The following is a 72,089-nucleotide window of genomic DNA, read 5'->3' as shown; positions in this document are numbered from 1 at the left end:
AATCGTCAATAATAACTGACATGGCCAATAAATTCTCGAACACCCGTAACAGTATCTAGTCGCTTTAATTCTACTATAATCTTTATTTTATCCAGATCTGTAGCAATGTTTGCCATCAAAACTATATGACGCAGCAGTTTATCAAAAGGTACATCAAATTGGTATTTTTTTGAATTTAAAGAAATTTCATATTTGACACATTGATTCAAATATTGACTTAGATAGTCTAAATGCCTGGCTCTTATACTAAATGTATAGAAATCATCTAGAAATATTTCTATTGAAATTCGTAGATAATCTTGGAATGCTTGCTTCATTATCCTTTGAAATGTAGCTGGTGCATTACAAAGTCCAAACGGCATAATCTTATAGGCAAAGATCCCCCAATCTATAGTAAAAGTAGTTTTTAACTAGTCTAATTTTATAATTTTAACTTGATTATAACTGAAAAATCCATCAAGAAATGAATAACATTCATGTCCAGCTACACCATCCAATATACTATCCATGAATGATAAAGGAAAATAATCCTTCTTCGTAGCCACATTTAATTTACAAAAATCTTGACAAATGCAAACTTTTCCATTCTTTTTTGGTACCATAACAATTGATGAAATTCATTCACTGAAAGAAACTAGATAGATAAATCCAACCTCCAAGAGTTTCTCAATATATGAAAACTGCTTCTCATGGAACTCCTTTCTAGAAAAAGGGGTTATGTCATGGACATATATATTTACCTCAATAGTTACTTATATGATTAAATAGAAGTAGATAAATATAGAATAATTTCACAAAGTCTTCAAGAGTAGCTTTCTAAAAGCTTCATAGATGCGGTTTTGACTTTAGATGTGTTTGTAGGTTAGAAACTTGGCCAAAAAACTAACCATATATTGGTAGCTTGTAGAACAAGTTATTTCTATATAGTAGCTTGTGGAACAAGCCAACTACATGGCGCATATATAAATAACTTGCCTTGCAAGATAAGACATGTGGCTAGCAAAGTCAACACATGTTAGAGGTCTTATAAGACATCGCCACGTAGCTCTTAATTAGATAATATATATGGAGGCAAGAGTGAAGCCTTCTTCACTCTTGTCAATGCATTCCTAGTCCTTAGTCTTATTCCAGACTTTCTAGTCTTCTTGTCTTTGGCAATAGCCATTCTAGTTCAATAATATATCATTTTTGAGTGACTTTCTAGTTCTTTTTAGTGACACCAAAGTGCATTGAGGGTTTTCTTTCTTTGAGATTCATGTCCTTGATACCTTCCCTTCAAATTGGTCAATCTTGTCGACAAACTCTTACAATATTTTATTTGCCATACATTCTTTGCATTTTCTAACTTGTTGTTATTGCATGAATAAGAAAAAAGCCTAAAACATGCTTAGAGAGTTGAGATCAAAATATATACCTTCTCTTTGATTAGCTATGTCATTTGTAGCTCCAATTGATGCATCAGCTAAAGCTCTTCCTTCAACTCTCTTACCTTTCTTTTCTATAATTCAAATAATCCAAGATAACCAAATACCTTCTACCTCAAGCCTTTCATGTCAGATTCATCAAAATATGTCATATTACATGGTGTTTGGCTTAAAAATGCACCAAGTACGAAGTTGTAGAAGATAAAAAGAAAATTGCAACAACAAGTCCTAACAACTTTAATAGATATTTTAATTCATATTTTAATTGAATTTAATTAAACTTGATTAATTGATAATTAGCAAATACAATCAAATATCAATCAAATTCAATTAAAATTTCAAAAGAATTATATAAGAGACACAAAGAATTTTTAAAAATCCTTTTAAGAAATCATAAAGAAACAACATAAAAAATCAAAATATATATATATATATATATATAACCTTAATTAAATCTTAGTCAAAACTTAGTTAAACCTTGGTCAAAACTTAGTCAAATCTTAATCAAATCCTAAACGGCTCTAATCAAATCCTAAACAAATTCTAATCAAACTCCAAATAAATCCAAATCAAATCCTAATCAATCTCTAAATTAGTCCTAACTAAATCTTACATATATCCTAAACAAATCTTTATTAAATCTTAATCAAACTCTAATCAAATCTTAAACAAGCTCTAATCAAATCCTAGACAAATCCTAGATAAATCCTAGTCAAATCTTAATCAAACCTTACTCAAATCCTAACCTAAATCAAACCATAAATCAAATCTTAAATCCTAACCAAATCCTAAATCAAATCCTAATCAAACCAAATCCTAAATAAATCCTAACCTAAATCAAATCCTAAACCAAATCCTAAATCAAATCCTAAATCCTAACCAAATCCTAATCAAATCAAATCTTAAACTAAATCCTAAACAAATCCTAATCCTAATCAAATCCTAATCAAATCAAATTCCAAACTAAATTCTAATTAAATCCTAGTCAAAATCTAATTAAGTCGTAATAAAATCCTAAATTAATCTTAATCAAAACTTAATCAAATCTTAAACAAATTCTAATCAAATCTTAGCCTAAATCAAATCCTAAACCAAATTCTAAATCCTAATCAAACCCTTATCAAATCCTAATTAATTCTAAGAAATTCCTACAATAGATTTAGACCACAATAACTAATGAATGAACCATTGATTTTAACTCAAAATTTGCACACCTCTTAACAATTAAGTTGAAAAAAAGTACAAAAAATTTGAAAAAAATCAAACTCACTAAAAAAAAGATCAATCCTAAAATCTACTCAAGTATCGGCTACTCTCCTACTCTAATCTGAATGATGAAACTTCAGTGCCAAAGTCTCCCTTTCAAACTATTTAATCATTTTTAAATTTCATATATATATATATATATATATATATATATATAGAAAATCAAGTCTAATACCTATACACACAACTTTCACTCCAATCCAACTAGTAGATTACAAAAAAACTTAGAAACTCACACTAAATCTAAAATTCTACTTTCTAGGATCCCAATGTACTTAAACCTCCATAATCTTCAATTCAACCTTCCAATCAAGCTTAAACTTATAGTATATATTGAGTACATATGTATCTAAAAACTCTTAAAATTTTAATCATAGATCTATTGCCAAACTTACAAAATTCTCCAAAAATTATCATCCATTTTATTTCACAAATCCAAAGTCATCCAAAACAAACTTTAACTTTGTAAGGATCTTACAAAGTTAATACACACTCAAATCACTCTAAATTAATGTTTAAAAAAACCTCATCAAGTAAGTTCTCAGATCTTATTCTCTAATCTCCAAAATAATTCCAAAATTATCGTCAAGGATTTGTTTTGTACCTCAAGGTTTGATTTTGATGTTGATTGGTAACCGGACCTCTCCGGATATCAACTCTTGGGTTTCTAAGGTAATTTTTGCTATAAACTACTCTTAATTTCTTTCCAAAGGTGCTTATATTGTTTTTTTTTTTTTTTTTCTACCTTATTTTACTCTATTTGTGGTCCTACAAAGTAAGTAGAAGCCTATTTTGTAGAAAGGCAGCATTAGTACCTTTAATTTTTCTACTCCTTGACTATTATCTATTTTTTTAAGATAATTTTTTATAATATATTTAAAATAAGATCTTCAAAAGTATGATATTTTTTTTACTCTTTTATCTATTAGCAATTTTACAATAAGACAGTGGAAGGCTGATCCTTTGTTCTTATACTATTATTGTTGTCAAATCATTGCCTTGAGTGGATGCACCTCCTATGTTTGTTGAAGCAGATATTGTCATTTGAGAATTTGGAACTTCTATTGCCATTTGATGTGGCAATTGGGGCACTCAAGCTCCTTGACCATTATGTATGGTGATATATAATTCTTCATTCTGCTTTGACAAAGTCTTGGTCCTAATCGTCAACGCTTCAAGAGCATTCATAATAGAATCTAATTTGATCTCTTTAAAGTTTGTCATATTGACTTTTTCACCTTCTACCATAGAAAATCACAGAGACACATGCCTTCAAAAGAAAAAAAACTTGATCTATAATATATATTAAAAATAAAACAAAACAAAATAAAATAAAAGAATATTAAAAAAAAATATATATATATTCTAGAGTAAGATAATCTACAATCTCTAAAATGCTATAGTATTTTCAAGAAGATGACTAATACACTTTCTATCAAGAAAGATCAAGCTTTTAATATTATTTTATAGCAGTCTCGATAAACTATTAATGACCATATATAATATAAGGATTCAAGACCAAAAAATGAAATTAACTCATCATTAGAATAATAACTAGATACAAGGTAAGAAGGTCATGGCTAAACCAGAAGATATAAGTTGTCAAGACTGAGGATCCCTTCAGCCTCGACTCCTATATATACAAGGTCCTAGGAAGCTTCTTAAGAAGATTCTATAAAGCTTGGAAACAAAACAAGCCTAAGTTCCTTCATCGATAACTTCCTAAATCATCTAAAGCGTCATAGAACCTTCCAGAAACTCTTATAACCTTCTAAAACTTTCTTAGAATCTACTAAAACCTTCTAGAACCTTACAGAACCTTCTAAAATCTACAAGAACCTTCTAGGATCTCCTATAACCTTCTAAAACTTTCTTAGAATCTACTGAAACTTTCTAGAGTGTTATAGAACCTTCTAAAATCTACAAGAACCTTCTTAGAACCTTTTCGAACCTTCTTCTATTATATGTCCGTGACACTTATAAGGACTATACTAACTTTTGATCTTTTTAATTTTTACTAGTAAAACCAATATTTTGTATTTTTGACTTCACCATGGTATTTAAAAACATCCAATTACCTGAGGAACCTTTTGTGGCCTTCAAATCTTGCTCCATTTTTTCATAATGGCTCCCAAGGTGGTAAAATTTATTTTTATCAAAATCTTCATAATTGCTCTAAAATTTCCTAAAATATTCTAAAATATTCTAAATAAATTCTAAAAATTCTTATAATATTTTTATAATATTAATATCAATTTAAAGCTATATTTTTTTTACCTTGGTGATTTTTTATTATAATAAAACCAATTTAAATCAACTATAAATCTTTTTTCTTATACAATTACCTAAAAAGGCATGAGGTTCTTTCTTATGCTTCTTTTAACTATAAACTAACATTTATAAAAAAAATTATAAGTAATACATATAGATATAAGGTCAATATAAATATTAATTTTAATAAACAATCCTTGATATTCAATAATAAATAAATATACTAAACAAACTAAGATAATTGCATCCAAGACTTATTAAGACTCTATTTCTACAACTAACATTCTAATTTTCTATTTGTCTAAGGATTTCTACAATACTCACTACAAATTGTGGTTTTAATCACTCTAAATACATCTTATTATTTTAAAACAACTAATAAATCAATTTGATGATTCACACATGGCTATTTCCAAAAGACAAAAAAATTAAAGACTCTTAAATCTAAACTAGAGCAAAAAAAGAATTGATAAGAGTATAAAAGGCTTCACTCTTGTCTTTATACATAATATCTACTTAGGAGTTGTGTGGCAACATTCTATAAGACTTCCAACATGTGTTGACTTTGCAAGCCACATGTTTTAACTTACAAAGTAGGTTTTCTATGTGTGCGCCATACAGTTAGCTTGTGTCAAGGACAAAGACTCGATGAGGGAAAATATACACAAAAAGGCTATCTCGATATAATAAATCAAAATATAAACAAGTAGGTATATTAAAAGGAAACTAGAATAGCTATTGCCACAAGACAAGAAACTAAAGACTCTTGAACTTGGACTAGGAGCAAGAAAGGAGTTGACAAGAGTGAAGAAGCCTTCACTCTTGTCTCTATATATACTATCTAACTAGGGGCTACGTGGCGACGTTCTATAGGACCTCCAATATGTGTTGACTTTATAGGACACATGCCTTGACTTACAAGGCAAGTTTTTCTACGTGTGGACCACATAGTTAGCTTGATCTTCAAGCTAACAACATGTGTGGTACATGGCCAACTTGTTGACCACGTTTCTAATCCAATAAGTCAATTAAAGACACCTATGAAGTCAAAGCAGCGTCTACAAAGCCTCTAGAAAGCTTCCATATTAAATACTATAGAATTAACTTACTTTTACCTACTTTTACTTACTTCTATCTATTTCTATATGTAATTATTAGCTTACATGATTATGGCCGTGACATTACCCCCCCTTCTAGAGACGAGTTCCACGAGGAGCGGTCATCATATGTTGAGGAAATCTATGATGCGACGAATTGTATTCGCCACATACTCTGATCTGTGTTCTCTTCGAAGATGATTGATAGGGCCTCTCAACCATCGATAGTATCCCATACTAGGGCAGGAAGACCACCCAGTTATTTGATCATTGTTGAGGCCTTCGTAACTTCCTTCGAATAGAATATTCGGAACACCATCAGGAGTTGTTCCTACCTCTAGCAAAATCACCAAACATCGAGAGTCCCTTCCCAAATCGTGATACGAAATGCGTTGTATCTCACCGTCTATTCGAAGAAGAACATGTTGTTCTTGAAGATCTTCATCTAGATTGCGTCGTCTTGAAGGTTGTGACAATCGTAATGTCTCATCCGGTAGGTCAACAAACGAAGGTTCTTGAGTTGAATCCGCTGGTTGTTAGCTCTCCATCTAATTAGCCTCACAAATGCAAAGAAGTTACAAACAAGGATAGGAAATTGAATGTTATCTTGCCTCAATCTTGTCTCTTTTATAAGAGAGATTTTCATCTTGGTTTTGATGGATGTCGTTGATGAAAAACTTTGACTTTAGTTGATGCATTTGCTAGATTCCTGAATGGCTCTCATGTGCGTTCACTAATATCATATCCGCGCAAATGAACAAGATATTTCAGCTTATTTCGGCGCCGCCTTGAGTCTAATATCTCTTCCACCTCAAATTCTTCATTATTATCTACTTCTATAGGAGGCGGTGGCATTTATCTTCTTACTTGTATATCCAGTGTCTTATATGGTTCAAGAAGAGACATGTGGAATACATGATGGATCTTCATTGACTCCGGTAGATGTAACCGATATGCAACTGGGTTGATCTGTTCAGAAACAGAAAAGGGGCCAAGCCTACGATAGTCCAACTTGTCACAAGGTCGGGTAGTCTTGATATTGCGACGAAGTAGCCATACCTTATCACCCACGTTGAGTTGTGGTTGCTCCTTACGATATAGATCTGCGTTTATCTTTTGTCGTTCTTGAGCTTCCTTCAATTACGTCTTCATTATTGCATGTAACTCTGACAACCGATTTGCCATATCTTCTGCTGCAGGATTATCAACTTTTGAAAAATCAAAAGTATCAAGTCGTGGATGATAGCCATAATTGGCAAAGAAAGGTGTTTGTTGCGTGGAAGAATGTACCGTATTATTATAAGCAAACTCTGCCAATGGCAGAAGGGTTGTCCAATCATCTTGTTGGTAGTTGATAGTACACCTTAAATATTGCTCCAAGACTTGGTTTACGCGCTCTGTTTGTCCATTAGTTTGAAGATGGAAAGCCAAAGATAGCTTTATGTCCACTTTTAAAATCTTGAAAATGGTCCTCCAAAATCTTGACACAAATTGAGTTCCCCTATCCGATATGATATCTTTAGGTAGTCCATGATAGCGATAGATATTATCAATGAAAAACTTAGCTGTTTTTTCACCTGTGATAGATTTTGTACATGGCACAAAATGTGTCATCTTGGTGAAACGATCTACTATCACAAATATAGAATCATAAGCTCTTGAGCTTAGAAGATCTGTGATGAAATCCATAGAAACAGAAGACCATGATTGTTCTAGTATAGGTAATGGCTGAAGAAGTCCGTAAGGTCGATGACGAGGAATTTTTGATCTTGAACAAATATCACATGATTGTACAAAGTTTTTGATTGACTTCCACATTTGTGGCCACCAAAAATCTCTTGATATGAGTTCCAAAGTCTTATTATATCCAAAGTGTCCTGCTGCTGGAAAGTCATGACGTGCTTCAAGAACACGTAAACGTGCTTGAAGAACACGTAAACGTGCTTCTCCTTCTGGAACATATAGGCGTCGTTCAAAATATAATAGATTATTCTTGAACTCGAACTTAGAAGGATCATGAGACTTGGAAGAAATATTCTCGATATCATAAACAAGAGGGTCTGAGGACATACTGGACTGGATTTGCTTGAGAAAAGTTGAATCAACAGTCAATGTTGATTTCACTGCTCGGAGATGAAATTGCTCCGGTTTCAAGAGGACCATTCTTTGTTGCTCAAAAGCTGCATCTCCTTCTTTTGGTGCAAAATAAGAACGTCTAGATAGGGCATCGGATAAACCTTGTTGTTTTCCTGGCCGATAAGTGATAATGAACTCGAATCTTGACAAAGACATACTCCAACGAGCTTGACGACGATTCAACACGCGTGTTGACATGAAATATTCGAGGTTCTTGTGATCTGTATACACAGTGACTGGACTAGAAGCGCCTTCTAGATAATGACGCCATTCTTGAAAGGAATCCACGATTGCAAGAAGTTCTTTATCGTGGATCTCATAATTGATCTCGGCTGCTGAGAATTTTCTTGAATGAAAAGCTATCGGATGAAGTTTGTCATCTGTTCCCATTTGTGATAAAACTGCACCCAAGGCAAAATCCGATGCATCTGTTTCCATAAAAAATACCTTGGAAAAGTCAACACGATATAAGACTGGTGCAGAGACAAACGATGTCTTCAAGGCTTCAAATGCTGCTTCCGCTTCTTGATTCCATTGAAATTTATCTTTACTAGTCAAGCGTGTAAGTGGAGCTGCAACTCGTGAGAAGTCTTTGATGAAGATCTGATAGTAATTGGCAAATCCCAAGAAACATTGGACATCTCTTACAGTCTTTGGAATCTTCCAATCCATGATTGTTTGGACTTTCTTAGAATCCATCATAAGACCATCATTTGAAATGATGTATCCTAAAAAGTCAACTTGAGTAGTGTGAAATACACACTTTTCCATCTTGGCGTACAATCCTGCATCTCTGAGTTTTTGTAATACTTGACGAACATGTATTTCATGTTCTTCAACATTCTTAGAATAAATCAGGATATCGTCTAGGTAGCAGACGACAAAATTGTCTAAGAATTCACGAAATACATCATTCATGAGATATTGAAAAGCAGCTGGTGCATTCATGAGTCCAAAAGGCATGACATTATATTCAAAATGCCCGTACCTGGTTCGAAACGCAGTCTTTGTCACGGACATACATATAATTACCTATATGAATAGATAAAAGTATGTAAAAGTAGATAAAAGTAGGTTAATTGTATAATATCTTCTAGAGAAGCTTCTTAGAAGCTTCATAGACGCTGCTTTGACTTTATAGGAGTCTATAGTTGACTTTTAGGTTAGAAACTTGGTCAACAAGTTAGCCATGTGCCACACATGTTGGAAGCTTAAAGAACAAGCTAACTACGTGGTCCATCCATAGAAAACTTGCCTTGCAAGCAAAGGCATGTGGCCTAGAAAGTCAACATATATTGGAGATCTTATAGAACATCGCCACGTGGCTTCTAGTTAGATAGTATATATAGAGGCAAGAGTGAAGCCCTCTTCACTCTTGTCAACTCCTTTCTAACTTCTAGTCTAGTTTCAAGGGTCTCTAGTTTTCTTGTATTTTGGCAATAGCCATTCCAGTTTCTTTCTTAATATACATATTTCTATTTTGTCCTATTTCTTTTTGAGAAAAATCTCACTTACTCTTTAGCTTTCATCGAGTTCTTGTCCTTGACAGATTGACAAGAGTACACTTACAATATCAGAGCTTTGTCTTTTCTTGATTAAGAGTGGATTATCCCTTTTTCTTGATAAAACATAAGCGCATTAGAAGTTGCGGATTACCCTCTTTTAAACTGATATTGTTCTTAGTATTTTCTTTGTTATCAATTCCTCTCTTCTATTTGTTTTGAGCGTTATTAGACATCTTCTCTTTTCTAAGTGCTACTATGGCAGAGCTTGTTGAAATGAAGAGTGCAATGGCACAGATGCAAGAACAATTGAGGGAGTTAATGCTTGCGATGCATCAACTCAATTTACCACCACAAGGAGCAACAAGAATGGTAGGAAGTGAAGATATAGAGATGATTGGGGCTGCTTCAACATCTGCACCAAACCATGTCCCTTCTCCCAGAATGGAACACCCTTCGAGTGTTAGAGAACCGAGAGTTGCCTTGCCCGAGAAGTTTGATGGTACCAGATCCAAGTTTCGAGGATTCATCAATCAGGTCCAACTAGTGATTGAACTTCAACCCTAGAGCTATCCAACTCCAGGGTCACAAGTTAGATTCATTGGTACACTTCTTTCAGGTTCAGCATTGTCATGGTTTTCATCTTTTCTTGAACGACGAGATCCAATATTGGATAATCTGGAGGCTTTTTTGGCGGAGTTTCGATCCATGTTTGGAGAACATGATGCAATTCGTGTTGCAACCAACAAGATCCGTATTTTGCGACAAGGCAATCGATCAGTAACATTATATGCTTCGCAATTTCGACAACTTGTAACTGATATCAAGTGGGATGATGCCGCAATTGTGAGTCAATTTCTCTACGGATTACAATATGAGGTAAAGAAATTGATGCTTAATTTACCTGATCCTCAAACATTGAGTCAAGCAATTGACTTTGCTGTGAAGTGCGACAATCGACTTTTTGAATTTCGATCCGAGAGTCGCACAAGTAGGCCTCAACGTTACTACAATTCAATGGCAACACCGACGTCTCCTCAACACATACCTTCAGAAGTAGAGGATATGCAAATTGATGCGGTACGTTTCAAACCTCTTACTGAGCAAGAAAAGTCTCGTCATCGACAAGAAGGATTGTGCTTATATTGTGGAGAACCTAAGCACACTGCTCAACATTGTCCAAAGAAGCGACGTAACTACAAAATGAGGAGTACGGCTGTCAAAGAAGACAGTATGTCGGAAAACGAGTACGTCCAGCTACAATAGGGACCGTGCGGCTGGAATCTTGTACAACTTCTAATGAAGGTCCTATCCTCTCCTCAGAACCATCTCCTTGTTTTATAATAGATGTGCGTTTAGGACCTAATAATTACAAAGCCTCTGCCTTGATAGATTCAGGAGCCTCATCTTGTTTTTTAGATGAAGAATTTGCTAGATGTCATAGAATATCATTAATACAAAAAACTAAACCTGAACACGTAGAAGTCATAGATGGTCGTCTGTTGTCTTCTGGAGATGTAACTCACGAAACACTTCCTGTAGATGTAGTAATAAATGGTCATAGTAGTTGCGTAATTTTTAATATAATTAGATCTCCCTCTAATCCAGTAATTTTAGGCTTATCATGGTTAGAAAAGTATAATCCTCGAATAGATTGGATTTCTCGTAAACTTGATTTTCCTCAGAGCATTAGTAACAGTTCTATTAATCAAGTAAAAAACCATGAGTCTAGTATAGTAAAACTCGCACTTATAGGTGCAAAAGCATTTATACACGCAGCAAAAGAAGGATCAACTTTTGCTATTTATGCTGAGCCTATTTCTGAAAGCGTAAAGACTTCAAGTGGCATTCCAAGTCAATATCAGGATTATCAAGACGTTTTTGAGAAAAAGAATGCACATATTCTTCCTGAGCATCGCCCATACGATTGTTCAATCGATCTCAAGGAAGGAACTCTGCCACCATTTGGACCAATTTACAGTTTATCGCAAGATGAGTTGGCTGAACTCAAGACATATATTGAAAGAATTTAGCGAAGAATTTCATACGCCATTCAAAATCTCCAGCAGGAGCTCCAATTTTATTCGTAAAGAAAAAAAATGGATCTTTACGAATGTGTGTTGACTATCGAGGACTCAACAAGATCACAATCAAGAACAGGTATCCATTACCTTTGATATCAGGACTCCTTGACCAGTTAAATCAAGCTAAGATCTATACAAAAATAGATCTAAGAGGAGCATATAATCTAGTACGGATCAAAGAAGGAGATGAATGGAAGACTGCGTTTCGAACCAGGTACGGGCATTTTGAATATAATGTCATGCCTTTTGGACTCATGAATGCACCAGCTGCTTTTCAACATCTCATGAATGATGTATTTCGTGAATTCTTAGACAATTTTGTCGTCTGCTACCTAGACGATATCCTGATTTATTCTAAGAATGTTGAAGAACATGAAATACATGTTCGTCAAGTATTACAAAAACTCAGAGATGCAGGATTGTACGCCAAGATGGAAAAGTGTGTATTTCACACTACTCAAGTTGACTTTTTAGGATACATCATTTCAAATGATGGTCTTATGATGGATTCTAAGAAAGTCCAAACAATCATGGATTGGAAGATTCCAAAGACTGTAAGAGATGTCCAATGTTTCTTGGGATTTGCCAATTACTATCAGATCTTCATCAAAGACTTCTCACGAGTTGCAGCTCCACTTACACGCTTGACTAGTAAAGATAAATTTCAATGGAATCAAGAAGCGGAAGCAGCATTTGAAGCCTTGAAGACATCGTTTGTCTCTGCACCAGTCTTATATCGTGTTGACTTTTCCAAGGTATTTTTTATGGAAACAGATGCATCGGATTTTGCCTTGGGTGCAGTTTTATCACAAATGGGAACAGATGACAAACTTCATCCGATAGCTTTTCATTCAAGAAAATTCTCAGCAGCCGAGATCAATTATGAGATCCACGATAAAGAACTTCTTGCAATCGTGGATTCCTTTCAAGAATGGCGTCATTATCTAGAAGGTGTTTCTAGTCCAGTCACTGTGTATACAGATCACAAGAACCTCGAGTATTTCATGTCAGCACGCGTGTTGAATCGTCATCAAGCTCGTTGGAGTATGTCTTTGTCAAGATTCGAGTTCATTATCACTTATCGGCCAGGAAAACAACAAGGTTTGTCCGATGCCCTGTCTAGACGTTCTTATTTTGCACCAAAAGAAGGAGATGCAGCTTTTGAGCAACAAAGAACGGTCCTCTTGAAACCGGAGCAATTTCATCTCCGAGCAGTGAAATCAACATTGACTGTTGATTCAACTTTTCTCAAGCAAATCCAGTCCAGTATGTCCTCAGACCCTCTTGTTCATGATATCGAGAATAATTCTTCCAAGTCTCATGATTCTTCTAAGTTCGAGTTCAAGAATAATCTATTATATTTTGAAGGACGCCTATATGTTCCAGAAGGAAAAGCACGTTTGCGTGTTCTTCAAGCACGTCATGACTTTCCAGCAGCAGGGCACTTTGGATATAATAAGACTCTGGAACTCATATCAAGAGATTTTTGGTGGCCACAAATGTGGAAGTCAGTCAAAGACTTTGTACAATCATGTGATATTTGTTCAAGATCAAAAATTCCTCGACATCGACCTTACGGACTTCTTCAGCCATTACCTATACCAGAACAACCATGGTCTTCTGTTTCTATGGATTTCATCACAGATCTTTCAAACTCAAGATCTTATGATTCTATATTTGTGATAGTAGATCGTTTCACCAAGATGGCACATTTTATGCCATGTACAAAATCTATCACAGGTGAAGAAACAGCTAAGTTTTTCATTGATAATATCTATCGCTATCATGGATTACCTAAAGATATCATATCGGATAGGGGAACTCAATTTGTGTCGAGATTCTGGAGGACTCTTTTCAAGATTTTAAAAGTAGACATAAAGCTATCTTCAGCTTTCTATCCTCAAACTGATGGACAAACAGAGCGCGTAAACCAAGTCTTGGAACAGTATTTAAGGTGTACCATCAACTACCAACAAGATGATTGGACAAACCTTCTGCCATTGGCAGAGTTTGCTTATAATAATACGGTACATTCTTCCACGCAACAAACACCTTTCTTTGCCAATTATGGCTATCATCCACGACTTGATACTTTTGATTTTTCAAAAGTTGATAATCCTGCAGCAGAAGATATGGCAAATCGGTTGTCAGAGTTACATGCAATAATGAAGGCGCAGTTGAAGAAAGCTCAAGAACGACAAAAGATAAATGCAGATGTATATCATAAAGAGCAACCACAACTCAACGTGGGTGATAAGGTATGGCTACTTTGTCGCAATATCAAGACCACTCGACCTTGTGACAAATTGGACTATCGTAGGCTTGGCCCCTTTTCTGTTTCTGAACAGATCAACCCAGTTGCATATCGGTTACATCTACCGGAGTCAATGAAGATCCATCCTGTATTCCACGTGTCTCTTCTTGAACCATATAAGACAGTGGATATACAAGGAAGAAGACAAATGCCACCGCCTCCTATAGAAGTAGATAGTAATGAAGAATTTGAGGTGGAAGAGATATTAGACTCAAGGCGGCGCCGAAATAAGCTGGAATATCTTGTTCATTGGTGCGGATATGATATTAGTGAGCGCACATGGGAGCCATCCAGGAATCTAGCAAATGCATCAGCTAAAGTCAAAGTTTTTCATCAACGACATCCATCAAAACCAAGATGAAAACCTCTCTTATAAAAGAGACAAGATTGAGGCAAGATAACATTCAATTTCCTATCCTTGTTTGTAACTTCTTTGCATTTTGTGACGCTAATTAGATGGAGAGCCAACAACCAGCGGATTCAACTCAAGAACCTTCGTTTGCTGACTTACCGGATGAGACATTGCGATTGTCACAACCTTCAAGACGACGCAACCGAGATGAAGACCCTCAAGAACGACATGTTCTTCCTCGAATAGATGGTGAGATAGAATGCATTTGGTATCACGACCTTGGAAGAGATTCTCGATGTTTGGTGATATTATTGGAGATAGGAACGACTCCTGATGGTGTTTCAAATGTATTATTTGAAGGAAGTTATGAAGGCCTCAACAGTGATCAAATAACAAGGTGGTCTTCTCGCCCTGGAATGGGACACTATCGATGGCTAAGAGGACCCATCAACTATCTTCGAAGAGAACAAAGATCAGAGTATGTAGCAAATACAATTCGCCGCATATTAGATTTTTTCAATATATAATCACCGCTCCTCGTGGAACTCGTCCCTAGAAGGGGGGGTAATGTCACGGACATACATATAATTACCTATATGAATAGATAAAAGTATGTAAAAGTAGATAAAAGTAGGTTAATTGTGTAATATCTTCTAGAAAAGCTTCTTAGAAGCTTCATAGACGCTGCTTTGACTTTATAGGAGTCTATAGTTGACTTTTAGGTTAGAAACTTGGTCAACAAGTTAGCCATGTGCCACACATGTTGGAAGCTTAAAGAACAAGCTAACTACGTGGTCCATCCATAGAAAACTTGCCTTGCAAGCAAAGGCATGTAGCCTAGAAAGTCAACATATATTGGAGGTCTTATAGAACATCGCCACGTGGCTTCTAGTTAGATAGTATATATAGAGGCAAGAGTGAAGCCCTCTTCACTCTTGTCAACTCCTTTCTTGCTTCTAGTCTAGTTTCAAGGGTCTCTAGTTTTCTTGTATTTTGGCAATAGCCATTCTAGTTTCTTTCTTAATATACATATTTCTATTTTGTCCTATTTCTTTTTGAGAAAAATCTCACTTACTCTTTAGCTTTCATCGAGTTCTTGTCCTTGACAGTCTTCCATTCATCTCCTTCTTTGATCCGTACTAGATTATATGCTCCTCTTACATCTATTTTTGTATAGATCTTAGCTTGATTCAACTGGTCAAGTAGTCCTAATATCAAAGGTAATGGATACCTATTCTTGATTGTGATCTTGTTGAGTCCTCGATAATCAACACACATTCGTAAAGATCCATCTTTTTTCTTTACGAATAGAATTGGAGCTCCTTCTGGAGATTTTGAATGGCGTATGAAATTCTTCGCTAAATTCTCGTCAATATATGTCTTGAGTTTAGCCATCTCATTTTGTGATAAACTGTAAATTGGTCCAAATGGTGGTTGAGTTCCTTCCTTAAGGTCGATTGAACAATCATATGGACGATGCTCAGGAAGAATATCTGCATTCTTTTTCTCAAAAACGTCTTGATACTCCTGATATTGACTTGAAATGCTACTTGAAGTCTTTACGTTTTCAGAAATAGGTGCAGCATAAATAGCAAAAGTTGATCCTTCTTTTGCTGCGTGTATAAATGCTTTTGCACCTATCAGTACGGGTTTTACTATACTAGACTTATAATTTTTTACTTGGTTAGTAGAACTATTAATAACGCTCTGGAAAAAGTCAAGTTTACGCGAATTCCAATCTATTCGAGGGTTATATTTTTCTAGCCAGGATAAACCTAAAATAATTGGATTGGACGGGGATTTAATTATGTTAAAAGCTATGTAGCTATCATGACCGTCTATTGTTACTTTTATAGGATGAGTTTCATGAGTGACATCTCCAGAAGACAAGGGACGACCATCTATGACTTCTACATGTACTGGTTTAGGTTTCTGTACAAAGGGTATTTTACGACTTTTAACAAATTGTTCATCTAAAGAACATGCTGAGGCTCCCGAATCTAATAAAGCAGAGGCTTTGTAATTCTTATGTCCTAAATATAAGTCTATTATAAAACAAGAAGAGGGTTCTGAGGAGAGGATAGGACCTTCATTAGGAATTGTACAAGGTTCCAGCTGCACGGTCCCTATTGTAGCTGGACGAATCCATTTTCTGACATGTTGTCTTCTTTGACCGTCGTACCCCTCATTTTATAGTTGCGTCGTTTCTTTGGACAATGTTGAGCATCAATTTCTTTACTTCATATTGCAATCCATAAAGAAATTGACTAATGAGTGCAGCATCATCCCACTTGATGTCAATTGCAAGTTGTCAAAATTATGAAGCATACACTGTTACTGAGCGATTTTCTTGTCGCAAAATTCGGATCTTATTTGTTGCAACACGAGTTGCATCGTGTTCACCATACATAGATCGAAACTCTGCCAAAAAAGCTTCCAAATTGTCCAATATTGGATTTCGTTGTTCAAGAAAAGATGAAAACCACGATAATGCAGAACCAAAAAGTAGAGTGCCAATAAACCTGACTTGTGATCCTGGAGTTGGATAGCTTTGCGGTTGAAGTTCAATTTCCAGTTGTACTTGATTGATGAACCCTCAAAACTTAGATCTCGTACCATCAAATTTCTCGGGTAAGGTAATTCTTGGTTCTCTAGTGCTTACAGGGTGTTGTACAATTGGAGAAGGAACGTGATTTGTTGTAGATGTTGAAGCAGCTCTGATCATCTCTATATCCCCACTTTCTGCTATTCTTATTCTTTCATGTGTTGGTGAATTGAGTTGATGCATCGCAAGCATTAACTCCCTCATTTGCTCTTGCATTTGTGCCATTGCACTCTTCATTTCAACAAGCTCTGCCATAATGACACTAAAAAAAAATTGTTTGATACTGCTCAAGACAAAAGAAAAGAAAGACTTGATAACAAAGAAGATACTAAGAATAATATCAGTTTAGAAGTGGGTAATCCCCAAACTTCTAATACGCTTATGTCTTGTCAAGAGAAAGGGGTAATCCACTCTCACTCAAGAAAAACAAAGCTTTGATATTATAAGTGTACTCTTGTCAATCTGTCAAGGACAAAGACTCGATGAGGGAAAATATACAAAAAGGCTATCTCGATATAATAAGTCAAAATATAAACAAGTAGGTATATTAAAAGGAAACTAGAATGGCTATTGCCACAAGACAAGAAACTAAAGACTCTTGAACCTGGACTAGAAGCAAGAAAGGAGTTGACAAGAGTGAAGAAGCCTTCACTCTTGTCTCTATATATACTATCTAACTAGGGGCTACGTGGTGACGTTCTATAGGACCTCCAATATGTGTTGACTTTATAGGACACATGCCTTGACTTACAAGGCAAGTTTTTCTACGTGTGGACCACATAGTTAGCTTGATCTTCAAGCTAACAACATGTGTGGCACATGGCCAACTTGTTGACCACGTTTCTAATCCAAAAAGTCAATTAAAGACACCTATGAAGTCAAAGCAGCGTCTAGGAAGTTTTTAGGAAGCTTCTATATTAAATATTATAGAATTAACTTACTTTTATCTACTTTTACTTACTTCTACCTATTTCTATATGTAATTATTAGCTTACATGATTATGGCCGTGACACACTGCCATAATGACACTAAGAAGAAAAATTTGTTTGATACTGCTCAAGACAAAAGAAAAGAAAGACTTGATAACAAAGAAGATACTAAGAACAATATCAGTTTAGAAGTGGGTAATCCGCAAACTTCTAATACGCATATGTCTTGTCAAGAGAAAGGGGTAATCCACTCTTACTCAAGAAAAACAAAGCTTTGATATTGTAAGTGTACTCTTGTCAATCTGTCAAGGACAAAGACTCGATGAGGGAAAATATACACAAAAGACTATCTCGATATAATAAATCAAAATATAAACAAGTATGTATATTAAAAGGAAACTGGAATGGCTATTGCCACAAGACAAGAAACTAAAGACTCTTGAACTTGGACTAGGAGCAAGAAAGGAGTTGACAAGAGTGAAGAAGCCTTCACTCTTGTCTCTATATATACTATCTAACTAGGGGCTACGTGGCGACGTTCTATAGGACCTCCAATATGTGTTGACTTTATAGGACACATGCCTTGACTTACAAGGCAAGTTTTTCTACGTGTGGGCCACATAGTTAGCTTGATCTTCAAGCTAACAACATGTGTGGCACGTGGCCAACTTGTTGACCACGTTTCTAATCCAAAAAGTCAATTAAAGACACCTATGAAGTCAAAGCAGCGTCTACAAAGCCTCTAGAAAGCTTCCATATTAAATACTATAGAATTAACTTACTTTTACCTACTTTTACTTACTTCTACTTATTTCTATATGTAATTATTAGCTTACATGATTATGGCCATGACAGCTTGTTCCACAAGTTATCTACACATGCGACATGTGGCTAACTTATCAACCAAGTTTTTAACCTAAAATTCAACTATAAACACGTGTAAAGCCAAAATCATGTCTATAAAGTTTCTGAGAAGCTTTTTTAGAAGATATTATGATATTAATCTATTTTTATCTACTTTTACCTATTTCCACTTAATCATATAGGTAATTATTAGAGTAAGTATGTATGCCCATGATATTATTTAAGAATGTCAAAAAATACCAAAATCAAAAATTATTTCTTTGTTTCTCTTTTTATTACCACCTAATGCAAGTACCATAATCATCAAAGCAAAGGAGGATTGTGCTTTGAACTTGCATCATTATGATTCATTTCAACATAATCTTTTCATACAATTAACATTAACAAGCCTTGTGAATTCTAGGTTTGATTTACTTTTTTAATAAAAATAATGAAGCATGTAGTGAATCAGCATGCCATTTTTTCTCTCCATTTCACCTTGTATATTTGTCTCCCATTTGAGTTTTTTTATGTAATATATATATATATATATATATATATATATATATATATATAATTTTTTAATTTTTTTCCTTCTCCTTCTTTTGTAATAATATATAAACATATTATATTTTTAAAAATTTGTCAACATATATGCTTTTGATGTTAGTTATTATTACAATATTATTCCATTAAGATCATTTTTTTATTTTCTTTCAATGATTAATTATTATAATAATTAAGTATAATAACATCATACAAAATTTATAATAAAAAGAGCTAAAACAACATTAAATCTAACAATAGATATAGATACAATTTAAACTTGAGTTGATTTAAATCTCTCTATCTCTCTCTCTCTCTCTCTCTCTCTCTCTCGCTCTCTCTCTCTCTATATATATATATATGGAAATAGATGTAATAAAATATTATTAAAAATAAATTTCTCATGATAATTTAATGTTAGCAATCAAATTCATGGACATGCAAACACATACATACACACATACACTTAAATATACTTACTTTGTGAATTTATATACATTTGAGCTGTTTCTAAAGCTAGATGGTATAATTTCAATTTTGCTTCATGTTTTTTGTATGTAGAGTGAGGCATTACGATCAATTCGACCAACTCCAGATTCAAAAGCCATTGCCGAGCCCTCCACACCACGTGCAACTCCACACCACAACGTGCTTCATTAATTAATTAATTAAAGAGAATCTTCTTCTTCTTCGTCCTTCTGCTGGGGTTGTTGGATGTCGTGCCAGCTGGATTAGGGCGTGTAACGAGTAGCAGAAACCCAGGTGAACCCTGACCCGAGCCTAATTATACCCGGACACAATACTCGCCCCACGAGAATCTCGTGGATGGATGATAATCCACATCGACGCCAGCTTGCAAACCTGTCGGGGGTCGACGCCGATCTGAATGAGAAGACGTCAGATGTCCCATTTGTCGGCTTCGCAATGGCTGCGAGGAGGACGGGTACCGATTTCCGCAAATGGATGAAAGTGGGGATGGGTCACCACGTGCTGGCTGAACTGGGGGAGGACGCACCAACCCACACTTCGCGACGACGGTCATCGGTGCCCGAGCGCACGTACGTCGCTTGGTGGGGTCCATGCCCCAGGGAGAAAGGGGCAGTGAAAACATGGAACTGAGTCACCAGACTCTCTCACTTCGCAGAGTGGCTGTGGGATCTGCTCGACGGGGATCGATCTATCTATTGGAGTGTGTGGTCGATCGCACGCAATGGCCAGGATGAGCCGCATCGTGCTGCTCGCCCTTCTGGGCACCTTAGTGCTGCTGGGATCCATGGGGCACTTGGTGGCTAATGCGTCGAACGCCGATGAAGAGGTCGGGGCTTCAGAGTTGGAGGGGTTAGTCTCGGGGGAAGAGGGAGGCGATGGCGAAGACGATGACGCTGACGCCGACGAGAGTGTGGATGAGAAGGATGTGGTCGTACTCGGTGCCAAGGATTTCGCCGATTTTGTGAAGAGTAACAAGTATGTCTTGGCGGAGTTTTACGCTCCCTGGTGCGGGCATTGTAAATCCCTGGCACCGGAGTATGCTAAAGCCGCCACCGCGTTGAAGGATTCCGGCGCGAAGCTCGCTAAGGTTGATGCTACTGAGCATAGCGATCTGGCTCAGGAGTATGGTGTTGAGGGATACCCAACCATGTTTTTCTTCGTCGATGGCGAGAAGAGACCTTACAATGGCGGACGAAACAGGTTTGCTTTTGTTTCCCACCATCCGGATCTGCTAGGAGCTTGTTTGGATATCCGAAATTTCCACTTCTATCAGAACGGCTGTCCGAACTGTTGTCCCAATATGTTGCTTGATGTGCTTGGCTGAGATTCCAATTTGTTTGGTTTTGAGACACCTCTTCTCCTTGTACAATATGTGCTTTTTTGTGGAATTGAAACTATCGTTGTACATGTCTATGCAGCCAAAGGAGAGTAAGGAAGTTTTTTGTGTCTCGGTTGTGCCAACTTCTTCTAATCCTATTCTTAACTGGGCCAATTCTAGCTCAATTTCCGACATCCACTCAGTAGGAATGATAGTTGCCAATCATGTATCAAAGTTCAATCTAATCTTTCGGGAACTATGCTGGTTCAAAGTGTGTAACTGGTAACTTAAATCGCGTTGATTGTCAGAACCGTATATCTAAAGTGATGAAAAAAATGTAGTGTCATGTGTGATCCACGTTGTAGCAGATTCCGATAGACATTTGTGCTTTTCGTCACCTTCCCTAGATGTTTTCCACCCGTCAGTGAATACTAATCATAATGATATAGACCGACATAAGATTCTCCTCAATTTATCTATTTTCGGCTACCCACACAGCAATTTTCGTTCGATGTTTGACTATTAAAGTTCATAAATTTTATCATTTCGCTCAATAGTTAACACCTATCACAATGTGACGAATGCAGCGATGATATCGTCAACTGGGTGAAAAAGAGAATGGGACCTGCTGTCAACATTGTCAAGTCAGCAGCTGACGCTGATGATGTCCTTGAAAGCCAGGCTCCCATTGTCGTTGCCTACCTTGAAAGTGTTGAGGGTGCTGACGCTGACGAACTAATTGCAGCAGCAAGATTGGAAGATGGAGTTGAATTCCACATGACAGCTGATGAACAAACTGCGAAAAAGTTCGGACTTGACAAAAAGGCTCCTGCTCTCGTCTTGTTGAAGAAGCAGAACGAGAAGGTTGCGACTTTCGGTACGTAAAAATATATCCTGAGGATCTCTGAGCTTTGACATATACTGCTTATGAGCGAGTTTGATAACGTGCGGTGATACACTTGAAGATCTAAGTTTTTTTTTTCTCGAATTGGTGTATGAGCAGGTGGAGATTTTGAAAGAAAGGCTATTGGCGACTTTGTCTCGGAGAACAAGCTCCCTCTCGTTATTGTGTTTACTCGTGACACAGCCGAGATTATATTCGAGTCTGATGTGACGAGACAGTTGCTTCTGTTTGCGAATCCTGAGGAATATCAGAAGATCCGTGCTGATTATGAAGAGGCAGCCAAGTCTTTCAAGAAGAAGGTATGATGTGCCACGACTTCTCATTAACTGTGTATACATATTCGGTAACCCCAATTGCCGTTCTTAACATCGCTGATGCTACTGGTGGCTGCAGATTACCTTTGTTCTCGTGGACCTCGCTGATGAGGAGGTGGCCACTCCCGTTCTGGACTTCTTCGCACTTGACAGCGAGAAGACAAGGGTACTTTCCTCAAGCACCTCGACGTTGCATTATGTATTTGCTCAAGTACTTCGATAGTTCACCCTTGGGTTGGCTTCTGGTTTCGATAATTCGCATGACACGCCTGGTGGTTGTTTTTGAGACCCTCCATTTCATGCTGACAGTGTTTAATTTTTATTTTATTTTTCTCAATATCCTGGTTAATCATCATCTTTTAATTTCTCTAGATATCCGAGTAATGCGATTCCTGTGTGAGCTCCGATAACAGTGGTGCCCGTGTGTCTCTTATTTTAATGCAGCTATTGGGATTTGTAGCTGAGGAGACCAGCGGCAAGTACCTGCACGATGGTGACTTCAGTGTTGACTCACTCAAGGTAAAATTATAACAGAACGGTTGTGATGTCCATGCCACAGAACATTTCCTGAATTGTCTAATTTCAAATAGTTCACCGGTATGCTTGGTATGGAAAATCCAGTCTGTATTTGTTGATTTGTTTATGGTTTCATCGTCAGCACAAGGCTGAATATAACGAGATTTTTCATTTATCGTTGCAGCAATTTTCGGAGAAGTTTTTGGCTGGAGAACTGACCCCGTTTCGCAAATCACAGAGCCCTCCAAAGGAGGTACGTTTAACGTTTCTGAAAGCTGCATAATGTGCTCTTTATTCTAAGAATCAACTGTTTGTTTGGAACGGGAAGATTTCGCCGCCATCGTATCTTTGCACTAAATATTGGGCAAAACTAATGGTTGCTCAATTCGCGTTCTCAGAACGATGGACCAGTGAAGATTGTTGTATCTTCAACCTTCGACGAGATTGTCTTGGATGAATCCAAGGATGTCGTTCTTGAGGTACAAGCTTAGCATGAAGCGATTATCTTTTCATTTTGTGATTTACTTGTCGGATGTCTACAGTTCATTGTGATATTTTTTAATGAATGTGTTTTGTATTGCTTCATTGTTTATCAATTGTGCACGAGCATTATTCGTTACAACTCACTTTTAGTTTTTAAATGGTAGAATGTTGTGCACTTTTAATTGATTCGAAGATATGCTGTCTTATTCAAGTGAATTTTTCTCCTGCTTAGGTCTATGCCCCTTGGTGTGGTCACTGCCAAGCTTTGGAGCCAGAATACAACAAGCTGGGAGAGGTTTTGAAAAACATCAGCTCGATCGTGATTGCAAAGATGGATGGCACCAAAAACGAGCACGAACGTCTCAAGGTTAATATTCCTACTTACGGGTTTCTTGCTTAGCAATTGAAACCCACCCCGATCTTCTCCTAAATTGCAAATTGCTTTAAAATCGTTCGTGCTCTCTTAACACGTTCTGTCTGGTGTACCATTCGCAGATTGAAGGGTATCCTACCATTCTCTTCTTCCCAGCAGGAGACAAGAGCGTTGAGCCTGTAAGTGTCTCGTACTACTTGCTGAACCTTTTCAACGACAAGTCTAGCTCGCATGCACCTAAATCGAATTAGAGTAATTTCTGATATCTTGACTGAAACGAGCCCTTGTTATTCTCAGACTCCTCTTGACACGGAAAGGACAGCAGCCGGTATCGTCAAATACCTGAAGGATCATGTCACACACAAATTTGAAGCGCCTGATGTCCCAGAGCCCGAGACCGAGCAGGAGCAGGAGCAGGAGCCTGACATCGACTACTCAGGGGAAGCTGAAGAGGGCTACCCTGAAGTCGACGAAGAAGCTGAACAAGAAGTCGAAGAACAAGTAACTCCAGTTGAAGATGTTGACTTGAAGGACGAGCTGTAGAAACTTTGTCCACTGCAGGACATATCCTTTAGCCATAAAGTCTCTAAGAGGTGTTAGTTTGAGAACTTCAAAGGAGGTAACCCGTGGCCTTACATCTTAGAGCTGTCAGATAGTTTTTTACATCTGGATGCTCAGTTTTCCACAGTGAAACGGTTGTACCCACCTGAGATCAGTTCACGAAAGGCAGTTTTCGAGTCCTGCTCTGCTCACTTCGGATCGAGTCTTCTCATTCTTCGAAAGTACAAAATTTACATGGGAGAGCTGATTTAGGAGTTTACTCTGAAGCATTGTTGTGATGACTTGCTGATTGTTCGTTTTGTTAGGAGTGGGTTTTGCTCTACAATCTGAAAGGTTATTAAAATCTTCCTCTGCAGAATTGAAGAAGAGTCTGGGTGAAATATGAAGTACCTTGATTGATATTGACATTATCATGGAGTATTTTTTTTTCAAACATGTTGAAAAGCACTTAAATCTGTAATACATTGTGAAAAGCTCGTATACTTCAAAAGTTGAATAATAGCAAGACGTTTAAATTATCAGTTGTTTGAGATGATGCATATGAGTTAAAGAAAGTCCAGTTGTACCTTTCGTCCTTCAATCAATATTATTATCATATAAATAAATAAATTACGCATAACAACCTGTAATATAATTTATCTAAAAACAAATACTCAACTTCAGAATGTCACAGTCAGGGTTTGATGGCAGGTCACACTTGGTTTTAATATTTTGCAACTATGCATCTAATATAATACTTCAATATTACTAGTGAGTAATTGTTTTTGAAAATTTACAATTATCATACAATAAATGTCTATGAAACCAATACAAAGATTTCAAATTTGCATAAGATATTAGTTCTTAAATAATCAAAAAAAAATGTCAGACATTGCTAGAATAATTTTTTAACTAACAATCCCTGCAAAAACTATGCCTACTAGTTGTATAAGTATTTTTTGAATTTTTTTGTGCTATTGAACTAGAATTGTGATCAATAGGTCCTAAGTAAATCTACTTTAATCAAAATTTGCATTTGAAGTTGTTTGACCTTTGAATCACTTCTCAAAATGAGGTCACTTCAATTGTATAATTAAGTTTTTTTTTTTTTTTTTTTTTTTTTGCAAATCTTTTGGTCAAGAAAGAAAAGGAATTGATGGATGGCAAGTAGAGAAACAAAAGAAAAAAACCAATTCTCAACATTAGTCGAAGTCATTTTGCTCAAATAACATCTTTAAGCACATGACATTGCAACATCTTATGAAGTTCCAAGAGTACAACAATGCTTGACAACAAAAAGAAGAATCTTCTAGTGTTTTCTTAACATTCTTTTTTTAAAGTGTAATAGATGTTTATTTTGAATATGGTGTTATTAATGGTAGAAAGCATTGCATAACAATCATAAAAGAAGTCATCAAAATAATTGTTCAAACCATATTGTTTAGTGGCAAAGAAATGATTATTAAAGTTATTGTAATGAGAGCATTTGTTTCTATTCACTTATAGCAAAACAATGTGAATCTAAACCATCATTTTGTACAAGATGATAGTGAATGTGTCTTTGTTGGCTATATTGGTTGTGTTATGCCTACCATGTCTCATGTCAAAGGCAATTTTTACTTAATGGACTACCAATGAAACAAAAAATGCTGAAGTCTAATTGGTTTCTTGTTGGAGGTATTGCACTCCAAACAATATCATTTGCTTCAAAAATTGGCCACACATCTTTAATAGGAGAAGAAATAAACTTTACTTTGCTCTATTTTGATTTATCAAGCTTAAATTCACTAATTTCTAATAATATATTTTTATATATTTTATTAGTAGAAAGCTTAGTTCTATATTAACTATAATAAGATAAATAGAAAATATCTTAAATTAGAAGAAATTGGCCATAAGATATACAAATTTTAAGCAAAAAGATTTGTAATTTTTTTCTTCTAATATATATATTCAAAAAAAATTAAAATTTTGATATATATATATATGTATATATATATGTATATATATATCAACAATAAATTAGCCATAATTTAATTGATTTTTTTTCTAATATTCAAACACTAATACAAAGACATTATAATTTTTTTGGAAAAAAAAAAAATAACTTATAAGAATTTGGATTTTTAAAATTTCATTCCAAAAACAAGATTCAATGTATTTACTTGGCATATAAGCATGTATATATATATATATATATATATATATATATAATCAACATCTCAAACTAATTATTTTACTTTCTGCTAATTTTTCATCTTTAAAGATCTGGTTAAAATTCTTATTTTATAACAGACATTCATATGTTTGAATTCACATACAAAAGTAATTTATAATGGTATTTGAGTTATCTTGTAATCTATATTATAGATTAAGTTTTAAAATTTATTGGTTCTACTTCTTTACAATCCAAATACTTGATTTGGTTTAATACCTGTATAAATCTATCTTATAAATTTATAATATCTTTGATTTTCTTTTTTGAGATTAATAGCATAGAAGTTGTTCAAACTTGGTAGAACAAATAGAGTGGGAGCATTAACAATCATGATGGCTGGTTTTTGAACAAGTGTACCCATTTTATTCCAAGAACTCTAGCAGCACACCATCTTCATACTTACCCCATCATATTCCACAGTTGGTAATGAAATCTAAGTTTTTAGGACTAGCACTTAGCTAATCCAATAACAATGGCTACTTTTGGTAAATGACATTCACATCTCCAAGACTCTGAGATCTATTGGCAACAAGTATCAACACTATATTTTTAGTGTAGAGACATTGCATATCCACAATGTTTATTCCTAATAATCAAACAAAGATGCGAGTGTGATTTTCTAATCCTTATGATCAAGCAACTAATACTACCAGCCAGGTGCCCATGCACCTTGACACTCAGCCTTGAGGCAGGGAACAATGCAATACGTTCAAATTATAAATGTGACATTCTACATGTGGTTTTCTCACCTAAGGAGCACAATGTAATTGATACTATCCACATCCAAGTCATTCAACTAAATGCCATTGGCCACATCTTGGACAAAGGCCTGAAACAACCAGCATTAAAGAAATGAATATGTGCCACTTTCTATTGTTCCATGCAAATATCCTTACTTGTATGCAATGGTTTTTTTGAGATGGCATTCTTGTCATTGAAGCGCATGTACTATGCTATATACTCAGTTTTGAAATCCAAAGATAAAAAAATATCCTTCATATCTTAAAATCCATTCTTTTATGCTAAAAAATAAAGATACTTCCAAGTTCCTAGCTTATTTGATATGAATCTAGTTCCTTGGCTTAAACCAGTACCTATGACACATGAGTTGATTATAGATTCTTGCCTTTCTCATTGAAGAGGTCAATTTTATAGAAGAAGTTTTTTCTTGTGCCAACAAAACTGCAAGACCAAGAATCAAGATTATAATCAAAGATGTCACTAAAATTCTTGAAAAGACAAACCTTCATGGCCTTATACTAGACACACCTCAACTTCACAAAATCTTAGCCCTAGGACACCCTTACTAATATCCCAAATGTAGAGGATTTAGCCACTTCCAATGAAAATGTAAACCAAGGACACACAGCCACAACAACTTATAGAAGCAAGAAAGACCAACATTTAAAGGCTCGGCCCCAAGACTGCAATATCAAAACATGGTAGGCACCACCAAAGATAAGAACTCACAAACTTGCTCACATTAGTGTAATCCAAGACCAAAAGACTAGGAAGGGAGCCCTATACAAGGACAACACTAAAGGAGACATACAAACAACCTCTCAATTTCCACAAAACACTACACAACAACAACAACCAAATTCACAATTGAGAGCAACAGGGAATACAACAAGCTCAAACAACATAACACCGCTCTTTGCCTAATATGCGCCAACACCACCTCGACTGGAATCAGTCATCACACAAGATTCAAATACATAATGTCTCAATTTCCACACTCCTCCAATACCACTAATGGTATTCAGGGCCTTACAATCTCTGAAGATACATTTCAGCACATTTCAGCATAGAAGCTGTTCATCCATATGCTGAGCACAAATCTATCTTCTGATTATTATTATTATTTTTTAAAAATTAAAAATTGTGTAGTGGGATTATGTATGTATATAATGTAAAAACACTTGTTTTTAATTTTGTAGAAGATACCATTCAAAATTTCAATCAATTCCAACAAACATTACAACAATGCTCAAAAAGTAAAAACTTTGCATGCCATACAATACACATCACATCATATGGTTACTGTAAGGAAACTATATAATTTGCTCATTAGTCTTCCATAGAATTGGAAAAAAGATGTTGATCAACATAACAAGTTTTCTCAAGCAAGTCCAAGCTCATCAAATGAAGAGTTGTCTTTGCATTCTTGATAGCAAAGCCATCAGTCTCAAGCACCAGTCCTCACAAGTAATGCTACAGTTTCATATATATTATATACTACAAATTATTAATAAATGACAAACACACTAATTCATGTATATATGTATATATACACACACACAATTTGTTATGAGCAGAGGGTCATGTACAGGTTCATCACAATCCATCATGGCATCATCACAACCCACCACACGTGCGCCGCCACACTTGGATTGAGCCCACTATATTTGGAGGCACCCAATTTTACCTCCCCCATGTCGCAGCATTCGGCAGCATTCAGTGGGTTTTACTGCCACTTTAGCCCCCCTTTCTTTTCGTTTCCTACTTTCTTTTTCTCTCTGAATCTCAGACTGTATTTATTTGTCCACGTATATCCCATCTTTTTTATCCACTAATCCACGACCAGGAAGTGGCACTTAGGGAACCGGTAAACCAAGACAGAGACACCCAAACGGACGCTGCGTTCAACCCCCAATGGCCTGAATTGACGGCACCCTACTTCAATGGCAGTAACTGGCTCAGGCGGTGCCAGCTGACTTGCTGACTTAGCTCTTCCTCGGCAGCGGATAGGCTGACTGAGGATTTCATTCACTGGGCTCCTTATGGATGGATGATCTCAGGTTGGTTAAATGTTCCTATTTGGGATGCTATCAGAATGAAAGTGGATGAGGATTGGATTTCTCGTTTGTTGAGACAAGTTGTTGGAATGGATGTAACAACAACCCCCTTTGTGATGGACAACGTATGTTTCACGATGAGACTTGTTGTGGTGTAATTGTTCATGACAATCACTGGAGGATTAAACAACGAATTCAATTTCAATGGCAACAATACAATATTACACTGTATGACATATATATATATATATATATATATATACATATATATATAGACACCAATCTCTTATTGTTTAGAACTATTTGTTCGCCTTTGCTATTGTTGACAATTACAATAAATTGTAATTTACTAAAAATACATCATTGATTTTTTCGTACATACATTTCTTTTTCTTTTTATTCCAAAAATAGACAAGTGTTGGATAGCCCCCCTAACGTCGTCAATTCTTAGTCACTCACTTTTTTTTTTATTATCGTACTGACAGTCATTGGGTGGAAGCGGTGAGGATATTTGTGCCAATGAAACGGGCGGAAAGCGGATAAAGACGAAAGTGAACGAAAATCGTCGACAACATTGCAAATGGTCTTGGGATCGAATCTGGGGAGAAGGCGGTGGAGGGCAACGTACCGTGTGAACGGGACGGAAGCGGAGCCGGTTGCAAGATTTTGAGGTGGGGGGGGGGGGGATGAAACCTCGAGAGCAGCCATTGTCCTCAGAATTTGCGGTCGACGCTCAATCGCCGATCAGGTTGCTCGCGCCGACGTGGCCAGGCCTGGCGCCAAATGGGAGACCGCAGTCGATGAGTCTTTCCGATTCCTCCACATCTTTTCCACCTTTTTCTGGAAATCTCGGGGAGTTCTCAGCCTTGAAAGGGGTATGTGGTGCAGTGCAAGGCACACTTCTGCAACAGTCCCGTGAGACAGTCCCATATTGAGGCCTCTCCGATTCGTGGACAGTAGTAGTTTTCAATCGGCCGAGGAGTGTGCAATTGTCGTGTAAGTGACTTGTGACGCCCACCTGAGGTAATTGAAGAGTGGGATTTTGATGGGTTTTTGGTCTTGTGGAGACATCTTGCGTGGTTTTGGTGGAAGTCCGATGTAGAAACGGTGATTGGAATGTTATGAGCGGAATTGGGTTGTGGGATTGAGTGTGTTGAGAGCTGTTTTTGATTGGTGCGGTGTGGGTCCTGCAGGAGGAGGACCAGCCGAGGGCGGCGTGTGAAGAAGCGTTTCTGTTGCCATGGATCCTTACAAGGTAGGTGTTTCCTCACTTTCGCGATGTTCTTGACGCATCTTGGTCTTTGAGCGGTTCTTCAGACTGCGGTATGGCATTATTGATTTTCTATGAAGTGATCGTAGTTTCTCTGCGAGTTTCGTTAAAAGCTTTGGGATTCGATTCGAAGAGTCGGAGCGTCCTCTGTTGGTTTGTCAATTTTTTTAATTGTGTTGAGTATTACCGTAGTTTTCAACCCTGATGTTGGGTTTTCAAGATTGTAGAATGAATGTACGTGTCGTGCATATTCTTCTTCGTTGGTTTAAGGAATGTAGATTCTGTCCTCAAACAGGATTTTTATGCCTGCGACATGCCAGGCAACTGATCGCTCACCTAATTTCTCCTTTCTGGAATGGTTAATTTGCAGTATCGACCATCGAGCCAATACAACACACCTTTCTGGACTACAAACCAGGGATCACCAGTATGGAACAACAATAACTCCTTGACAGTTGGCCCAAGAGGACCCGTGCTTTTGGAGGACTATCACTTGGTGGAGAAGTTGGCCCAATTTGATAGAGAGCGTATCCCAGAACGTGTGGTACATGCCCGAGGTGCGAGCGCCAAGGGTTTCTTCGAGGTTACACACGATATCTCGCATCTGACATGTGCTGATTTCTTGAGGGCCCCAGGTGTGCAGACCCCGGTGATTGTTCGCTTCTCCACTGTGATTCACGAAAGAGGTAGCCCTGAGGCCATCCGCGACCCACGTGGGTTTGCCGTCAAATTTTACACTCGGGAGGGTAACTTTGACATGGTTGGCAATAATATTCCAGTCTTCTTCATCCGAGACGGTATTAAGGTATCTTCTACGCTTATTCTACGTGCCTTGTGGTACATGAGTTTGCACAAGTTAGCTGTAATATTTACAGAATCCTTCTGGTCAGATATTTGCGATGAAGAAAATAGCAGTTTCATACGATAGAAGAAGTGACAAGCATAACTTAGGGTGATATGATGATGCTACTGGATCATTTCGGATCACTAAATATTGATATCAATTGTGTGCAGTTCCCTGACATGATCCACGCCTTGAAGCCAAACCCAAAGAGTCACATCCAGGAGGCATGGCGAATAATGGACTTTTTCTCGCACGTTCCCGAATCCTGCAATATGTTTACTTTTCTGTTTGATGACATTGGTATTCCTGCCGACTACCGTCACATGGAAGGTTTCGGTGTACATACTTTCAAGGTACGTCTGGATATAATAATTGGTTCCAGCTGCGTCGGTCATAACAGAGTTTTTGCGCGTGCAGATGCTGAGTTTACCCTTGAAGATTTAATACTGTTCTTGGTGCAACCGTGCTCACAATGATGTTTCAACGTGCAGTTGATTAACAAGGCTGGAAAAGAAACCTATGTCAAGTTTCACTGGAAGCCTACATGCGGTGTGAAGAATCTGTTGGACGATGAGGCTGTGCTAGTCGGTGGTGCTAACCACAGTCACGCTACTCAGGACCTGTATGACTCAATTGCTGCTGGCAACTTCCCCGAGTGGAAGCTGATGATTCAGACAATGAACCCAGCTGACGAGAACAAGTTTGAGTTTGATCCTCTCGATGACACCAAGATCTGGCCTGAGGATAGGTTCCCTCTTCAGGTATGCATAATTGTTTGGGTTATATAGAATTTATGAACTGAGGGTTCTATGTGAATATTTACACTCTCAACGATCATGAATCATTTGAAACTGGCTTTACATCTGAGTCGAGAGAAGTTCCTTTAGTATAAAAATCCGTGGAGACTACTTTATTTACAATTTATTTCATCGACTATCCTAGCTGGTGGTGTTTTTGTGGAGTAATGTTACTCCTCAATTGAGGATTGTACTTTTCTGTGTGCAGCCTGTAGGAAGGATGGTCCTGAACAGGAACATTGATAACTTCTTTGCCGAGAATGAGCAGCTGGCTTTCTGCCCTGGTGTCATTGTTCCTGGTATCTACTACAGTGATGACAAGATGTTCCAAACACGTATTTTCTCATACTCAGACACCCAACGTCACCGTTTGGGCCCTAACTATCTTATGTTACCCGTCAATGCTCCGAAGTGCGCTCATCACAACAATCACCATGAAGGATTCATGAACTTCATGCATCGTGACGAGGAGGTGAAAGTCTGATTATCCCTCTTTGTATGTTCTAATATGTCTAATGTTTTACCTTAGATTCTAGCGGTTGCTAGGGTACTCAGAAGTGCTTTGATATATGTATCAGTATTCATCTAAATTTCAAATACTACAGTTGCACTTCGAATGCTGACGTTGTGAATATGTTCAAATGTATAGGTGAACTACTTTCCTTCTCGATTTGATCCCGTTCGTCATTCGGAACGAGTCCCAATTTCTCAGTCAAGACTTGCAGGAGTGAGAGAGAAGGTAATTTTCCTGCCCATCTCTTATCGTTAAATATATAGGTATACCAAGAAAGAAAACTGAGCGTGAATAATTTAGGTGTTATTTAATACATATGGACTGAGCACAATCTTTGCGTGTTGATAGATTGATAGCTTGAGAAACTCAAGAATTTTAAGTGATTGATAACAATTCACTGACTCAACAATGTATGATTGTGGCAGGCCGTTATTCCCAAGGAAAACAACTTCCAACAAGCTGGAGAGAGGTTCCGGTCCTTTGACCCTGCTCGTCAAGACCGATTTATTAAGCGTATTGTTGAGCTCCTGTCAGACCCCAGGGTGACTCAGGAAGTCCGTAGTGTGTGGTTCTCGTACTGGATGCAGTGCGATAGGACTTTGGGTCAGAGAATTGCCTCACAGTTCAGTATGAAGGCGTCTATGTAGACCATCTGTTTATTTTAAATCATATTTTAAGTATGTCTACTAGCTTGGATATGAGTGACCGGAATTTGCAAGACTTGGTGTCTCCGAGCTATTGAAACCAAAGCTTGTATTAACAGGATTTTAACGTGAATAATTATCTTGTACTTTTGGACCAGAAACCCTCATGAAAGTTAGTTGTACTTGGCTTTGAACTTGAGCGTCTTGATCATTGTTGTCTTTGAGTATGTATGCTTCAAAAAGTCGTCGTATAGGACATTCTTCGCAATTTTTTGATTTACACATGTCCAAGTTAGAGAATTTGAAATCATTTGCGGTTGAAAACCAGCTGATGTTTACCTTATTTTGGATTTTAGATAAAAATATGCTAACTCTTATCTCTAAACTGAACATATGATTTCATTATTTGAATCAGTAGAATCTTCAACCACAAAACCTTAAACTGTGCAGGGGACTATTTTTGCCTTGTTTATTACTAATATCAGGCGTAGTACCTTATTTCACAACAAAATAAACATCTAAAGAACTGTTCTATTAAATTTGGTGACAATGGAACTAACGATATACAGCAGAAAGCAGTTGGAGTTTCCCTTTGTGTTTATCTACACTATAACGCACATACCTCTCCAGTCTCATAGAACTAGATATGACAAAAGCTTACTAATGATGAAGTAATCTCCTGCTCGATATCCTGGTTACGTTTAAAGTCTAAACTCCTCACGTTCGACTGGTGTAAAGATAACATACTAAATTTATTCGATTCTACATCTACACTTCGCTAAATATCCGTATATCTAATGCTCAACTGCAAAGTCAACCTTATCACAGTGAGAAGTTGCACATCATTTATCATAAGTTAATACTGTTTTCGATTGTACGCATCATGGTTGTCACTGTCAGAGGAAGTCCATGAAGCGGGGTCGAAAATTGTTCCCCTAGATTGAGACGTTACTCATGGGCAAGCTGAACCCTTTGCTGAACTCTACGAAACTTGAACGGGATTCCAGGAGGCCTTGGCAGAAGAACAAGTCAATGGCTGGATCGGTCTGCTAAAACCCAGATTTTAATGTAATCTCAATGTACAGTTGACAATTGCATCTAAAGATACAGAACGAATGTGCTGAAATTCATCATCAGCTTCAAGTATAAAAAAAGTAGCTTGCTGTTCCATTTTCTTCCATAGTCTGCATGACCAGTATCAGTTTATCAAGTTTATCTAGCTTTCTAATTCAAGCAGTAGGCAGTGGACGGAGTATATCAGACCATGCGAAAGGGTTTCCAGCACACTAAATTACATCGTTGTGTAAAATTTACTGGGTCAGATCTCAACTTCAGAATAGTCAACGAGGAATATGTAGGTTCCGCAGAATTACTTAGCATATTTACAAATTTCTATATATTTTCGACACAAAGATATCTGATGCGATTTATGTCAGGCGTGGTTAGGATTTTACAATAAGAATACAAATTGTCAACCTCTTTTGAACAAATTTCAGAACTCTTCGGTCCAATCTGGTATTATCCAATAGTTTAAGGTTGTTGTGGACAATTTTGCACATGTTTCACTGGTAATGTTTTTCTTCTTCTTTATCTACTAGCTTTAGGTTTTGCAACAAACTACAATACATGAGTTTTTCCTTCATCTGAAGAATTTTTATGTAGCAAACAAATATATACTCTTGCACGCTTCAAAACAAATATTTTTCTTGTCTTCTCCCTTATTGAAGTGAATTTTGGCTTTTCTTTTTACTTCTTGAATGTACATTGTAAAAAGAATGACTTTCCTCTTTACAATTATGATAATTTGTAAGGGTTCCTTTGGGCAAGTTCTACTATTAAAAGAGCCTTGATTTATGCATGTTTGGTAATTTTTTTTATGCTTTATATAATTTTGGTAAATATTTATTACAACAAAAAGAATTTAATATTTTTGTTGATCTACCAAGTTTATGGATCTTCTTTTTAAAAAACTTTTAGCAGAAAATTGTAATATAAATTTTAGAATAAGTCTTTTTATGATTGTTTCAAGATCTAATAGGATGAGTTTTACAATAATTTATAGGAATATACATTACAGAAAATTTTAATTTTAAGTTATGAAAAAACATTATGGTTTTTAGTAGAGATATAAAACATCTTACACTATGTTATAGATAGATTTAATAAACATTTTAAAATTTTAGAGGGAAGAATACAAGAACAATGTTTTTTTATATAATTGATAATGTTCTTATATGATTCTCTTTAAAATTTTAAAATATAATTGAGAGTTTTCTTGTATCAAATTCTTCATCTTTTCATGATTTTCTTTTTCTTTTTCCTAAAAGAACTCTCTCAACACATAAATAATAATTTTAATTAGTTAATTTCTTTTTTGTAGGCAGATACATTTTGATGAAAAAAGAAAAAGTAAAAACTTTTTTCAATCATGACTTGTTTATAATGGTTTTTTTTTTTTTTTTTTTTTTTTTGGATAAAATATTTCCTTATAAGTATTAAAATAAGTCAGATAATGCTTTACTTGATTAATGGAAGATACTATTAAATCCATCCAGGTTGAGATGATCCTATAAATATTATTCTTGAAAGGAATATGGTGTCCAAGGTATTTTTGTAAATACTTTTTTTCTCATCTTAATCTTATTTTATGAGGTATTTAAAACCAAATCTCTTACTTTTATTTTCTTAATTTATGATATACCTCCAAAATAACCACGTAAAAGCATGCCATGGATAGAGAATGTGAACAACATTGCAACAATAAATAAATAAATGTAAATAAATAAATAAGATAGACAACTCATTCCCAACCACCCCCCCATTTTTAGCCATATAGGGTGGTCTATTTCCGATCAACTTGACATGAATCACTGATCAGTTCTAATACTGCTTACTCAAAAAATTCTGCTTAAATCAAGCATTCTTGATTTTGTAATCAACCATTGGTCAAAATCAGGTTAACCTATATAACAAGTTTATGTCGAACAGAATCTTCAGCTAAAAAATTCATTGTAATTTTGTTTTGGGGCAAAACAATGTGAAAAAACCTGGAAACCTCCTGAATTCTATTTCCCTAAAAGGTAAAAAAAAAACTTTTAATTTTTCATACCCATACTGCAGATATGTGAAAATGATTAAGTGAGCGGAAATGGGTCGTCTACCTTATGTATGATACAACTCTGTGGAGTGGATATGGTGGCATAAGAGGTGGCCATGGAGGAATCCTTGCGTGATTTGCTTGCAATGTGCAACAATCCACATCATTGGGGGGTGGAGTGGGACTGAGATTGCCTCGCATCAGCTCTCGTTGAGTTTTGATTTGATTCCAGGAGATATTCTGCTCCACCTGGAGTGTGATCTCTGCAGCAGCAGCACAAGGAGAAACATACACACTCCAAATACTCGGGTGATGAGTTTTATAGAAAAGAATGAGAGTGAGGTTAGTGTTCTAAGATTAAACAGACAGCAGTTCGTCAGCCGGATTTCTCCCCTCTGAAGTGTGTGTGTGTGTGTGTGTGAGAGAGAGTGTGTGTGTGAGTGTGTGTTCTGTTCGTTGCTAGTACTGCTTTGAGCTGCTCAGAGCCATCGATGGATAATCTTCGACTCCTCGTTTTGCTGTGTACTCTCATGTGAGTGAAAAGTTGTAGACTTGGACTGAAACTTACGTGCATTTCTAGGAGAAATCCCAGCTGGAGGCTGTCGTCTTCCTGCTCCGCCCGTTCCACTCTTTTCGTACGTCAACTCTTCGTTTCCTCCTCTGCTCAGACTTCGTCGTGCGGAGCAGCTTTGGCAAGCTTGTGGTTTTGAATTTTGAGTTGGGTTGCAAGTTTTGAAGGAAGAGGACATACTGAGGTTTCCGTTGCGCTAGAACTTGGTTACTCGTAGGTCCATTTCACTGGTTTCGCTGTGGTTATTTGGGTTCTTGAGTACTATTGATGATCCTGCCTTCAAGGCCCAATTTTCTTTCTGTGGGTTGGATTTTTTGGTTTCTTCTTTTCATGTAAGTGTATGTCCATTTAAGACACCCACCTTACTACTGCAACACTCATCGCACATTCGCCATGTTTATTTTATCTTGTTATGCCATGTGATTTTCCTTCTGCATTTCTGGACAAGTCTGTTTTCTTTGTGTTGACGATTTGGGGAATGCATTTCACATTGAGAGATGCCTGCTGTTGTTTATGGTTGGCTTAGTTGGAGTGATCCGGAGTGGGGCGAGTGATCTACCGAGGGAGTGCCAGAGCGAGAGAGAGAGAGAGAGAGAGAGAGAGAGAGAGAAGGCGGGCTAGGAAACAATCTGTGAACTTAATAAGCTAGGGTTTGGGCTACTTCTAGCAGCTCAATTGCTGCTTTTTTGGGACATTTTATGTGCTTTTCTGAGCCCTTAGGCATGATTTAGTGTAATTTGTTATAGTTTAGGGTGGCCAATTAATCGATCGTCACACATACTTCGTATTGAAAATGAAATGGTCTCGCATTGATCTCTCTGTTGTTGCTTTGGTTGGCATAATAGTAGCGAAAGAGTGATATGAGTTTTCCTGGTGAAGAGGAAGAAGAAAGGAATGGGGCCTCTAGTTCACTCTCCCAGTGAGGAATACCGAGCCTTGGTTGACAAGGCTTACAGCAAATTCGCCAGATTACGCGATTTTCCACCTTACGGTCGAAACAGATGGGATTACTACTTCCACAAGGCCTTCCAGGTTTACTCCAAGCTGTGGAAATTTCAGCAAGAGCATCGTCATCAATTGGTGGAGGTTGGTTTGAAGCGGTGGGAGATAGGGGAAATAGCATCTCGAATTGGGCAGTTGTACTACAATTATTACCTTCGCACAAGCGATGCCAAATTCCTCTCCGAGTCTTTCATTTTCTATGAAGCCATATTGACCCGGGATTATTTTAAAGACAGTGATAAGGATGCTCCGTTGGCAAACAAACAGCTTAGGTACTGTGCCAGGTTTATTGTTATTTGTTTGCTTCTCAACCGCCGGGAGATGGTGCAGCTGCTAGTGCGACAACTGCGTACCCTTGTCGAAGAGTTTAGCCGCTCACATCAGGTATTGAATGCCTAAGTGTCCAAAGGGCCTGCTAATTCCTTTTCTAATAAACACCGCCGGCAATCCCACCTCACAAAATAGGAAAATAGAAAAACAGATTTATCTATCCAGTGTTCCCTGCGTTTCTTTTAAGTTAAACCTTGGTATGAACTTACTATGGGTGCAGAGCATTGATGCGAAGGAGTGGAAGGTGGTGGTGCAAGAGATAATTCGCTTCATGAAAGCTGATGCTGCGTGTGAGATCAGTAGGCCTTTGAGATACAGCGTGCTTCTGGATCCTCACCCTTTATCAATTCCTGCGGTTGATAGGCTTGAAGGCGCAAAACCTCTGCGGCTGGAGGATGCTATTCTTGCTAGCTACCATCACAATGAAGTTAGTTGCCTTGACTTGATCGATTATGTTATCACATGCTTTAAACCAGTTTCATCCAATACAGGTTGAACCGTGTTATATAAACTTTCCCTAGAAATATTTCAGCTGTGATATCTCAATTCCAAAAAGAAATCTGGACACACATTACAACTTATTCATGGTTTTGAGTCCAAGCCTCTCTCTTCGCATGGACTTATATGTTCAGGCGTAACTTTGGAGTGTAAATTTGTATTTTTAATGCTTCTGAAATGTGTGCTTTTCAGGTCAAATTTAGTGAGCTAAGTTTGGATACATTCCGCATGCTGCAAGCTTTGGAGTGGGAGCCGAGTGGTTCCTTATATCGGACTCGTGTTGGTGAAGTCAGCAATAAGATGAGTTCATCAGGGCATGTTGGAGTTGTGGAGGAGATACCTGATCCAAGCCTGCCACCTAATCCCCATAAGTATGTATTGTATCGGCCATCAGTCCAACATTTGCTTCTAGTAAGTGGGAAGCAACTCTTGTGCCCATCCCCTGGCGATCCTTGCAGTATTCTAATTCTGACTATTCGACTCAATCTTTCTTTAAATGGATTACAAGTGATTTGTACCTTGTTTGGTGTTAAATGATTGACAAATAATTTTAGTAGTTTCAAGATAATTATGGTTTCGACTTAGATTGGTGCTGGCCTTAAAATTTGCTTGTTTCCAGGTATTGGCTACTGTGTGTGAAGAGGTGCCAGCTAATTCTTGTGTGTTGCTTTATGTCGCTGCGTCAGGTACTTTAAAAGTTCTTGAATACTTATATGTACATTGGAAGGAGTTACATCATACTTTCTCGGACATATGATGCGAAGTTCGAAGTTTCCTGTTCTTTACTAGAAGTGTGATATGTTTATTTGCGGCTTGGGTTGTAGCTCCCCAGTGGGTTCAGTCATGCTTGTTTGATGCAGGCAGGTCAGCACGGACGATGTCTTCTCATCCATCTTCAGCAAGCTTGATGATGGATGCGGCAGCCGGGAACAAGATAGTTTCTCTAACTCCTACTCTAAGCTTGAACCAGATGACTATTAATCAGATTCAATCTTATATGGGGCCTGGTATTGATGGTAGGACGATGGATGTTGATCAAAACAACACCTCAGCATTTAGCACTCCTGCAGAAAGTCCCAGGAAAGGGTCATATGGAGATCGGATGTCAACATTGGAGTCATCTGAGAGCTGTACCCCTGGGCTTTGGCTTGGGTCAAGAAAAAGTCCCGGTACTGGACCTTTTTCTTTTCAATTTTTTCTCTTCCAATCATGCTGGGTGAAAAATTAATTGATAACTTTTATACACTTGCTAGGACTGGCACTGTTACTGAAAAGTTACGATGACGATCACTATTTCGATGACTAATGTTTCTTCGTTTTTTCAGGTATGACTAATTTCCTGTATCCGAGTGACATTCTTCCATTCACCCGTCGTCCTCTTTTCATTGTGGTTGACAGTGATAACAGCGCCGTCTTTGAGGTAATGTGACTACCCAATCAATGCTTTTGTATTTTTTTAATCTGTGTTCTTCCATGAGAGAGAGAGAGAGAGAGAGAGAGAGAGAGAGAGAGAGAGGGAGAGCGAGAGCGATTAGTTAAAATTTTAAGTTCGATCCTTCTACTCCCTGAATAATAAGTGCCTTCTACAATTGTGGCAATAAACACCTAACATGGAGTTGTACGTAGCAGACTCTGAGCGGGAACGAGAGAGGTGAACCAGCCGTTCTTTTACTTTCACCCAGTTTACAGCCCGACGATAAAGGCATGGGGGTTCCAGCCTCTGTGTCATACCCCAATAGCTGTGGCAACGTGTTCACATTTTTCTTGACTGCTCCATTACTTGCCTTTTGTCGAGTGAATGGAATTTCAGTTTCAACATTGCCGAAGGTAGATTGACACCGCCTACTGTTGTTGAGTTTTTCTGTTTTTACGTATAATAGTGATATTTTAGATTTTCGTTAACTTTTAACTTTCCTTTTTGATTTTTGGTATGGTTTCTTGAATCTTTTAATTAATGTTTATTAATCTTTGACTTGTGTGACGGATGGGGATTGATTCAAAAAGGATTCAAATCCCTTTTCTCTGTTGAAGTTCTTGCTTTACCCTCTTAGCATTTAAGTGACGTAGGCATTAGTCTGTTGCTTAGTAATAATACTTTGGTATTTAAATTCATGATCATGCAGGGCACACTTCAACAAACAGAGAAGCTCTTATCAAAACTACTAGCAGACTTGGGGAATGCTCTTGCATCTTCGACATCCATCAGCCACGTCTGGGCTCGTGTTTTGTATGACCCTTTTCTTCGTCAGCTTGTAGTCAGGTACCACAGTTATAAATCACGTAAAGCTCGGTTTTTTTTTTTTTTTTTTTTTTTTTTTTTTTGACTTGATTTAGGGAATGCCAGTTTCTGTCTAGAACTCACTCGACGATTTTATATTGAGTAGAACATTACGTTCGACGGGGTCCTCCCTTACTTGACTCTTATACTAACGAATTTCTTGTTGATTATATGTTATTTTGGTACTTAAGTATCAGCTTATCTTTGGGTTACGGAAATTTGTGCAGATTCATCTTCTGTCGGGGAGTTTTTGCACTCCATTTAAAGTATCGTCACAAGCCTGAGTTCCTACCACGATGTTACCCCGCATTACCCGAGGAGGTCCTTCCAAATACACACAAGGTGGGAAGAATAGTGTATTACCTTGCAATCGCTGTCGGAGCTGCTGATCAGTTTGAATTTCCACACTTCTCATTTAAGGGGACCTCAGATGATCAGAGTCTTCTGGAGGAGTTCAGCGTACTTGGTCTCGGCCAAGACTGAGGAAGGAAGCAGTTTTCAAAATTGAAAGCGCAACATTGTGGTTTTGTGAATTCTCATGCAGGAACCTTCTGTGCTTTATAGTTATATGTAAGAAATTGATTTCTTATTTTCACCGACTCAAATTGTTAGAACTACATAGTGAGTTCTGTTTGCTATAGCTGCCTATGTTGATCTTCTCTTAAAACATCGGGCGGCTTGATTTTTGCGTTAAGATCTTGAAAGATTGATGTTAGATGTATCTATGTAATCTACTGATTGTGAAGGTTTTTGTGGATGGAGAACTTGAGGACGCCAATGTACAGCTGATTCTATCATTTTAGCTCTAGTTTTGGGTTGCTGCATCAACCCAGGTTTTAGATTTGTTAACTTAGATTTGTATAACAAAGGCAGTACTAAATTTGAAGATAACGGAGAATTAGTGTTATAGGTTTTCTATTTTAACAGTGACAGTGAATGTTAATTTGCTCACGAAAGAAATGGAAGTCATATAATTGGAGATACAATAAAGGATTCAAAAGAAAAAGACGTCTCCTCAGATTATTGTAAATAATATTTTAAATTGTAACTTTTCAAAATGAAATACTACTATTAGTAATAAAAACAATTTTTAGCTACTAAAATAAGGAAAAAATGCAAAAAATATGTATTATATGGTGCAGTTTGTGTTAGTTTTACAATGTCTATTGTTATAATTAATCTTTTTTGAGTGAGTATACATAGTAAATATTATTTATTATATTATAATTTGAAGATGCAGTAATCTAATTTGCAAAAATAGCAGATGAGTTTTAAGAAAAGTTGTACTTTCTTGCTGTAGTTCTGTTCCACAATTCTCAGGATATTATTCTAAGATGAAGCCAAAGTATTTCTTCAATACATGTATTTAACTTTAATATGAAATATAAATATAAACAGATTTATAAGTTAAGTTTCAAGTGAAGTATATAGTACTTCTTTAAATTTGTGTAATTCTATTGCATTTACAAAAAAAACATCTTTTACAATAAATTATTATTTTTACTTTGTTCACAATGTTGTTTTAGAAATTCTCCTTAATATAATTAATATTTGTATTTTTACAATATTTGATTTGTCAAAAAGAACTTAATCTTTTATTAATTTAATTTTTAAATACCTCAATTGAAGTATGTATGAAAAATTGTTATATAAACTTCTATACAATATATATATGTTGTAATTTTTAAATAATATATTTATCATTAATATATATTAATTTCATCACATGTTCTTATATTTTGTTTTTTTGTTTTCTGATTATCATTGCTAGATCTAATTAAGAATATATATATATATATATATATATATATATATTATTATTATTAATATATAAAAAAAAACTTATTCTAAGATTGCAAACCATTTATTATTATTATCATTGTAGAGTCTTTGTCAATAATTAAATTCTCTTACTTAAAGAAAAACCTCAAAGGTATAAAATATTCTTTTTAAAAAATTTAATTATCTAATACATTATAAATTATTATAAATAACTTAGCATATATTATTTTCAATAAATAAGATTTTTTGTAAAATTTATGTTATTTTATCAAAAAAAAAGTTTATGTTATATTAATTTTATAAATTTATGATCATTATTTAATTATGGATATGAACTTTCAATTTTAATTTCAAATAGATGGCTTTTAATATATAAAATGTGTATTACTATGTAACAAATTTATAAATATTTGATTTTATAATTAAATATTATTTTATAGAGCTATATTAATTATAAATATTAATTAATAATAATTCTAATATGATAATTAGTTATTTATTCTATAAACAAGTATTTTTTTTTTATACATATATGTATGTAAGAATAATATACAACATATGTTTTATGTTGCATATTATTGAATTAAAACTATGTTAGTTTAGATTTAAAGGAATTTACAAATATATATATATAAAGATATAGATATAATATTATGATTACAATAAAAAATAAGAATTTATTTGTTTAATTACTTCTTAATTAATTTTTTATTTTATGTGTGTATATTCTTTGATAATTTGTATTAAAAAAAATTCTAAGAAAATATTTATCCAATCTTAGTAGAATTCCTATGTATTTATTTTTTAAAATTTTAATATATATATATATATATATATATATATATATATATATATTAAGCTTGTTTTAGAGCTGATTAATTTATAATAATTTTCAATTTTTTAGATTCAATTTGCAAATGATTAATTGAAGTGATATATCTAAAAATTATATTTGAATTGTGTAAAATATATATTTTTCTATCATTTAATTCTACATTTCTAAGTTATTGATTTCTTAGATAAGAAATAGAAAAATTCTAAACTATATGGTATCTAATTTATACGAGGATCATATTTTTCTAACAACAATAATTCTAAAATAACAAGATTGCTTAGAAATATTATGGTGTTAAATAAAATTAGACTTTTTTGATCTTATATAATTTCTTCTATTAGTAGGATTTTGTGGGTGACATTATTTAAAAAGAATAGTTACCTTTCCAAAACTTCTACATGTACATGTTTGATCTTTTGTACTAACAATAATTTATAGTATTTAGAAAAAAATTCATTATGACAACATGAAGAAGGATAAGAATCTAAAAAATATAAGATAAAAACAGTAGGGTTTTTCAAATCTAAACAAACTTATTCTAAAAAGTAAATAAAAGGATTAGAAGAAAATATAAAGTCTTCACAAGAAGACATGGTATAAGAATCCAATTGCACAATTCCTATTAATGTTAGAAAAAACTTGTTTTTTTATATTATGTTTTTTTTAGAAGTGTAATACTTTTCTTACAATTTTGCAACTTCTTACAACAATATTTAGTAATATGCTTTGATTCTCTACAATATAGATACAAAGTTTGAACATCAAGCAAGTTGAACAATAATTTCTTTACTTTATATTGTAACTTGTGAAGAAACTGATTAAAAAATCCAGCATCATCCTACTTGATATAAATTGCTGATTTTTTAAAATTATAATATATATATATATATATATATATATTTTGACAAAAATTATTTTTCTTACCTTAATTTTTAATTTGTTAATTTTTATACAAGTTTGTATCATACTTATAAGGAATTAATAATATATATATATATATATATATATATATATATATAGTTAAATAAAAAAATATTATACAAACAATATCAATTTAAAAAGACTAATATACAACTTTTAAAATATTTTGATATTTTCAAGAGAGAGACAAACTATTCTTTATAAAGCTTAACATATATTATGTTCATGCATATTAATTCCAATAAATACCTATATAGTTAGGTAGAAGTAAATAAAAATAGATTAATTTCATAATATCTTCTAGAGAAGCTTCTTTGATTCTTCACAAATTCAATTTTGACTTTACACATGTTTGTTGTTGATTAGTAGGTTAAAAGCTTGATCAACAAGTTAACTACATGTCACATGTGTTGGTAGCTTGTGGAACAAGCTAATTATATAGTGCACATATAGAAAACATACCTTACAAATTAAGATATGTGTCTTGCAAAGTCAACACATGTTGAAGGTTCTATAGAATATTGCCATATAACTTCTAATTAGAGAGTATATATGGATACAAGAATGAAGCCTTTTTTACTCTTCTCAATGCCTTTTTAGTCATTAGTTTTATTTTAAGATTTTTTAGTCTTCTTATCTTTGGCAATAGCCATTTTAGTTCAATATATTACCATCTTTGAGTGATTTTTTTATCTTTTTTGAGTGATACAAGAGTACATTGATTTTTTTATTTTTTTATTTTTTTATTTTTTTATATTCATGTCTTTGATAATTTGATATGGATGCTAACTCATTATTCTTATCTTATTTTAGAAGCAAGTGGATTATTCTACTTCTATTGATGTATTTTGAAGGTTGCAGAGTATCCATCTTTAAACAAATAGTTTAGTTTTCTAACATTGATTTTTTCTTAAAGAAAGTAGATCACCTCTCTTTGGGGGAATTTTTATTTGAAATTAGGAATTGTAGATTATCTTCTTTTAATTCGACTTGTGAATTTACTAAGTTAATTAAAATGGAAGAAAAAATCATAGATGCTATATTTAGTGGAAGTGAGAATAGATTTGTAACTATTGCAAATCTTCACAAATTGTCAACACTTTAGAGTGGAAATTTTGCGTATGACTAATGTCAACCATAGAATCACTATTCCTATATTTATAGAAAAAATATAAAGTCTATGCTAAGAAATTTTTCAATTGAAGGAAGTAAATAGATGAGCCTTACAACCAAATTCAGGAAATCTTGTTATTAGAAGCATGAAAGAGGCAAGGATTAATATGCTTGAGAAGTTTGATGGAACAAGATCAAAATTTTGAAGATTTTTGCAATAAGTTGAGTTCTATTTAAGATTGCATCTTTTCCAATACCTTAATGGATTAACTCAAGTTGGATTTATAGACACACTTCTTTCTTGAAGTGCTCTCTCTTGCTTTGCACCTTTGATGGAAAATGATTCATAACTCCTTTATGATTTAAATTCATTCTTAGAAGTGTTTACGGCCACATTTGATATTATTAATAATAAATATTTAATATCAAAGATTTGTTATTAATAATATCAAAAGAAAATTCTTTAGAATAATTTATTGCTCAAGCCATTATATATAATAATTAATTATTTGAAAAGTATCATGAACAAAGATTTGGAAAGAGAAGAATAAGTTAAGTAATGACTATAGCTCTTCTACTTTCAAAAACCTATTTATTAAGGCTAGAATCAATATAAATTAATATAGTACATTTTAAACCTCTCACTGAGCAAAAAAAAGACTTAATGTCATCAAGACGGTTTGTACTTATATTGTGGAGAAGCTAAACACACTACTTAATATTATCCAAAGAAGCAATACAATCACAAAATGAGAAGCATGGTTGCCAAAGAAAATGATGTATTAAAAAATATTTTTTTTTAGCTATAATAAAAATTTTGTGGCTGAAATCTTGAATAATACCTAGCAAAGGTTGTATTCTCTTCTGAGATCATTCACCTTATTTTATAATAGAAGTTTATTTAGGACCAAAAAATTACAAAGTTTGAGCCTTGTTAGATTCAAAAGCTTCAATTTATTTTATAAACAAAGACTTTGTCAAAAAATAAGAAATATCATTAGTTAAGAAAATCAAACTTATCCATGTAGAAATAATAGATGGTTGTTTGTTATCTTGTAGAGATATTATACATGAAATGTTTTCTTTAGATGTAGCAACCAGTAGTCATAATAGTTTAATAATATTTAATATTATTAGATCTCCTTTTAATTTAATTATTTTATGATTATTATGGCTAAAAAAGTATAATCTTCAAATAGATTGGATTTCTTATAACCTTGATTTTTTCTATTGTTTAGCTTAAGTTTCTACAAGGCAAGTAGAAACCTATAAGACAAATACATCCAAATTATTATTGGTAGGTATAAGAGCTTTTATGCATGCTATAAAAAAAGGGTCAATTTTTTTTATATACACCACATTCATTGTTAATAGAAAAAAGATCTCAAGTAGAATTCTAAGCTAATATCAAAATTATTAAGATATTTAAAAAAAAAGATTCAAATATTTTTTTAAAATATTAGTCCTATGATTATTCAATTGATCTTCAAGAAAGAGCTTAACTATTATTTGGATCATTCTATAATCTATGACAAAATGAATTGGCTGCACTTAAGGAGTATATTCATAAGAATTTGACTAAAACATCATATGCTATTCTAAATCTCTATATGAAGCTTTCATTTTATTTATAAAGAAAAAATATAGATCTTTATAGATGTGTGTAGACTATCAAAGACTCAAAAAGATCACCATCAAGAATTTGTATCTTCTATCTTTGATTTCAAGACTTCTTAATCAATTCAATGAAATAAAGATTTATATAAAAATAGATCTATAAGGAGCATATAATTTGAAATGCATTAAAGGAAGATATGAATAAAAAACTATATTTTGAATTAAATATGGATATTTTGAATGTAATATCATGTCTTTTGGATTCACAAATGCACCAGTTACTTTTTAATATCTTATAAATAATATCTTTTATGAATTTTTTGATGATTTTATCATTTGTTATTTAAACAACATCTTAATCTATTCAAAAAATATAGAAGAATATAAAGTTTATGATTTTTATGTATTACAAAAACTAAGAGATACAAGTTTATATTCTAAGATAAAAAAGTATATATTTTATACTACTAAAATTGACTTTCTAGGATATATCATTTTAAATGATGGTCTTATGTTGGATTGAAAAATTTGTATCATATTGATTTTTTTAAAGCATTCTTTATAGAAAAAAATACCTCAGACTTTACTATAAATATTGTATTGTTACAAATAAGAGCCAATGACAAAGTCCACCTAGTAGTTTTTTATTCTAAGAAATTTTTAGGAGCTAAGATTAATTATGTGATCTACAACAAATATTTTTGCAATTATAGATTCATTTTAAGAATGATGTTATTATCTAGAAGGTATCTTGAGTTTAATCACTATTAATATGAATCACAAGTACCTTGAATATATTATATCAACATATATTTTTAATTTTCGCTAAGTTTATTATAGTATGTCTTTATCAAGATTTGATTTCTGTTAGGGACATAGTCCTTAGAACCTCCTAGAGACAAGTTTCTAGAACCTTCTAGAAGCAAGTTTCTAGAACCTTCTAGAAGCTTCTTAGTTGATAGAAGATATTAGGGACATAGTCCTTAGAACCTTCTAGAGATAAGTTTCTAGAACCTTCTAGAAGCAAGTCTCTGGAACCTTCTGGAAGCTTCCTAATTGCTAGAAGTTGCTTGAGAAGCTTCCTAAATAAGAGTATATATTGGAATCGAGGCTGAAGAGTTCTTTAGTCTCGAGAACACATCTCTTGGAGCTAAAAGCTCACCTCTCTAGTGTTGTTCTTACATTCATCTGATTAATTTAGTTCTTGTCAGTTCTTCTTGAACTTATTGTTAGATCTCGAGTTTGTATTTCTGTGTCTGTGAAAGTTTGTCGAGACTTCACTCACCTCAGATATCAGAGCTAGTTTCTTCCTCATTAGAATGTAGATTATCCATCTACTTGGAAGTGTACTAGCATTTTAGAGGTTGCAGATTACCCTCCTCTAAACTGATACTTCTTTTGTCACAATATTAGAATCTTATTCTTCTTGGAGAGAGTGGATTACTCCTTTTCTTGAAGCTCTTAAGGCATTTTAGGAGATGGTGAGTACCTTCCTCTAAACGAATATTGTCTTCTTGTACAATCATTTCTGTCCTTCTTTAGAATGGTCGGAGGCCAAGACATTAGTATGACAAAAAGTTCGGAATCCAAGTTAGATGCTATCATGAATGCCCTCGCTACGTTATCACAAAGAACTGCAGAGATTGAAGGAGTCGTGGCAAGGCTTCATAATGATGGAGCATCTGGGATGGCACAATCTAAGTTGCACCAGTCTCAAACTTCTACACTTGGAGAAGCAACTTTGCCTGAGGTTCGACAAGCACCACTGGTTCTATAACATAAAGAGCCCCAAATTAGCCTTCCAGACAAGTTTGATGGTACGCGTTCCAAGTTTCGAGGATTCGTCAACCAAATTAGTTTGATAACAGTTTTACAGCCCGAACGCTATCCAATAGAGGAGTCACGTGTTGGGCTTGTTGGAACCTTACTTACAAGGCAAGCTCTATCATGGTTTGCTCCTTTGTTTGAGAAACGATCGTCCATACTAAACAACTTTGAAACCTTTTGGGAGGCATTTGCGAAAGCATTTGGTGAACACGATAAGATTCGATGGACTACAACAAAGATCCGGTCACTACGACAAGTGATGCGTTCTACATCAATCTATGCATCAGACTTCAGGCAATTAGCATGCGACATCAATTGGGATGAAGAAGCGTTGATGAGTTAATTCTATTGGGGTTTAAGGGACGATATGAAGAATTTGCTGTTAACTCTTTCTGATCCACAAATGCTCAACGAACCTATTAGCCAAGCTGTGAAGTGCGATAATTGCCTATTCCAACGCCGCCAAGACCAAAATTCAAAATAACATATGGTTTGCCACGCCCCAACTATATCGGCAAGCAGTGTGAATTCACATTCAGAGGTAGAAGACATGCAAATTGATGTGGTACATGTCAAATCTCTTATTCTAGAAGAAAAAAAGCAGCGTATGGAGGAAGGTCTATGCTTGTATTGCAGTGAAGAAGGCCACAAAGTTGGAAATTGTCCCAAGAAGCAAAATCGACATATTGTCAGGACTAGAAGTGCATTTATTTAGGAAAACGAGGATGCCCAGCCACAATAGGAACCGTGCGGCTGGACAATGAAATATTGCAATAACAACCAGGTTCCTTTCTTTCTGCTCAACTTGCCCTTTGCTTTACAATCTCTTTGCTTATTGGCCCTCAGAAACTGAGAACCTTAGCATTATTAGATTTATGAGCATCTGCTTGTTTTTTAGACAAAGAATTTGCAAAGTGTCATAAGATCCCTTTAGTACAAAAATCCAAACCTGTTTACATTGAGGTCATAGATGGGCAACTTTTATTGTCTGGTAGTGTCACCCATGAATCAGAACCTATAGAAGTGACGTTTAAGGGCCATAGTAGTCATATTATTTTCAATATTATTAGAACCCTATCAAATCCTATTATTTTTGGTCTTTCCTGGTTGAAAAAGCATAACCCATCCATAGATTGGAGGTTACAAAAGATGACCTTTCCTACAAAACCACCCAAGAGCAAGCCTAGTAGAAAACCCCCAATAGAGAAATCCTTATTCATTGGAGTAAGAGCGTTTATAAGATTGTCCAAGGAAGGTATACTTTTTGTCATTTATGCGGCTCCAACTTCCGAGGAGAAGATCTCGACAACAAGTATACTTGAGTAATATAAGGATTTTAAAGACGTGTTTCAAAAGAAGAATGCCAGCATGCTACCGGAACACCGACCATATGATTGTGCCATAGACTTGCAGGAAGGAACACAACCGCCTTTTGGTCCAATCTACAATCTATCGCAGATGAAATTGGCAGAGTTACGGAAGTACATCGACAAGAATCTAGCCAAGAACTTCATCCGTCATTCAAAATCATCAGCTGGAGCATCCATCTTATTTGTAAAGAAAAAAGATGGCTCGTTGCGGATGTGCATGGACTATCGAGGCCTCAACAAGGTAACAAAGAAGAATCGTTATCCATTACCCTTGATTTCTAGTCTCTTAGAACAACTTGGACGTGCAAGGATCTTTACAAAAATTGATCTAAGGGGAGCTTACAACCTCGTACGAATCAAGGAAGGAGATGAGTGGAAGACAGCGTTCCGTACAAGGTATGGCCATTTTGAGTATAATGTCATGCCCTTTGGTCTTACCAATGCTCCAGCGGTCTTTCAACATATGATGAATGATATTTTTCGAGAGCACCTTGACGATTTTGTTGTCATGTATTTGGATGATATTTTGATATTCTCCAAAAATGAGGAAGAGCATGACAAGCACGTTCGTTTGGTCTTGGAGAAACTATGTAAGCAAGGACTATATGCCAAGTTGAAAAAGTATTTATTTCATCAAATAGAGATGGAATTTTTGGGATTTGTTGCGACTACTGAAGGCTTGAAGATGGATCCCAAGAAGGTGGAAGTAATTGTGTCCTTGGAGGTTCCAAAGACAGTTAGAGACGTACAAGACTTTCTTGGTTTTGCCAACTTCTATCGGATCTTCATCAAAAATTACTCTCAAGTTGCTGCTCCTCTCACTCGGTTGACATGCAAGGATAAGCTGGAATAGGGACCTCTAGCGGAGAAGGCGTTTCAAGACCTGAAGACCGCATTTACTATGGCTCCAATCTTGGTACATCTAGACTTTACAAAGGCCTTTTATTTAGAAACTGATGCTTCGAATTTTGCTTTTGGAGCTGTACTTTCACAAATGGGAGAATAGAAGAACCTCCATCTGATTGCATTCTATTCTCGAAAGTTCTCTGCTGCTAAAATCAATTTTGAGATCCACGATAAGGAACTTCTTGCTATAGTAGATTCTTTTGAAGAACGGCATCACTTTCTTGAAGGAGCTACACACCCAGTGACCGTATATACAGATCACAAGAATTTGGAGTATTTCATGTTGGCTCGAGTTCTAAATCGACGTTAAGCTCGGTGGAGTATGTCGTTATCTAGATTCGATATTGTTATTACTTATCGACCTGGAAAGCAGTAAGGGCTATCTTATGCCTTATCAAGGAGATCGTATCTTGTACCAAAGGGTGGAGAAGCAGCGTTTGATCAACAATGTACGACGTTGTTGAAGCCAGAGCAATTACAACTTTGCACTTTTATTATGCCAATTAATGCTGACTTCCTGAATCAGGTACGTGCCATGACCATTCAAGATTTAGTAGCCATTGATATCAAGCAACGTGCCAATGACGACAAGTTCAAGGTGGAGGGAGATCTTTTATACTTTGAGGAGCGGTTGTATATCCCAAAAGGATCAACACGACTCCGAGTTCTTCAATCTCGCCACGATTTTCCAGCTGCGGGACATTTTGGATTCAACAAGACCTTGGAGCTTATTTCTTGAGATTTTTGGTGGCCTCAAATGTGGAAGGATGTGAAAGATTTTGTCCTCTCCTATGACATCTGTCCAAGATCCAAGAATCCTCAGCATCACCCTTATGGACTCCTATAGCCATTGCCGATTCCACGTCGACCATGGTCTTCAGTTTCCATGGACTTCATCACGGACCTGCCATCATCGAACTCATTTGATAGCATCTTTGTCGTGGTAGATCAGCTTATAAAGATGGCACACTTTGTGCTGGATTCACGGCGAAAGTGGGGCAAGTTGGAGTATCTTATTCATTGGTGCGGCTATGACATTAATGAGCGAACGTGGGAGCCAACTGAAAATCTTGCCAATGCACCGCAAAAGGTATAGGAGTTTCATCAACAACAGTCTCATAAACTTAAGCCGATTTTACGATAGTTTCCTTCTGAAGCTTGTTCACCCAAGAATATAAGAAAGGGAGAGAGCACCACCAAAATTCATAGTTGATGTAGTAATTTACTCCAAAATAAAATAGAATTTTTTCAGTAGCCATAGTTTGGTCTTCTGATTGGGATAGCCAAGAGATAGATACTATGCCAGTCAGATTATCTCAATTGACTAGCTCACGAAGGTGACCCCGAGATGAAAAACCGCCTACACCACAATGATGATGGAGGATACCGAGTAACCGATCACTGGTGATTGTATTTGAGTCCGAGCCTGCTTACGATGGTCAGCCAAAAGGCGTGTTTACAGGACGATTTCACAATGAGGACAGGGAAGTTCATGCTTGGTCAGAAGTTGAAGGAGTGGGCCACTACTGTTGGCTTCAAGGGTCGATGAACCACTTGCCTCGTGAACAACAGTTGAAGTTCATAGCAGACGTTATGCGACAGATCTTCATTTTCTTGTATTGGTACTGATTAACAATAACATTACTTCTCAGAGACCTCGAAGCTAAAGGAGGGGGTGATGTTAGGGACATAGTCCTTAGAACCTTCTAGAGACAAGTTTCTAGAATCTTCTAGAGACAAGTTTCTAGAACCTTCTAGAAGCAAGTCTCTGGAATCTTCTAGAAGCTTCTTAGTTGGTAGAAGATGTTAGAGACATAGTCCTTAGAACCTTCTAGAGATAAGTTTCTAGAACCTTCTAGAAGCAAGTCTCTGAAACATTCTGGAAGCTTCCTAGTTGGTAGAAGTTACTTGAGAAGCTTCCTAAATAGGAGTATATATTGGAATCGAGGCTGAAGAGTTCTTCAGTCTCGACAACACATCTCTTGGAGCTCTAGCTCACCTCTCTGGTATTGTTCTTATATTCATCTGATTAATTTAATTCTTGTCAGTTCTTCTTAAACTTATTGTTAGATCTCGAGTCTGTATTTCTGTGTCCGTGACAATTTCAAGATCATTTATTATCCAAGAAAATAAAAAAATTTATCAAATGTCCTTTTAAATATTCTTATCTTGTATTAAAAGAAAGACATGCATCTTTTAATCAACAAAAAATTATTTTCTTGAAAGCCAAAGCATTTTCACCATCAAGCAATAAAATCAACATTGATTGTTGATTCAACTTTTTTCAAGCAACTTCAATTAAATATGTCCTTTGATCTTCTCATTTATAATATTAAGAATAATTCTTTCTAAATTTCATGATTCTTCTAAATCTGAGTTGAAAAATAATCTACTTTATTTCAAGAATAATTATATATTCTAAAAAACAAAACAAAATTATGTGTTCTTCAAGCCTATCATGACTTTCTAACAGCCAAACATTTTAGATATAATAAGAGTTTGGAGCTAATATTGAAAGATTTTTAGTGGCTTCAAATGTGAAAGGCATTTAAAAACTTTTTACAACCATATGAAATTATTCAAGATTCAAACTCCTTGTCATTGCCCTTATAGAATTCTTCAACCATTATCTATTTTGGAACAACCATAAACTTTTGTTTTTATAGATTTTATCACAAATCTTTTAGTTTTAGATTCTTATGATTTTATATTTGTGATAGTAGATCATTTTATTAATATGGCATATTTTATACCATGTACAAAATCTATTACAAGTAAAGAAATAACTAAGCATTTTTTTGACAATATATATTGCTATCATAGATTGCCCAAGGATATTATATCAAATACAAGGACTCAATTTGTATCAAGTTTTTAAAAAATTCTTTTTAAGATTCTAAAAATGTATGTAAAGCTTTCTTTGACTTTCATCTTCAAACCAATGGAAAAATAAAATAAATAAATCAAATTTTGGAATAGTATTTGAGATATATTATCAACTATCATTAAGATGATTAGAAATTTTTTTTTGCCATTAGCAAAGTTTACATATAATAATTTGGTACATTTTTCTATTCAAAAAATACCTTTCTTTGCTAGTTAGGATTGTCATCCATGACTTAATAATTTTGCCTTTTCAAAAGTTGATAATCTTGTAACAGAAGATTTAGCAAATTATTTGTCAATGTTGCATGCAATAAAAAAGGTGCAATTAAAGAGAGTTTAAGAACAAAAAAAGATCAATATAGATGCCTATTGGAAGGAACAACTATAATTCAATATGGATGACAAGGTGTGATTACTTTGTTGCAATATCAAGACTATTTGTCTTTGTTACAAGTTGGACCATGATAGGCTTGGATTTTTTCTTATTTGTGAATAACTTAATTTTATTGCTTATTAATTAAATTTATTGAAGTATATAAAGATCCATCATGTATTCCACATGTTTCTTTTTGAATTATATAAGAAAATGAATATCTTTGGAAGAAGATAAATTTGACTTCTTTTCATAGAAATATATAATAATTAAGAATTTGTATCATAGATATACACATTTATTTTAATAGTTAATTATATAATTATATAGAAGTAAATAAATATAAATTAATTTTATAATATCTTCTAAAAAAACTTATTAAAAGCTTTATAAATACAAAAGATTTTATTAGTAGAATATCTTTCTATATTATTATGTTTATTTATCTTCTATAATAAGAATAAATCACTTATTGAAGCTTGGCCAATAAATTAAAGCTAAACTTTCTATAACTAAGTACCTAATATATTCCGAGATAGAAATTCACACCATATGATAATATGTTTGTAGTTGATTGGTAGATTAGAAACTTGGTTAAAAAATTAATTATGTACCACACGTATTAGTAGCTTGTGGAACAAGTTAATTATGTGGTGTATATATAGATAATTTGCCTTGCAAGTTAAGACATGTGTCTAGCACAATCAATATATATTGAAGGTCCTATAGAAGATAATTATGTAGTTCTTAGTTAGAGACTATATATAGAGGTAAGACTAAAACCCTCTTTACTCTTGTCAATGCTTTTTTAGTCTTCTTGTCTTTGGCAATAGGCATTCTAATTAAATATATTACCATCTTTGAGTGATTTTTTAATCTTTTTGAGTATCAAGAGAGTGTATTGAGATCTTCCTTCATTGAGGTTCATGTCTTCAATAGTTCAAAGTAGAAGAAGTTTTAGATTCAAGATCACACCAAAATAAATTGAAATATCTTATTCATTGGTATAGATATGATATTAATATACATAAGAGCGAATAAAGAATCTTGCAAATGCAACGAAAAGGATTGAAGCTTTTCATCAATGACATCTATCAAAACCAAGATGAAGAACATCAAGATTCATGAAAGATGATAATTGCTCCTCATGAAATTTGTTGCTAGAAGAGGAAGTAATATTATGAATATACATATTAATTCCAATAATTACTTATATAATTAGATAGAAATAGGTAAAAATAAATTAATTTCATAATATCTTCTAGAGAAGCTTCTTATATACTTCATAGATGTAATTTTGACTTTACACGTGTTTGTAGTTAATTAATAGATTAGAAACTTGATCAATAAGTTAATAACATGTCACACGTATTGAAAGCTTGTGAAACAAGCTGATTATGTAGTACACATATAGAAAACTTACCTTGCAAGATATATATTATGATTGCATCAAATGCCTTTCAAAAAAAAATCTTATCTAATCTTTTTATGTAGAAGTTGATTTAAAAAAAATTAGGTATACAATCTTTGAAATGGCCTCCTATTTGGTAAAAAAAAAAAAAAAAAAAAAAAAAAAGTCTTTTTCAAAAGCTTGGCTATTAGAAATAGTATAAAGTAAGAAGAAATTATAAAATAATTCAAATTACTCTTTTGATATAAGTCTAAATATGTCATGTTATATCTGGATTCTAATTATGTTGAAAAATATTAAATTATTATTATTATTTTTGTTGTCGTTTCTTTTTTTTTAATTCTTTTAAAAATTGATGATTATTAAACCAAAAATTTGATATAATTTCTTGAATTTCTGTAAATTTCACTTCTTAAAGTGAACTTATTTCAAAATGTAAGAAATACCACTATTCATGCCATGTATGAAAAATTTGCATTGTACCTCATTTTTACTTCATATAATCTTTGGATTAATTCTCAAAAGTATAACACCAATTAAGTAAGGCCTTTTGATTTCAACCAATCAAAAGATTTAAAAATTATGACCTCTTATCATCTACTCTAAATATAAAAGAATCCTTATACACGACATGAATATAAACAATCCTTAAACTAACTTACTTTTCTAACAAATTACTAACATTTTTGGTTTACCTCCAGATACACCAAGTTCGAGCTCAAGACCTCTCCTCCCAGGAGAGGGCGAACGAAGGAAGGTTCTGTCGACATTGAAGCTCGTTTTCTACCAACGCGAGTGCTTCCTACGGCGAGCGTGACTAGCATCGGCGCATCGCTCCTCCCGCGACACAGATGCACACACACAACACATTCCAATATTCCTTATTTTGAGACTCAGGTTACAATACCAAGTTTTGTATTCCATCAGCAATAATTCTAGATATGACCATTGAGTGCAACTTGCACCACAATGTACAGGGACGCGCAACGAAATGATAATTGTTTCTCGTAGGAAAGCTTGAGTTTTGCATGGAAAGACCTGGAAACCTAACGAAGTAAGGTGGAATGTTACCGAGCATGTTGCATTTTCCTCTGAAATGATTTGCAGATAGGCAATTTTGGCACTTTATCCTTTAATTTTGTTTTGTTTTGTTTTCTTTTTTCTTTTGTTCTTTGAGGTTTGGATAAGAGGAGAAATCACTTTGAAAGTTTCTCTCATCATCTTGAAGGCTGGAGAATGGAAAGTTATTCAATTCAATACATGAGAAATCACTTGCAATTTTTTTTATTTTGTACAAAGGCTGTTCAATTCACTGCTTATTTCCGACTGCAAGGTCTGCATTCACTGCTCTTCTTTGGGATATGGTTTCCGAGGTATAATAAGGTGCATTAAAGTAGCGGCATGAAAATGAAAGAATTTTAGGTTTCCCTTGTCAGCGAGAAACATTCCATTTCCGGGGATTGCTTCTAGATCTAAAATTGTGTATTATATCAACTTAAAGTACCAGTTGTCATCCGCTTACCAACTTAAAGGACATTATGTGTTGGTTGCAATCATGTTCGCGAGTTGTGCTTCAAAACAGTGCTTCAACTTATTTGGGAATAACGAAACTTCACTTCATTTTGAATGAAGTGAAAAACTGGCGAACCAATTCTTTTTCTTTTTCTTTTTCACTGCAGCTATGCAGTAAGGCATTAGTGAATGGTTGTGCATGACAAGATTGAGCTTTAAGTTGGAATAGACAGTCTGGCGCTAAAGAATGGACCTTGCCGCATTTAATTTCCAGACTGTTTGGAAGTTGAGCTCACTGCAGTCATACCGGTCTGTTCCTGGGCCATCATCTCTCCTTCATCACTCTGGATGCCATAAGTGCTTCATTATCTTTCCCCCGTATCTTTGTGGGTGGCCTTTTAATCTACTTTGACTTTCACATGCCCGTGTGGAAGTGGAAGAAGCTGATTCCTAGTCTCTCAAGCAGGAGTCATTGTAATCATTTGTAACCCCAACGCGGCTTTCATGCTTACTTGATCACTGAGCAATCGTAGGGTAGGAACTCTGCGTGTGAATTGCGTTTGGTCGAGATCAAGATGAGCTGAGTAATGAACACTTTGCAGAAAGAATCAGATTTCAAAGAATCTTTACACGTCAGGCGTGTGAAAAATCTCGAAATTCGGAAGCCTTACACATTTAGCGTTGAGAAAGTTTTCGCGATGCATCCCGGCTTGATGGATGTGGTTTTGCTGCAAAATGCTTATGGAAGAGGAGTGTCAAGGGGTGTTCCACGGTAAAGCATGCTGGCTTCTCTGAAGTCATATTACCCGCTTGAGGAGTGTGCTGACTTTGAAGTTTGAGAACAGAAAATAGTAACTCACAGTGTTTCCTATTGCTGTGACAGACTTGGTCTCTATTTGTGTTCAGGTCTTAGTAGACCAGAGTGCGTAAAGTAACGTTACAATACCAAGTTTTGTATTCCATATTCCTTATTTTGAGACTCAGGTTTGGGCGCACGCCCCAATATATCTGGACCAGGCGTAGATTACTGAGATTCTTGGTGCTCTCAAAATAAGCAAGTAAGGCTTTGTTGCAGCTTCTCGGAGGTGTTTACTGAAGTTTCGCAGTGCTGTCAGTTTAGATCCCCTAATACCTGAATATCTTTGAAGTAGACATGGTTTTTAACTTTTTCTAAGTCTTTCTCGCAACATCTTCTATACTTCGCACTTTGAAAATCACTAAAGTATTAATAGACTCAGTTAAGACAATTTTTTAAAATAACAGAACACCGGGTATTCTATATAAAAACTTAAAGGTTCATGTTTGACGTATTATCATTTGAACTTTGGAGTATACTTTCACTGTTTTTTTTCGTTGGATAGATTATAAGCAAGTGGTTTAAAGCATTTGAACTGTTTAAGGTCACCAAATTCCATGCTGTGGTTCGTTCATCCAAGGTATTTTGACGTCTATCTTTACATGCATGTTGCACTATATACCCAATAATTCACGTCAGACCTAGTTGCTAAGCTGTAATTCTGTGACAGTCTTTGCATGGGTATAACTGCACAACATCCTCGCAGCCATACAGTTGGCTGAGTACATCCTAATTAGTCTTCTGCAGCTATGCTAGCGTCCGCTATAATAAATCGGTCTGCCCGACGACGGTTAGGGCGCCAGCCCTCTCACGTCTCCTTTCATGTAACTTACAGCTCCAGCGGCTGACCACATTCATGAAGTTTGTTGATTTCAAACTTATAAAGAACTACTATATTACACCCAGAAGCTCTGTTCCCTAAAATAAAGTCAAGTTAACCTTTACCAAGTATTTTGTTTGGGCAGTTGAACGTTGAACATGCAGTGAACCAGTACACTGTCGTGCAAAAGTTTCTGCAGAGCGCTGTATTACTGCGTCAAACCTAATCGTACCGATTCAGATGAATGTACTAGATAACGGAGGACGATAACATGGTGTTTGGTGTAATCAACGTCAAAGATTTTTTCGATGTTTATTAAGAAAGGAGGACTTGAGAAACACCATCATAAATGAAACTTATTGACGGGCTGATATTCACGTACACACAGCGTAGTGGAGATTTCAGGCCGCTGAAGATTTTGTGTCGCTCTAACCGATATCACCCTGTTCACAAACGTAGTACTCGTCACGATAGCCTTCCAAAATTTATGTTTCGTATTCTCAGTAGAATTTGCACATGGATCTGCATTTCATCTGATTTGACTGAAAAAATTATTCCGTTTTCAGTGAGAAATTGAGAAGGATGAGAATCTCATTTTTTAAAGTTTTTCTTATTGTTTTCCTTTTTTCTTTTTCCTTTCAGAGATACGCATCATGAATACTTAAGAATATGCAGAAGCCCTTAACGTATTTATTATAGTGTATGCGAACGAATTGCACAATCCATCCGCACAACAGTGCAGCATTTTTAGTGAGGGTTGGAACGAATCCACATTGTGAATACTAGACCTAAACCCCAACCTGAAGTCGGGTCGTTTTGAGCAAGTCAATCTAAGGCACTTCTTAAACCAAAATAACCTTCAACACGCTCCTAGCCAATAAAAGAAACTAGGTATTCACAAATAAATTATCCCAGTGGTATCAACCACATATAGATTGCAACTACAACATTTTGGTGCAGCTTCGAACTGTAAGATCGTCCTCTCCTGGTAGATTATTTCATTCAATGATCAGCTCCAGCCAGCCAATGGGTCCATGCAGAACCAGTCTTCTCCACAACGTAGACAGAATGTAAACTTCGATGCATTGCCAAAAATTCGTCATGTAGGTAGTTGTGTGTAGTCTCGATCAACAACCCCATTCTGAAATATTGGTGTGCAGCCTGGTTTGTGTACAATATTGACCCAAAATTTTCTGCATGAGTGCGGATTCTGAACAGGAGGTAAAATAATGCTCTAGTCGTCCATAACTTGTCAACTAGCAATAACATTACAGACAGTACAAATAGTCAAACAGCCTACAGAGCTTTAATAGGCATATGATGCTACCTACAGCTTAATAATGGAGTACTAGGAAATAAATTCGAAACATCTTACAAACTACGACATCCTCGACAAGTTCCATGGTATTCCCTTATCTCGTCACTCATCTATATAACCATGTTAATATCGATCGACCTGAGCAGGCTTGTGAAGATCAGATTCCAGCACCAGAAAGTCTGAGGTTATGTAACCAGCTTGGTTAGTGCTGGTGTGAGCTTTCTGCCATGCGTATATTTCGGTAGAAACTTAAGTTTCAATATATCACATGATTTAATTACCACCCACTGGAAAGTCCTCTTATATTGGAGAAATCGGAGTGTTCTGTTAATTGTCAAGGTTATCGATAGCTTGACACAGATTCATATTTTGATTGGAAACTATCAACTGATCTAACAAAGAATATTTCATTTCACATAATTATCATTACGGAAGTAGCATGTACAGTACCTTGATAAATGAGAACATGGTAAAGAGCTTCATGAGAATCCGGGAAGATGCAAGGTCTGTCTGACTCCCTGTATGGCAGCTACGTACCCTGCCACAAGTTTTGCCAAAATTCGCAAGTGGCATACAGGGAGCCAGGCAGTGCCAGTTTCCCCCATTGATTTCTGCAGACTCTTTTACCTTTCAAATTGACGCTTCAACGATTGTCTTGTCCTCGTTGGTGCAATTGTCTACAACAAATGAACGACCAGAGTATTTTGGGGGTATCAGAGGTGAATAAAGACGAAACAATGTACGTCCTAGGCACAAGTGACTCTTCACATGTAGTAATCGCATGTTTAATGTATTCCAATGTAGTCCCACCCAAACCCATGTGGGCACTTGCAGTAACTGCTCAAAGATGAGGGAAAACCACTTAAAATGATGCAGCGTTGCCTCTGAAACATTGTGAAACGCCAAAGCGCGGTCACAATATATCATCCTCAATCATACTTTTCGAAAGGCCACACTATCACTTGAACTGAACACTGTGTACTGAATAGAGAACAAAGCACAGAATCATAAATGTTCCATCGAGAACAAAGCACAGAATCATGAATGTTTCATCGAGCACAAATGCATGACATTGATAAGAGCAAACACCGAATCGCTTTCTGGAGCAACAAACAAGGGTAGAGGTCGAGGTTAACATGGTTTTCCGAATGGAGAGCTCAATAATGTTACCATCTGTATGAAAATCCATTGTTCAACATAGCAAAAGAATCTCTCAATCAGATTCCTTACCTGATCAGCTTCCACCCGCTTAATAAAGTGGTCAGCACACGGGATTGAGGAACATAGAATGATGGCATTACATCATGCTTATTTTGAGTTTTAATGCATGCGGTCCTTGGTCGTTGGCTAGAGGAGATTTCTGTTCATTCATTAGAAAGGCAAAGTGATCGTCAAGTTCGTCCATCTCAATAGAAATATGAATATGAGAGTGAGGTTCTGAAGGATCAGTCTAGGATACCACGTACATGAGGGCCAGGGTTGCAGACACTGTTACAGATCTGCTACCTTGAGCCAATCCTGTCCTTGACTTAACCTCTTTGAGCATGACGCCAAAGCTTGTTACGGCGTGATCGCAGAGCAGGCGCGTCCCGAACTACTGCCGTACTGGTCGACATACGTCCAGATGGGTGATGGTTAGTACCGTTTTCCTAGTGTCGTTTGCCGTCGCATCCCCAAACTAGTACAGATCAGATGAGATGTTGATCCCGATAGGTTCAACCAGATCAGATACGTCAGTCCGCAGGCTCACTTCGACGTTCAAAGGAAGAACTGATTCCTCAAAAGCCCTAATCGACCTCTTCAGTGGTACGCATACTTTTAGTACAAGTGTGGTACAACGTCCTAAGTTGTAAGTAGGTAGATGATTGATAACTTCGCAGATTTACACTCAGGTCGCCCTTGTAGTGCACCACATGAAAGACACTACATCCATGTTCTAACAGGGAGAAGTCGGATCGGAGGCAGATCTATGATACGAAGTGCGGGAGGCCCAGGGGACAAAAGAGACGCTATTCAAAAGAAACTCAAGGTTGGAGGTGCTCAAACGACTTGAGTTTTTACTCTTTCGATGCTTCGAACTGGCTCTTTCAGCACTTCAGAGATAGGTCGCTTGATGCATAAGCACCCAGCTCCACTATAAGAAACTGTTTCCACCACTACGCGCACATGAATTAAGATCTTGCTAGGTACGCCAGGATGCTTCAAAGACGAGCTAATTCCTGCGACGCGGTTGCACCTGCAACTGTTATCAAGTAGATTTCACATTCAAATCGCACTTTGAAGACGAGGCTCGAGGTTTTATCTGCCGAAGACCGATCCTCGTATCCTATCTGTGAATCACAACTCGCAAAAGTTTGATTATCAATCTCAAGACTGACAAAACTTTGGCAACGACATCTACTCTTAGTTCATCATTCAAAGAAGGTGGTGTCACATGGAAAGCAGGTATTCCACTTCAATATGTTTCTGCTGCGCTCACAGCAGCACATCGACAACGAAAATGACGACGACAAGAATCGACCCGGAAGAAAGCAAGCAAGAGCAAAGTAGCATTAAGTATTCTTAAACCCAGCATCAGAAATGGAGCAGTTATGTTGTGGGTGAAGAGGTGGAGGTATCACAGCCAGCTAACTGACACTGCAAACATAGGAAACCAGGGCCAAGAGCGAAGGACTGAAGAATAGAGGAATGCGAACTATTTTAAGTATATGTTGCAGGATCAAGGCAAGCACAACTATTTACTTACGGCATCGCAAAGTTACCTCTGTGAATGCTGCAACGACAACGGAGCGATAGATGGCCTGCTCACCTATCTGTCAGGAAGATTTCTGCCGTTCCATCCCAAATCATTCTGTAGGACACTTACATGAGTGTACGAGGCTATCTTGCTGGTGAAATATTTCCACCCAGATTGGATATTGGAGCCGATCCTTAGGACCTTTCCCTCTCTAGTAAGTGAAGCTACCCTTTCCCAGCCCTACTTCTCTGTGTCTATCCTTTGCTTAGTCGACCATCGCAGTGAGCTGGGATGATAATGACTTGCTCTCTCCATCAGGAGTCCGTCTGTCCCCTTCCATACCTTCCTAACTTTTACCAAACAGATTCCGGTCACCACTGCCCACCGGCCAATCTTTCATTGCAAATTTTTAGACTGAGAAGTGGTCTTGAAGTGGTCGCCGGCCTGGTCTCTCCTGGTCCACTTTTGAGCCTTGACATAACTCTGTTGTAGGGTACACAATGGCTTGTGAGTGGCTGCTTTATGTGCCAAGTTGTTACTAAATTTAACCAAAATCCGTTATTCCATTTTCTCCGGCTCATCTAATTGTAGAGGATGGTTATGGATGAGAGTCTCAGCATGTCCTAACTCTACCCTTGTCTATGTTTCTATTCCAACGTAGATATTTTTAATAGCAGCGTAAACATCAGGTCATAGAAGATCTTCCTGAATGCAAACATCGTCAGCGTAGAAATTGTTGCATAGCAACAGTGGAAGCTGGAAGGTAACAATGTTCTGTGAAAACAACGATATGACATGGTCGCACGCAATTGCACAATCCACCACTAACGTTGCAGTGAGCTGAGACGATAAAGTTGAGTGGATTCACCTAGACAAGCATGTATAAACAAGTCCTGTCATTTTGTATTTGCAATCAGTAGTTCGGTGGAGGTTCAGGCATGTAAGGTATGGGTCCACCACGAACTAATAATAGATTCCGATTGTTGAAGACCATCCTCAGTAGCACTGATGGATAATTCAAATGCACCAGGAATCAAACACTTGTGGAGAGTCATTTTCGATTTGGAAGCACCGAAAATCGCGTCTGAGGCCAAGAAGGTTTTCACGGTTGTTTCAGAACAACATGGAGCAGTTGGATTTTGATTAAGCGGAAAGTCAGGGTGCTATTTGCAGCGTATGAGACAGCTTGAGGGAGGAATGGGATGAAAAGACTGCCGTCACACGATGGCTCGTATCACGATGTATTTTCTTTGGAAATCACGACACCGCTATGAGATTTTCATGTCCTCAAGCATTCTCCATGTGGACAAACTTGCAAGACATTCACCTCAAGATTTCACTCCGGAGGGTGAATTATTTTTATGCAGTACCAACTGTGTCAAGATCATGCAAGTTAGTCGCATCTCCAGAAACATTGACTAACATAGAGTTGCTGTTAGCTGATCCGCATTGCACCAAACATATGCTACGGATTATGCTGTGGACATAACTTCGGCCAACCACCGGAGTGAATTCTACATGCCTAGAGCTTCAGAATTTCCCCCAAGTATGATTCTCATGCATTGCAAGAGCAGCATTTGCAGAAGAAGAAAAGATGATGTTTGTATGTCAAAAATTAATGGAAGAATCCACACACTAGATTTCAACAACTGGGTCCTTCAGAAGGACCAATATAAAAGTGACGCAGATTGCACTGCATCGAGGACCGCAAGAGCTGGAGTCATTATCAATGCTAAGCTTATTTTTTACGAAGGAGAGGAGCTTGGATTTCTGGTGATGCACATCCACACCTTTGTGTTTTGTACAACCAAAATTATAACATGTTAATCCAAAAGCATTATAGCAAATGAGCAATCATATGTACTAAGTGGGTTTTCCAACATCAAAGGAAGTATAATTTTATGCAATGTTTTGTATCATGTTGTGTTCTTTTCCATTGTGGGTTTCACCAGCAAATGTTTGTTTGTGTTGCAACAAATAACGTGAAGAATTGTACTTTGAAGGGTTGGGAGTGGTTTAAAAAGTAATCACAACATGATGACTTCTATTGTAGCTTTATAGTTTTGTTTAACTCCATTAGGTGAATTGTACTGTAAGACTCGTGCAGATGTTTAGAACTTATCAGAATAAGAATATTAATATCATAACAAAAATAAAAATATTTCATCAATAACTTTAATATTAATAATTAAAATTCTAATACATAAATAATCATTCTAATTATTCTTGTGTATGTTCATTCTCAAAACATAAAAACCATAAATTAATAAATTAAATATAATTCATATAATTTCAATTTTTCATGTTAGTCTAACATTTATTAAAAAGTATGTAGTTCTTCCATTGATTTTTTAAATTTATTAGTAGTAAGTTCTTCATATAAAAGTATAAATATTTTTTTGAGGCTATATCTTAAACAATAAACTTCTTTTAGTATTATATTTTTACCAAAGTCTAGATTTATCAATCATCTACTTTTTATATAAAGATTTGAGTAATAAAGCATCTAGAAGATGTATTTTTATAAAAATATGTATTTAATTATATTTAAATATAATATAAGAACAAATGACTTGTATCATTTATTCTTACAATTTAAATATCAAAAAATATTTCTTATGGTTCATTTAATTTTTTAAAGTAATACATCTAATTGAGCATAAAAATATTCTAACATATTCTTAAGTTTGACTTCAAGAAAACGTTTAACAAATTATTTTTTATGCATTTTAATATTTTAAAATATTATTAAATTAAATATAATATAATTATTATTTATTTTAAATTCAACTACATATAATAAATAATAATAATAATAATAATATTTAGACTCACAAAACTTTAAAAAAAGATTTTTTAATAAAAGATGATACAAAATTAATTATATCTTTGTTTTTGTATGTACATGTTTCAAAACTTCTATCATCTTGTCTTGTAAAAATGTCTCTAATTATATATACATATATATATATATATATATATATGAAGAAGTATTTACTTTAAAAACTTAGTGTAATATAATTGTGTGTGTATATATATATATATATATATATATATATATATATTTACAATATAGAACAATTATTCAATTTATTTCTATTTTTATTAGTTAATTTATGTATATAAATTAACTTAAAAAATTATTGATTGTCATTATGTAGATTAAAAAATAAATCATCTAAATGATAAATAAATTATGTTTATAACAAAAAAATTAAAGATTATGTTTTTTTTTATATAAATTTTTAAGATTTTTTATAAAGATTATATTGATTTTTATATAAATTTTTAAGATTTTTTAATTAAATATTATATTGGATTAAAATAGATAGATTTTATAAATGTAATTTTTAAGATTTTTTACGGAAATAAAAATTATTTCTAACTTCACATAAAATAATTAAAAAAATAATTTCAAGGTTTTTTTTTTAAAAAAATAAAACATGAAAGCCTAAATATTATTACTATTATAAAGCTTAAGTATAGAAAATGAGTCTTTTAGTTAAATGATTCATAATTAAAATTATACTCTTTGTATACTCTCTATTTGGTTTTTGGAATATTTTTTAATAATCTTTGAGGATTTTAAAGAGACTAGTAATTAGTTTTTTAGAAAGACATTTATATACATATATTGTTTTAAATATTAGTAAAAAAACCATTACTTTATATTTATTTCCTTATGTATTAGATTTATATTTTTTTTGTAAGAATTAAATATTTTATTATAAAATAAGGAGTAAAAATATCAAATTATTAAAGATATTTTTTTCAGTTTTTCCTTTTTTTTATTCTATTTGAAAAAAAAATTCTATTTGAAGATAAATAAAACATCTTATTTTAACTTAATATGATTTTTAAAGAAAATATATAAATATTTGTCAATTTCATGGTTAGAATGTATTAAAATGTAATAAAAATTATAAATAAAATATATATTTTCTATTTTATAAGAAATCATTAAATATCATTGAATACTAAAAATTTCTATAAATTAATAAAAAATTAAGAAGATCTTTTATGAATTATAAGACTTAAAAGACTTAAAAACATTGAATACTAAAAATTTCTATAAATTAATAAATATAAATTAATAAAATTTTAAGAAGATCTTTTATGAATTAATAAGTATTGGTGTTTGATCAAAGGATAGATTTAAAACTTTGATATTTTTAGCTTGAAATTATTTTTAAAATATATTTAATTACTATTTTATTTTTTCTGGTAACAACACAATAGAACTATAGGTTTTCTATTATAATTAATTCACTCAAGAAAAAATTCCAATAACCAAATTTTATGTTCAAATATTTTTGTAAAATATAAAAAATAGAACTATAGCCAAAATTAAATTAAATTAATCAAAATATACTATTATTTTAAGTTCATGATAGATTAAAAATATCTGACCTACTTGAGATCCAAACAATGGAATATAGGAATCTAAGACAGGTTAGAAATATCTCATTCACCTAAGAACCAAACTCTTGACTTATAATAGATTTGTGCCTAAGAATAATTAGCCACTTAAGCAAAGACAACTAGCCATTATAATTAAATAGGAGTAATATAATTATATTACAAGATAGGATTGAAGTGGTTATTTTTTTCTTTTTTAGATATTTTTATTACATTAAATTCACTTTTTATCTTAATAACTTAAGTAATCTTCATTCTTTATTTTTTTCTTTTTTTTAAATTTTTTATTAAATTAATTTTATATATGATTTTGCTTATAACTATAGTTGGTGCAATAATCTTTATAACTAAAGTTTTTTATTCATTTTTTTACTTTAAAAAAATTAGCAATATTATATTAAATTTTCGATTTATATTTTATTCAAGATTATAAAATTTAAATGTGTTTAGAGTTGATAATTGAGGCTTGATTGAATTCATAGGAAAGTTTAATTATACTCCACATTACCATTCTTCAATCAAAAATACATCCAAAATAACAAATTCTAGACCAAAAATTATATAAAAAAAATATCCAAAGTCTAAATTAGGAACATTAAGTTTTTTAATTTTTTTCTCTCTCTTATTTTAGTGTTTTTCTAACTAAGATGATTGTATTGACAAAATATCTCTTTTTTTGATAAAATATCATCAATTAACAAGTACTACATAAATTCAGAAGAATTTGTAGAAGTTAAAAGAAGAAAAATCTAAATTTAGAAATAAAAAATTTAAGCAATTAAGTAGGTTAATTTCATGCTTTGGATAGAAAAATCAAAAAAATATTTTAATAATGACTACTAGGAGTTAAATCTCTTTTAATGTACAATTCAAAGATTTTAATTTCTTATATTATATTGGTCTTTAAAATTTTGGTTTAGTGCCTATAATTTTTGTAAAAATAGAAAAAAATCGGTAGAATATTTTTTGCTTCACAATATTGTGGAAATTGGTACAATTCATATCAATTTTTTTAATAATACTAAATATTTATCATTTAATTGATGCTTAATATGTTTTTAAAATTAAAAGTAATTAATTTTTCTATATGTACTAGATGTAGATAGTTTGATAAATAATAATAAATAGATTTTTAAAGAAGCTCGTTAATCGGAAAATCCAGGAAGTTGGAAGTTGTATAATTTTTTTGAAATGATAATAGAAGAAGATATAATATTATATCCACTTAAGAAAGAAATTTGGTGTATATGAATTAGTTGTGGCACAAATAACTAGATCACATAAGCAAGCAAGGACTTCTAAAATTATACAAGTATTAGCTTCAGAAGAAATGAATTCTTCTAAAATAGAGTTTTTACCTTAAAAGTAATGCAAGTGAGCTTTGTCATTAGTTTTTATTATGTGAAAGGTATCATAGAGTCTATATTTTTTTAATATGCAGTCACTTGCATTAATTACTTTAAAATCTAAAACTATTATATTTTATTTATTTTAAAGAAATATACTGATAAATTTGATAAATAAAAGATTTAAGTTATTGTTATTTTAAAAGAAAGAAATTTTAAATTTTAAATAAAAATATTAGAAAATTTTAAATTTCGAATTTAAAGGTTAAAAAAAATAAAAGTTTTAAAATTTTGTTGATTTGGTCTAGACCAAAAGATATTTGTAATCATAAAAAGTATCTTTTGAAGCAAAAATTACTTTAATTTAAAAGTTAATGAATTATTTCAATTTTATTTTATTTTTTTAAATTACATATTGAAATAAATACGAGTGAGTAAATAAATAAGACTTTTTATAAAGTTATATTTTAAAACTTATATCAAGATAACTTTTTTGATTATTAATATTTAATTTTTTTAGAAAAAAATACAAGTCTCTTATTTAAGTAATTCTTATTTTAAAATATTGTAAATTAAATCAATAAAATAATTAATCATAAAAAATATCCAATTCTTTTATTATTATCTTATTTTACTATCATAACCAAATTTCGAACTCTACACATAATATAATATATAATCTATTTTAAAAAAACACAATATATATAAATATGGTTGTTGAAAACTTTTTGGATGTCTATATTAAAACATTAAAAAAACACTAAAATTGTGTAATACACTAATAAAAAGCACTTGCGATAGATCTAATAAAGATGTGATTTTGATGTCACTTAATTTTAAAACCTTAAAAAAACTATTTTTCGAAATGAATTTCTTCTAATATATATATATATATATATATATATATATATATAATGTTATGATAAATATTAGATTTTTTAATTTTTAAAATTAATATTTTTTTCTTAATTTTAATAAAATTAAAAATAGTAATTAAATAGAAAATGAATATATATATATATATATATATATATATAAAATTATAAATGTTACTTTGATAATTGTATTTGAAAATGAAACAAAAAATTAGCCATCAAAAAATTCTCATTTTGTTCTAAATTTTTAAAATTATAATCTTAGTAAATAAATTATTTTAATTACTTTTTTGAAAAATCCATAAATAAACTTAAAAATACTTTGCTTAATTAGTTGAAAATCATGGAATACATCACCAGTAAAATAATTATATCTGAAATATTGGATAATTAAAGCAGTGACATAAAAACTTTGTCAACACATTACTTTTAAATTAGTGTCACGGATACAAAATACAGACTTGAAATCTAACAAGAAGTTCAAGAAGAAGTGGCAAAACTAGATTAAACAGATGAGTACAAGAACAACACCAGAAAGGTGAGCTAGAACTCCAAGAGATGTGTTGTCGAGACTGAAGAACTCTTCAGCTTCGATCCCTATATATACTCCTACTTAGGAAGCTTCTCGAGCTACTTCTATTAACTAGGAAGCTTCTAGAAGGTTCCAGAGGCTTCCTTTCTAGAAGGTTCTAGAAACTTCTCGAGCTACTTCTATTAACTAGAAAGCTTCTAGAAAGTTCCAGGGGATTTCTTTCTAGAAGCTTCTAGAAACTTCTCTTCTAGAAGGTTCCAAAGACTTCCTTTCTAGAAGCTTCTAGAAACTTCTCTCTAAAAGGTTCCAGAGGCTTCTCTTCTAGAAGGTTCCAGAGGCTTGTTTTCTAGAAGGTTCTAGAAACTTCTCTCTAGAAAGTTCTAAGGAATATGTCCCTAACAATTAGATTCAAAAGCTACAAGTTTTAAGAATCTTATCACACATATGGAAAAACATTTTTCTTGTTTTACAGAGAAATAGCTTTATGTATTAAAATAAAAGAAAACCATAGACATTGTATATGTATATGTATATATATATATATATATATATATATATATATTGTATATGTATATATTTTTATTACCTTCACATATATATATATATATATATATATAATATTTATAATATTTACATATATATATATATATATATTAGATTTAAAATTTGGTATTATTTTATTATCTATTAGTATAAATTTTATATTTATCATATTTTTTAGTCCTTGATTAATTAATTCCTAGTTGTTTTCTTAATATTTAATAATTTTCTACTTAAACTAATTATAGTCAAAATATGATAAATTCAATAGAAATTTTATAAATTTCTATAGATTTACAATTTTATTGAATAATTTTATAGTCAAAACTATTGAAATTTTATAAATTCTATAGATTTATAATTTAATTTTTAAAATTATTTTTAAACATGATTTTAAAATCTAAATTTTTATTTTATAAATAAAACATGAGATAAGAATTACATATTGATAAAAAAAATATTAAATAAAAAATAATTTTAAATATTGTAAAATAAAAAGTTAAATTTAATTATATGAATGAAATAATTAAATTAAAAAGGTAGATGATAAATACATATCTATATACATGTTATCTTAGTGTATAATTTCATAGAAAATTTAAATTAAATCAAATCAAATTAAAGGCACAAATTAATAATCATAAACAAAAATATATGATGCACATAAATAGTTTAATTTTATAAATTTATTGATAATTTTTTTTTTAAAAGAAATGTTTTTAAATATAATATCTATAAAATTTTAAACATATTTATGATTATTTATTATTATTACATACATTTTAAAAAACAAAAATTCTACTTCTGTTAGGTCTATTCTAGTGTACTCTTAAAATATACTTTTCTTTGATTTAATAACATATCTATTTTTTATTACTCTCATATATATTATGATTAATTCATAATAATGTTATAATGTATATCC

At 34.2% G+C, this 72,089-nt stretch overlaps 3 protein-coding genes and 1 long non-coding RNA gene across 11 annotated transcripts; 3 read left to right on the top strand and 1 right to left on the bottom strand.

Annotated features, from left to right (window-relative positions):
- The first annotated feature begins 20,517 nt into the window (after window positions 1–20,517).
- On the top strand, window positions 20,518–24,686 carry LOC112275022 (protein disulfide isomerase-like 1-4). Its single transcript, XM_024504945.3, has 10 exons — window positions 20,518–21,059; window positions 21,765–22,054; window positions 22,181–22,380; window positions 22,475–22,561; window positions 22,840–22,914; window positions 23,096–23,164; window positions 23,310–23,390; window positions 23,627–23,761; window positions 23,890–23,946; window positions 24,065–24,686. Exons 1-10 carry the CDS (start codon window positions 20,581–20,583, stop codon window positions 24,308–24,310), a joined length of 1,719 nt encoding a protein of 572 aa, XP_024360713.1. The 5' UTR covers window positions 20,518–20,580; the 3' UTR covers window positions 24,311–24,686.
- A 5,544-nt stretch (window positions 24,687–30,230) lies between these two features.
- Window positions 30,231–33,553, top strand: LOC112275088 (catalase isozyme C). Of its 2 annotated transcripts, none has more exons than XM_024505089.3 (8): window positions 30,231–30,319; window positions 30,517–30,578; window positions 30,964–31,398; window positions 31,608–31,790; window positions 31,929–32,198; window positions 32,443–32,706; window positions 32,884–32,973; window positions 33,174–33,553. In XM_024505089.3, exons 2-8 carry the CDS (start codon window positions 30,564–30,566, stop codon window positions 33,393–33,395), a joined length of 1,479 nt encoding a protein of 492 aa, XP_024360857.1. In that variant the 5' UTR covers window positions 30,231–30,319; window positions 30,517–30,563; the 3' UTR covers window positions 33,396–33,553. The 2 variants fall into 2 exon arrangements, with proteins under 2 accessions (XP_024360857.1, XP_024360858.1); XM_024505090.3 differs by having other exon boundaries at window positions 30,231–30,346.
- Window positions 33,554–36,568: 3,015 nt separating this feature from the next.
- Window positions 36,569–41,946, top strand: LOC112275218 (uncharacterized). Of its 5 annotated transcripts, none has more exons than XM_024505379.3 (11): window positions 36,635–36,831; window positions 37,070–37,124; window positions 37,906–38,446; window positions 38,613–38,819; window positions 39,083–39,301; window positions 39,510–39,576; window positions 39,751–40,059; window positions 40,216–40,310; window positions 40,520–40,717; window positions 41,014–41,150; window positions 41,396–41,946. In XM_024505379.3, the coding sequence occupies exons 3-11, from the start codon at window positions 37,955–37,957 to the stop codon at window positions 41,649–41,651; spliced, it is 1,980 nt and encodes a 659-aa protein (XP_024361147.1). In that variant the 5' UTR covers window positions 36,635–36,831; window positions 37,070–37,124; window positions 37,906–37,954; the 3' UTR covers window positions 41,652–41,946. The 5 variants fall into 5 exon arrangements, with proteins under 5 accessions (XP_024361150.1, XP_024361147.1, XP_090102282.1 ...); XM_090246156.1 differs by having other exon boundaries at window positions 37,070–37,273; XM_024505382.3 differs by lacking the exon at window positions 37,070–37,124 and having other exon boundaries at window positions 36,569–36,831.
- Window positions 41,947–60,067: 18,121 nt separating this feature from the next.
- On the bottom strand, window positions 60,068–63,618 carry LOC149986631 (uncharacterized). 3 transcript variants are annotated; one of them, XR_016500055.1, is made up of 5 exons: window positions 63,478–63,618; window positions 62,182–63,045; window positions 61,946–62,075; window positions 61,166–61,392; window positions 60,068–60,558 (listed from the first exon to the last, which is right to left on the bottom strand). It is a non-coding gene; the product is annotated as an uncharacterized LOC149986631 (long non-coding RNA). The 3 variants fall into 3 exon arrangements; XR_016500053.1 differs by lacking the exon at window positions 63,478–63,618 and having other exon boundaries at window positions 62,182–63,375; XR_016500054.1 differs by lacking the exons at window positions 61,946–62,075; window positions 63,478–63,618 and having other exon boundaries at window positions 62,182–63,380.
- Window positions 63,619–72,089: the final 8,471 nt, after the last annotated feature.

This window comes from Physcomitrium patens, chromosome 22 (assembly GCF_059467195.1).
Source record: "Physcomitrium patens ecotype Gransden chromosome 22, ASM5946719v1, whole genome shotgun sequence".
NCBI classification, from domain to species: Eukaryota; Viridiplantae; Streptophyta; class Bryopsida; order Funariales; family Funariaceae; genus Physcomitrium; species Physcomitrium patens.
This window is presented reverse-complemented; position numbering and strand designations above follow the sequence as displayed.

Bases quoted from the DNA above. Each gene is read 5' to 3' on its own strand.
- LOC112275022 (XM_024504945.3), top strand. From the start codon at position 20,581: ATGGCCAGGATGAGCCGCATCGTGCTGCTCGCCCTTCTGGGCACCTTA. The intron at 21,060-21,764 runs GTTTGCTTTTGT...TGACGAATGCAG, and splicing joins TACAATGGCGGACGAAACAG to CGATGATATCGTCAACTGGG. The intron at 23,165-23,309 runs GTACGTTTAACG...TCGCGTTCTCAG, and splicing joins CACAGAGCCCTCCAAAGGAG to AACGATGGACCAGTGAAGAT.
- LOC112275088 (XM_024505089.3), top strand. The intron at 32,199-32,442 runs GTATGCATAATT...TTCTGTGTGCAG, and splicing joins AGGATAGGTTCCCTCTTCAG to CCTGTAGGAAGGATGGTCCT. The intron at 32,974-33,173 runs GTAATTTTCCTG...TGATTGTGGCAG, and splicing joins TTGCAGGAGTGAGAGAGAAG to GCCGTTATTCCCAAGGAAAA.
- LOC112275218 (XM_024505382.3), top strand. From the start codon at position 37,955: ATGGGGCCTCTAGTTCACTCTCCCAGTGAGGAATACCGAGCCTTGGTT. The intron at 38,820-39,082 runs GTTAGTTGCCTT...TGTGCTTTTCAG, and splicing joins CTAGCTACCATCACAATGAA to GTCAAATTTAGTGAGCTAAG. The intron at 40,718-41,013 runs GTAGATTGACAC...ATGATCATGCAG, and splicing joins CAGTTTCAACATTGCCGAAG to GGCACACTTCAACAAACAGA.